Source organism: Pogona vitticeps, chromosome 1 (assembly GCF_051106095.1).
Source record: "Pogona vitticeps strain Pit_001003342236 chromosome 1, PviZW2.1, whole genome shotgun sequence".
NCBI classification, from domain to species: Eukaryota; Metazoa; Chordata; class Lepidosauria; order Squamata; family Agamidae; genus Pogona; species Pogona vitticeps.
Genome location: NC_135783.1, coordinates 127,699,063 through 127,771,151, shown reverse-complemented (window position 1 = coordinate 127,771,151; position 72,089 = coordinate 127,699,063). Strand labels below are relative to the sequence as shown.

Sequence of the window (72,089 nt, the reverse complement as noted above, 5' to 3'; positions counted from 1 at the left end):
TGGGTTGGGGATTGGAGGTTTAGCTTTGACTTGACTCTGGTCCTTCCTGAAGGACTGTCCCCAGAGTTCAGCTTGGGGAGACGTTGTCCAGTCCATGGACTCTCAGTTGTGGAGTCCCGCAGGGGTTAATTGTTTCCCCAATGCTATTTAACATCTTTTTTTTTTTAAATGTATTTTACTACAATGAATTGCACAACATAAACCTACTACCACACAGAAAAAAATAAACAGAAAACACAATAAAATACAATTACATATCACACAGTGCCACCTTCACATTCAGGGCCAGCATTAAACTTCATTCAATCCATTTTCTCTCCAAAAATACAGTTTCTTCCCTCGGTGTATACCCCTTTCCTCTCCGAAATACATATTCCAAAAATACATTCCGTATTTTCTTAAAATTATTATTATTTGATTGGCTTCTTCTTATTTTCATATCACATGTCAGTTGGTCATTAATTGCCATATCCCATAATTCTCTATACCATTCCTTTAGGCTGAATTGATTATCATTTTTCCAGTTTCTTGCTATTTAACATCTATATGAGGCCATTGGGAGAGGTAATCAGGAGTTTTGGAGCTTCATGTCACCAATATGCGGATGACACCCAGCTCTCTCACTCTCTCTCCTTCCACCCTTCTTCAGTGGATGCTGTCCCATCCCTTGAGCACTGCCTGGATACAGTGCTGGGATGGATGAGGGATAACAGACTGAGGCTAAACCCAGGCAAGACAGAAATCCTGCAAATGCAGGGCCCTAGTGTTTGCAGTCTGGGTGCTTCCCTCTCTTTTTTGGGGGGGACTACTCTTTCTGCAAAGGATGAGGTGCACAGTTTGGGCATGCTTCTGGACCTGGCACTGCCTATGGAACCCAAGACAGTGTCTGTGGTCTGTTCTGCCTACTTCCATCTAAGCTGGATTGTCCAGTTGTGTCCCTATCTTGACACTGGTTCCCCCACCATGCTGGTTCATGCACTGGTAGTCTTGAGAGTAGACGACTGCAAAGCTCTTTACATGGGGCTGCCCTTGGCGCTGTTGTGGAGACTCCAACGGGTCCAGAACTCGGTGGCCAGATGCCTGAGTGGGACTAGAAGACACCCACACATTTCCCCCACTTTGGCTACCTGTTCACTTCCGTGCCAGCTTCAAGGTTATGTATGGTGTTAACGTACAAGGCCTTAAACGGTTTAGGACCTCGATATATGACAGAACACCTCCTTCCAACCAGATCGGCCCACCCTGTAAGATTTTCACAGGTGGACGGTTGAGAGTTTTGACCCTGAGAGAGGCCTGAAAAATGATGACCAGAAATTGGGCCTTTTCGACGGTGACCCCACAACTGCGGAACAGTCTCCTGCCCAAAATTCGCCTGGCCCTAGTAGTAGGATAGTGGTAGCTTTATTCAATCTCAATTTTGACAGGTGCCACGCCCCCTTTTGGGACCCTGGACCGGAAGGGGAGGGACTTCCGGCGCCTAGGCTGGACCCAGGCCCCTTCCGGCGGAAGGGGTGGTCCGAACGGTGACGTCAGGGGTTGTGGGGGTCCCCGTGGGCCTATAGGGGTCTTTCCCTAGAGGCCGGGGTCCCCCGTGACCCTAGGGGTGCCTGAGGATTGGACCCCGAGGGGTTGTGCCACCCCACGACCCCGTAGGCCAATGGGGAGCGGTTGGAGGTCCTTGGCTAGAAAAGGGGTGGTCGTAGACCATGTCTCGGCTTGCCCCAGCCCCCTGCGTGACGTCAGGGATTTCGGGTGGGCCCGTGAGCCTATAGGAGCCTTTTCCTAGAGGCAGGGGTCCCCCGTGACCCTGGGGTGGCCTGAGGATTGGTCCCCGAGGTTGCGTGCCACCCCACGACCCCGTAGACCAATGGGGAGCGGTTGGAGGGCCTTGGCTGGAAAAGGGGTGGTCGTAGGACATGCCCCGGCTTGTCCCTAGGCCCTGCAAGGGTGGGAAAGCCCCGGGGAGTTTGCTGAGAGGCTATAAAAACGTGGTTCGGGGACACTTCTGCGCGCTCTGTCAGCTCTTTGCAAAGGTCCTGCGGTTTTGTAGACATGGCGGAGAAGGAGAACAAAGCTCCGGAGCCCGTCCATAAGCCAGAGGAGCAAAAGGTCACGGCCTGCATGACCCTTTCCAAACCCCGAAAGCGTTACATGAGTTCAGATTCCGACAGTGAAAACGGCCCTCCAGGAGCATTAAAACGGCTTGAAGAACCCGACGGACAGTGTCATCCTAGGAAAACATCATGTTATAATGAGAAAACTTCTGAAACGCAGGTAGGTAACCCCTGGGGTAAGGTGTTGATAGAGGAGCGCTATAGATGTTTATTACGTGTGCTAAAAACCCCTTTTTTGAATTTTTTTTTTTTTTTTAGGAGATGCGGTACTTCCAAGCCGGAGGCTATTCTCTGAAAAAACACAAGGACATGCAAGCCCTTGTAAGGGTCTGTCTTTTTGCAATGCTAAAAGACGCTTTGTCTCAACATCTGATTAAAAACTGTCCAGGATGTCAGGAAGATCTGTGTGGGCAACAAGCACACTTGTGTTTAGGCTGGAACGATGCTGACTATTCCAAGATGTTGAACGAGATATGTTCGAAACTTTGCTATAAAAAAGTTATCCTTGTTATCACCATTACAGCTTTCCAAACTAAGAAGCTCTGCATGACAAATCGAACCTTGATCTACATACACAAGATTATTAAAAGCTTAACAGCTTCTGACGAGTCATATAACTTTTTAAAAAGACTATTGAGGTCGACAGATGAACAATATCTAGACATTGTTAAACGAACACTACAACAAGTATACGATTGTCATTTTTACTGTTGTCCAAACATGCGTGATTGAATAAAAACAAAAACAAAAAATGTATAATTTTTGTAATATACTGATTTGTTTTTAATAAAGAGCATTTATTGTACCATACATTGATCATATTAGTGCTAATGGCTGAGCAGGATGCACGGGAAAAATTACTGCACAATATCTATTACACACCCTCAGCAGCGGGGAGTTTTGGAGGTCTCAAGCCTCTCTTTAGGGAGGCCAAAAAACAGGTCAAAACCTTGAAGCTCGGAGATGTTTCACGATGGCTGTCTGATCAGGATGCCTATACGTTGCATAGACCTGCTAGAATTCATTTTAAAAGAAATAAGACCGTGGTTTCCAAAGTAGATGCTCAATGGCAGGCAGATTTGGTTGATATGCAACAATATGCCCGGCACAACAATGGTTACAAGTATATTCTGGTCTGTATAGACATTCTGTCTAAGTACGGCTGGGTAAAAGCGCTCAAAGGTAAAACAGGCAAAGAAGTGGCCAGCGCCTTTGAAGCCGTTTTCAAACAAGACGGGAGAAAACCTGACAAAATACAGACGGATCGTGGCGGTGAATTTCTAAACAAACCTGTAACCGGTTTATTCAAGAAATATGGAATACTGCATTTTGTCACCAATAATGAGGTCAAAGCGGGGGTTGTTGAGAGGTTTAACAGAACATTAAAAACAAAAATGTGGAGGTATTTCACGGCTAAAAACACCTACAGGTATGTGGATGTATTGCAGCAACTCCTTAAAAGTTACAATCATAGCATTCATAGAACTATTAAATGTAGGCCTGTAGATGTGAATCATCATAATGACCTGTTGGTCTGGAAAAGAGTCTATGAGCCCTCTGTTGGAACCAAAAAAGAAGTTTCAAAACTCAGAAAAGGGGACCTTGTGAGGGTTTCTAAAAGCAAAGGCGTATTTGATAAGGGGTATGAGCAGAATTTCACCACCGAGATATTTATCGTAGATCGTGTTGTCAAAGGTAAAGAGAGGCCTGTATACCATCTGACGGATTATGATGGGGATGCCATAATCGGTACTTTCTATCCTGAAGAATTGCAGAAGATCAATGACCGGGAAGATCGACTGTACAGAATTGAAAAGATTTTGGACACAAAAGGCCGTGGTCGAAGAAAACTCCACTTAGTGAAGTGGTTAGGTTGGCCTAGCAAGTTTAACAGCTGGGTGTCTGCCTCAGAGATTTCTAAGGTTGTTTAGGCGCTGAGAAGCAAAATGGGGGATCATGGTTTTTACATCACACTCCCGAGTAATGCCTGTAAGAAGGTTTTTCCTCAAAATACAAACGCCAGTTATACGACAATGTTGCCCAAACCCTTAGATTTGATCGGTGTTTGGGAAGTTGGTCTAGCAGAGATACAGTATCCTCGGAGTTGGTACACACTCCTTAAAAATACACCGTTTTCAATTTTTGAGGGGGCAAAGAAATGGACCTTTCATTTACACAGGGGCTATTACAAGGACATTCCTGATCTTCTGAAGAACATGAATGATACGATAAAACAAGCTATAGACCTACAAGAAACGTGGTTGACCTACGACACCGTCATGGGCAAAGTTAGATTCACAGGCCCTGAAAATTACTTATTCTCGGCGGGGACGGAGTTAGCCCACATTTTGGGGGCCCCTCCGTATGTGGCTGTCAGGAAAATACCGCATGCTGCAGACATTAACGGCGGTTTCAGCTCCTTGTACGTCTATACAGATATCATCGAGCACCAAATCGTGGGAGACCACTCTGTACCTCTGTTACGCTGCATCCCCGTCAAGGGAGAAACCTACGAATGTGTTACAATTACTTACGACAAGCCGCATTACGTGCTGATGAGCAAGAATCACATCAACACAATAACCATTGAAATAAAGACGGACCAGAACCAACCCGTGCCATTCACTCTGGGGAAAGTTGTTGTGCGGTTGCATATTCGCCCCCGAAAGGGTTGTGTTTAGAAAGAGAACAGCAGAACGTTAAAATGGTGGTGCTGAAAGACTACGGAGATGTCAATGTTTATAGGGCGTACTATAAGGCCCAGGCAGGGCGGGGCATCCCTGGCTTTCACGGATCTGTAAACATGTACGGGGCGGGGCTGGGCGGCATTTTTCGTGGATTGTTCCGAAAGGCTGTTCCCCTCTTGAGGAGAGGCTTTGAGTTCATTAAGCCGCACCTTAAGACCGCCGTGCATAATATCGCCGGAGACGTCGTGGGTCATGTTATGAAAAAAGTGAGACCCCAAGAAGGCTCAGGACTCACATACCTGAAAAGAAGGGGTGGAGTTAAGCGAAAAGCGGGTCATCTACGCCTAGGTCCTCCTAAACGGTTAAACAGCGGATTACCACCCAAAAAACGTCAGAAGCTTGAGAGCAAGAAGAAGAAAGCAAGCCGTAAGATTAGGGGTCTGAAGCGCGGCCGCGGAGACATCTTTTAAAATGGCTTTCATTCACAGCTCCTCCGAAGAGTGTGCCAAATCTGAATTGGATATTTTTCAACTATCGCCTACACAAACCAGCGTGGAAAGCTGTATGTATATAGAAGTCCCCCCTCTAGCGGCCATAACCCCCAACGGTCAAATAGAATTTTATGTAACAGGCAACAGTGAAGATTATCTCGATTTAAACAATACCTTGCTCTACGTGGTGTGTAAGATCACAAAAGCAAATGGGACAAACATCGCCGCGGATGCTAAAGTGGGTTTTGTAAATTATCCCATTGCAGCGCTCTTTAGCCAACTGGACGTCACCCTTGGGGACCGGCTCATCAGTCAGAGTAACAACTGCTACCCCTATAGGGCCATGATAGAGCTGCTTATGAATTACGGCTCCGACAGCATGAGTACCCAATTCGCGGCAGGCGGGTTTTATAGAGATGGTCATACAGCCATGGAACAAACCACCGTAGCCAACAACACTGGAAACTGGGGCTTTAGAATGAGAGCAGAACACACAGGGAACAGCAAGAAATGGAATCTGATGGGGCCGTTGCATAATGAGCTATTTTTTCAGGAGAAAATGTTACTGAACGGTGTAGATGTGAAAATCAAACTTACCCGTAGCAAGGATACGTTCTGCCTGATGAGTGGTGATGATGGAGAGAGGTACAAAGTGGATATTTTAAACGCCTCTCTGTTTGTCAAAAGGGTGAAAGTGTCCCCGGGGGTTCGCATAGGACACGCAGAGGCCCTTCTTGCATCTAATGCAAAATACCCCGTTGAACGCGTGGGAATGAAAGTGTTCAGTATACCGGCAGGAAGCCTTGTGTGCAATCAAGAAAACCTTTTTCTGGGACAGTTGCCGAAACAGCTCGTCATTACTTTTGTTGACAATGATGCTTTCAGCGGAGCCTATGACAAAAACCCTTACAATTTCCAACATTTCAATGTTAATTTTATCGCCTTGTACGTTGATGGGGTGCAAGTTCCAGCAAAGCCCCTCCAGCCGGATTATGCAAACGGCCTTTATGTCCGAGAGTACATGCAGTTGGTACAAACCTCCGGAAAAGCCATGAAGGACCAAGACATTTTCATCACCCCTAACGAATTTGGACACGGCTACACCCTATATGCCTTTGATCTGACACCGGATCATGGCTGCTCGGAACATTATTCTCTGATCAAGACTGGAAATCTTCGAGCAGAGATCCGCTTTGCCCAACCCCTAGCGGCAACTATTAACATGCTCTTATACGGGGTATTTGACAACGTGATTGAAATCAACCATAGCAGAAACGTCCTCTTTGATTATATGTGAACATGAACACGCTGCAGCTATTAAGCGTATTACAACGAGATAAGACCTTTCTAGATGTCTACCCCTGCGACCTTTTACCAAGGGCCCTTGTTACCAAAAGACCTACCGGAATAGTGGTGAACACACACCCCCACACGATGCCTGGGGAACACTGGCTGGCCCTCTATCTACCAGTTAATGGTCCTGGAGAGTTTTTTGACTCATACGGCATAGACCCGGACAACCCGCGGATACCTGAAACAATTACAGGTTTTTTATGGCGTCAGGGCAATGAAATAATATTCCAGAAGAGACAGCTACAACACCCTTCGGCAGTGACCTGCGGCTATCACTGTGTGTTCTTTTTACAGAACAGAACAAAAGGCCTGAAGTTTGATCAAATTTTAAAGTTGTACTCGGATGATACTACCAAAAATGACCGCATGGTTGTAGAGTTTGTCAAGAACAGGAAAATTCAAAGAGCACCCCCCGCATGCCACCCGTTTCATCATATTCAAGCCTGCGGACCCCTGTGTAAAACATAAAAAATGTAAGCTGTGCATAAATAAAATAAAAGACAAACGTTAAATGTTTTATCTGTCATGGTTTTTATTAATGTATTTTATAAAGTGAGCCATTCAGGCTTCTTGACCACGGGTCTCCAAGGGGTTGTTGGAAGCTCCTTGACGCGCAGCCATTCCGGTCTCTTGAACTGTTTCTTGGGTCGGACAACAGCGGATGTGGCAGGCGGGGAGGAAGAAGACGGCGGTGCTGTTTTCAGTGCTTCTAATTGTTCTCTAACGGCTGAATTTCCCGCGATAGATGTGGGGATGTTCAGTTCGGCCAGAGCTTTAAGAAAAACGTCCCACCCCTTGGGTTTTCTCTTATCAGAAAGGGTTGTAGACTGGGTGATGCCTCTGACCAGGTCCAGAATATTAGAGCCAGGTAAGAGCTCCCCCCGGTACCGGAAGGCCCCTTTGTCATCCCATGAAGAGATGTCTTGATGTCGCCTTAATTTACTTAGCAAAATCTCTGCATTTTTCTTGTAACGGTTGGGCAGACTGTCTAACACCTCTTGAATAACCTCGGGTAGGGCCTCTTGAGGGACCGGTGACGAGGGGGGAGGAGCGGCGGGCTGTGGGGGCGGTTGCATTGTTTTTTCCATATCCTCCTGCCTGGTCAGCGTTAAAAACCGCTGTAGAACGCCATTGTAAAGCTTAGCTTTTTCATACTCTGACAAGTCTGACCTTAAGAGAATCTCTCTCATCTCAGAATCCAAGCGTCTGACCGTGGTGGCCCTGATGTTTTCTGGTACACCCCTCAGCTCTTGTAGCTGAGCACTGGGGACCAGATACATCTTTTCAGCATAATCCATTACTTATTAGTTAAAAGACTGGTTATTAGAGGGACAGCGATGCCCAATAAGGGTCCCAGGAAACCTCCAGACTGCTTCACCAGGTATTTTTTCCGCCGTAGGGGTACCCTCTTGTTACTCAAGGTTTTAATTAGTGTTCGTTTCTTCTTTAAAACCCTACCTTATGGCTACTGAACTAAATACGTTGTGGGTTCATCCTTTTTCAGCTATCCTAGCAGGACCCAGTGGTTGTGGAAAAACATTTTTTATTAAGAATATGCTTGACAACGCGCGCAATGTATTTTCTGACATGCCTGAAAATATTATCTGGTGTTATGGATGCTGGCAACCTGTATATAAGACTCTTCTCTGTAAATATCCCTGTATTCGTTTTGTAGAAGGCTTGCCGGAAAAGTTTGATGATGATGTTCTGTTACCCCCCACTAAAATAAACTTCTTGATTTTAGACGATTTGATGCAGTCTGCCTCTGATAATAAGGAAGTGGAAAAGTTATTTACACAATATGTGCATCACAGGAACGTAAGTGTTTTTTTAATTACTCAGAACATTTTTTCCCAGGGAAAATCTGCCCGATCCATTAGTCTGAACGCAAAGTTTTTAGTCCTCTTTAAAAACCCCAGGGATAAGCAGCAAATTGCCACACTAGCCCGTCAGATGTATCCGCGAAATGTACAGTTCTTCATGGAAGCTTTTGCAGATGCCACAACTCCTCCTCACGGTTATCTGTTGGTAGATTTAAACGCCAATACCCCTGAACCTTACAGACTGAGAACAGGCCTTTTCCCACCGGACTGGCCTGCTGTGTATACCTTGAAGAAATCTGCTCCAGGCAACAAAAGACGGCTGCTTTGAAACCCTTTTCTTCATTGAAGCCGATTCAGCAGTCGGATAACATGTCTGAACGTATAAGGAGAAACCTGCCACTTTTGAAGCTCCTTATTAAGGCCCCCCTGCGGCAGAGAAAAGCCATTTTATGTGCTGCTTCGGATGATCTGGTCACTGCCATTTCAGAGATTGCTCTGAATACTTTAAAAGGAAAGATAGCTCTAACGCCTAATCAGGTACGTGTTTTAAAGAAGAAACGAACACTAATTAAAACCTTGAGTAACAAGAGGGTACCCCTACGGCGGAAAAAATACCTGGTGAAGCAGTCTGGAGGTTTCCTGGGACCCTTATTGGGCATCGCTGTCCCTCTAATAACCAGTCTTTTAACTAATAAGTAATGGATTATGCTGAAAAGATGTATCTGGTCCCCAGTGCTCAGCTACAAGAGCTGAGGGGTGTACCAGAAAACATCAGGGCCACCACGGTCAGACGCTTGGATTCTGAGATGAGAGAGATTCTCTTAAGGTCAGACTTGTCAGAGTATGAAAAAGCTAAGCTTTACAATGGCGTTCTACAGCGGTTTTTAACGCTGACCAGGCAGGAGGATATGGAAAAAACAATGCAACCGCCCCCACAGCCCGCCGCTCCTCCCCCCTCGTCACCGGTCCCTCAAGAGGCCCTACCCGAGGTTATTCAAGAGGTGTTAGACAGTCTGCCCAACCGTTACAAGAAAAATGCAGAGATTTTGCTAAGTAAATTAAGGCGACATCAAGACATCTCTTCATGGGATGACAAAGGGGCCTTCCGGTACCGGGGGGAGCTCTTACCTGGCTCTAATATTCTGGACCTGGTCAGAGGCATCACCCAGTCTACAACCCTTTCTGATAAGAGAAAACCCAAGGGGTGGGACGTTTTTCTTAAAGCTCTGGCCGAACTGAACATCCCCACATCTATCGCGGGAAATTCAGCCGTTAGAGAACAATTAGAAGCACTGAAAACAGCACCGCCGTCTTCTTCCTCCCCGCCTGCCACATCCGCTGTTGTCCGACCCAAGAAACAGTTCAAGAGACCGGAATGGCTGCGCGTCAAGGAGCTTCCAACAACCCCTTGGAGACCCGTGGTCAAGAAGCCTGAATGGCTCACTTTATAAAATACATTAATAAAAACCATGACAGATAAAACATTTAACGTTTGTCTTTTATTTTATTTATGCACAGCTTACATTTTTTATGTTTTACACAGGGGTCCGCAGGCTTGAATATGATGAAACGGGTGGCATGCGGGGGGTGCTCTTTGAATTTTCCTGTTCTTGACAAACTCTACAACCATGCGGTCATTTTTGGTAGTATCATCCGAGTACAACTTTAAAATTTGATCAAACTTCAGGCCTTTTGTTCTGTTCTGTAAAAAGAACACACAGTGATAGCCGCAGGTCACTGCCGAAGGGTGTTGTAGCTGTCTCTTCTGGAATATTATTTCATTGCCCTGACGCCATAAAAAACCTGTAATTGTTTCAGGTATCCGCGGGTTGTCCGGGTCTATGCCGTATGAGTCAAAAAACTCTCCAGGACCATTAACTGGTAGATAGAGGGCCAGCCAGTGTTCCCCAGGCATCGTGTGGGGGTGTGTGTTCACCACTATTCCGGTAGGTCTTTTGGTAACAAGGGCCCTTGGTAAAAGGTCGCAGGGGTAGACATCTAGAAAGGTCTTATCTCGTTGTAATACGCTTAATAGCTGCAGCGTGTTCATGTTCACATATAATCAAAGAGGACGTTTCTGCTATGGTTGATTTCAATCACGTTGTCAAATACCCCGTATAAGAGCATGTTAATAGTTGCCGCTAGGGGTTGGGCAAAGCGGATCTCTGCTCGAAGATTTCCAGTCTTGATCAGAGAATAATGTTCCGAGCAGCCATGATCCGGTGTCAGATCAAAGGCATATAGGGTGTAGCCGTGTCCAAATTCGTTAGGGGTGATGAAAATGTCTTGGTCCTTCATGGCTTTTCCGGAGGTTTGTACCAACTGCATGTACTCTCGGACATAAAGGCCGTTTGCATAATCCGGCTGGAGGGGCTTTGCTGGAACTTGCACCCCATCAACGTACAAGGCGATAAAATTAACATTGAAATGTTGGAAATTGTAAGGGTTTTTGTCATAGGCTCCGCTGAAAGCATCATTGTCAACAAAAGTAATGACGAGCTGTTTCGGCAACTGTCCCAGAAAAAGGTTTTCTTGATTGCACACAAGGCTTCCTGCCGGTATACTGAACACTTTCATTCCCACGCGTTCAACGGGGTATTTTGCATTAGATGCAAGAAGGGCCTCTGCGTGTCCTATGCGAACCCCCGGGGACACTTTCACCCTTTTGACAAACAGAGAGGCGTTTAAAATATCCACTTTGTACCTCTCTCCATCATCACCACTCATCAGGCAGAACGTATCCTTGCTACGGGTAAGTTTGATTTTCACATCTACACCGTTCAGTAACATTTTCTCCTGAAAAAATAGCTCATTATGCAACGGCCCCATCAGATTCCATTTCTTGCTGTTCCCTGTGTGTTCTGCTCTCATTCTAAAGCCCCAGTTTCCAGTGTTGTTGGCTACGGTGGTTTGTTCCATGGCTGTATGACCATCTCTATAAAACCCGCCTGCCGCGAATTGGGTACTCATGCTGTCGGAGCCGTAATTCATAAGCAGCTCTATCATGGCCCTATAGGGGTAGCAGTTGTTACTCTGACTGATGAGCCGGTCCCCAAGGGTGACGTCCAGTTGGCTAAAGAGCGCTGCAATGGGATAATTTACAAAACCCACTTTAGCATCCGCGGCGATGTTTGTCCCATTTGCTTTTGTGATCTTACACACCACGTAGAGCAAGGTATTGTTTAAATCGAGATAATCTTCACTGTTGCCTGTTACATAAAATTCTATTTGACCGTTGGGGGTTATGGCCGCTAGAGGGGGGACTTCTATATACATACAGCTTTCCACGCTGGTTTGTGTAGGCGATAGTTGAAAAATATCCAATTCAGATTTGGCACACTCTTCGGAGGAGCTGTGAATGAAAGCCATTTTAAAAGATGTCTCCGCGGCCGCGCTTCAGACCCCTAATCTTACGGCTTGCTTTCTTCTTCTTGCTCTCAAGCTTCTGACGTTTTTTGGGTGGTAATCCGCTGTTTAACCGTTTAGGAGGACCTAGGCGTAGATGACCCGCTTTTCGCTTAACTCCACCCCTTCTTTTCAGGTATGTGAGTCCTGAGCCTTCTTGGGGTCTCACTTTTTTCATAACATGACCCACGACGTCTCCGGCGATATTATGCACGGCGGTCTTAAGGTGCGGCTTAATGAACTCAAAGCCTCTCCTCAAGAGGGGAACAGCCTTTCGGAACAATCCACGAAAAATGCCGCCCAGCCCCGCCCCGTACATGTTTACAGATCCGTGAAAGCCAGGGATGCCCCGCCCTGCCTGGGCCTTATAGTACGCCCTATAAACATTGACATCTCCGTAGTCTTTCAGCACCACCATTTTAACGTTCTGCTGTTCTCTTTCTAAACACAACCCTTTCGGGGGCGAATATGCAACCGCACAACAACTTTCCCCAGAGTGAATGGCACGGGTTGGTTCTGGTCCGTCTTTATTTCAATGGTTATTGTGTTGATGTGATTCTTGCTCATCAGCACGTAATGCGGCTTGTCGTAAGTAATTGTAACACATTCGTAGGTTTCTCCCTTGACGGGGATGCAGCGTAACAGAGGTACAGAGTGGTCTCCCACGATTTGGTGCTCGATGATATCTGTATAGACGTACAAGGAGCTGAAACCGCCGTTAATGTCTGCAGCATGCGGTATTTTCCTGACAGCCACATACGGAGGGGCCCCCAAAATGTGGGCTAACTCCGTCCCCGCCGAGAATAAGTAATTTTCAGGGCCTGTGAATCTAACTTTGCCCATGACGGTGTCGTAGGTCAACCACGTTTCTTGTAGGTCTATAGCTTGTTTTATCGTATCATTCATGTTCTTCAGAAGATCAGGAATGTCCTTGTAATAGCCCCTGTGTAAATGAAAGGTCCATTTCTTTGCCCCCTCAAAAATTGAAAACGGTGTATTTTTAAGGAGTGTGTACCAACTCCGAGGATACTGTATCTCTGCTAGACCAACTTCCCAAACACCGATCAAATCTAAGGGTTTGGGCAACATTGTCGTATAACTGGCGTTTGTATTTTGAGGAAAAACCTTCTTACAGGCATTACTCGGGAGTGTGATGTAAAAACCATGATCCCCCATTTTGCTTCTCAGCGCCTAAACAACCTTAGAAATCTCTGAGGCAGACACCCAGCTGTTAAACTTGCTAGGCCAACCTAACCACTTCACTAAGTGGAGTTTTCTTCGACCACGGCCTTTTGTGTCCAAAATCTTTTCAATTCTGTACAGTCGATCTTCCCGGTCATTGATCTTCTGCAATTCTTCAGGATAGAAAGTACCGATTATGGCATCCCCATCATAATCCGTCAGATGGTATACAGGCCTCTCTTTACCTTTGACAACACGATCTACGATAAATATCTCGGTGGTGAAATTCTGCTCATACCCCTTATCAAATACGCCTTTGCTTTTAGAAACCCTCACAAGGTCCCCTTTTCTGAGTTTTGAAACTTCTTTTTTGGTTCCAACAGAGGGCTCATAGACTCTTTTCCAGACCAACAGGTCATTATGATGATTCACATCTACAGGCCTACATTTAATAGTTCTATGAATGCTATGATTGTAACTTTTAAGGAGTTGCTGCAATACATCCACATACCTGTAGGTGTTTTTAGCCGTGAAATACCTCCACATTTTTGTTTTTAATGTTCTGTTAAACCTCTCAACAACCCCCGCTTTGACCTCATTATTGGTGACAAAATGCAGTATTCCATATTTCTTGAATAAACCGGTTACAGGTTTGTTTAGAAATTCACCGCCACGATCCGTCTGTATTTTGTCAGGTTTTCTCCCGTCTTGTTTGAAAACGGCTTCAAAGGCGCTGGCCACTTCTTTGCCTGTTTTACCTTTGAGCGCTTTTACCCAGCCGTACTTAGACAGAATGTCTATACAGACCAGAATATACTTGTAACCATTGTTGTGCCGGGCATATTGTTGCATATCAACCAAATCTGCCTGCCATTGAGCATCTACTTTGGAAACCACGGTCTTATTTCTTTTAAAATGAATTCTAGCAGGTCTATGCAACGTATAGGCATCCTGATCAGACAGCCATCGTGAAACATCTCCGAGCTTCAAGGTTTTGACCTGTTTTTTGGCCTCCCTAAAGAGAGGCTTGAGACCTCCAAAACTCCCCGCTGCTGAGGGTGTGTAATAGATATTGTGCAGTAATTTTTCCCGTGCATCCTGCTCAGCCATTAGCACTAATATGATCAATGTATGGTACAATAAATGCTCTTTATTAAAAACAAATCAGTATATTACAAAAATTATACATTTTTTGTTTTTGTTTTTATTCAATCACGCATGTTTGGACAACAGTAAAAATGACAATCGTATACTTGTTGTAGTGTTCGTTTAACAATGTCTAGATATTGTTCATCTGTCGACCTCAATAGTCTTTTTAAAAAGTTATATGACTCGTCAGAAGCTGTTAAGCTTTTAATAATCTTGTGTATGTAGATCAAGGTTCGATTTGTCATGCAGAGCTTCTTAGTTTGGAAAGCTGTAATGGTGATAACAAGGATAACTTTTTTATAGCAAAGTTTCGAACATATCTCGTTCAACATCTTGGAATAGTCAGCATCGTTCCAGCCTAAACACAAGTGTGCTTGTTGCCCACACAGATCTTCCTGACATCCTGGACAGTTTTTAATCAGATGTTGAGACAAAGCGTCTTTTAGCATTGCAAAAAGACAGACCCTTACAAGGGCTTGCATGTCCTTGTGTTTTTTCAGAGAATAGCCTCCGGCTTGGAAGTACCGCATCTCCTAAAAAAAAAAAAAAAATTCAAAAAAGGGGTTTTTAGCACACGTAATAAACATCTATAGCGCTCCTCTATCAACACCTTACCCCAGGGGTTACCTACCTGCGTTTCAGAAGTTTTCTCATTATAACATGATGTTTTCCTAGGATGACACTGTCCGTCGGGTTCTTCAAGCCGTTTTAATGCTCCTGGAGGGCCGTTTTCACTGTCGGAATCTGAACTCATGTAACGCTTTCGGGGTTTGGAAAGGGTCATGCAGGCCGTGACCTTTTGCTCCTCTGGCTTATGGACGGGCTCCGGAGCTTTGTTCTCCTTCTCCGCCATGTCTACAAAACCGCAGGACCTTTGCAAAGAGCTGACAGAGCGCGCAGAAGTGTCCCCGAACCACGTTTTTATAGCCTCTCAGCAAACTCCCCGGGGCTTTCCCACCCTTGCAGGGCCTAGGGACAAGCCGGGGCATGTCCTACGACCACCCCTTTTCCAGCCAAGGCCCTCCAACCGCTCCCCATTGGTCTACGGGGTCGTGGGGTGGCACGCAACCTCGGGGACCAATCCTCAGGCCACCCCAGGGTCACGGGGGACCCCTGCCTCTAGGAAAAGGCTCCTATAGGCTCACGGGCCCACCCGAAATCCCTGACGTCACGCAGGGGGCTGGGGCAAGCCGAGACATGGTCTACGACCACCCCTTTTCTAGCCAAGGACCTCCAACCGCTCCCCATTGGCCTACGGGGTCGTGGGGTGGCACAACCCCTCGGGGTCCAATCCTCAGGCACCCCTAGGGTCACGGGGGACCCCGGCCTCTAGGGAAAGACCCCTATAGGCCCACGGGGACCCCCACAACCCCTGACGTCACCGTTCGGACCACCCCTTCCGCCGGAAGGGGCCTGGGTCCAGCCTAGGCGCCGGAAGTCCCTCCCCTTCCGGTCCAGGGTCCCAAAAGGGGGCGTGGCACCTGTCAAAATTGAGATTGAATAAAGCTACCACTATCCTACTACTGGCCCTTTCATTGAGAACTTTTAAAAACTATTAAAATGTTAGTTGTGGGTTTTTCGGGCTCCTTGGCCGTGTTCTGAGGGTTGTTCTTCCTAACGTTTTGCGAGTCTCTGTGGCCGGCATCTTCAGAGGACAGCACTCTGTGCTCTTGTGTAGTTGGCTCGGGCCAAAGAGCCCGAAAAACCCACAACAACCATTAGATCCCGGCCATGAAAGCCTTCGCAAATATATTAAAATGTTACTTTTTAGGCAGGCCTTCCGGGATTTGAATACATCTTGATAGAATAGTGCCTTTAACAATTAACATCCAACCTAACATCATGCTTTTCATTTTACTTTATTATTATGCATTTTCTGAAGCGTAATTTGTTTAGTACAGTACCTTTTATATATATATATATATATGTCTAAAAAGTAACATTTTAATATATTTGCGAAGGCTTTCATGGCCGGGATCTAATGGTTGTTGTGGGTTTTTCGGGCTCTTTGGCCCGAGCCAACTACACAAGAGCACAGAGTGCTGTCCTCTGAAATATATATATTGGTTTGGCTGTTGTTGACTATCCTCGTTGTTATTGTTTCATTCTACTTGTACACTGCCCAGAGTGGCCTTGGCAGCCAGATGGGCGGTATTTAAAAAATCAAATAAATAAATAAATATTAAGAGTATTCTCTCTTACGAGGCTGGCCACAATTTGATATCTTCAGCAGAGGCTCCGTTGTGTGCCCTGCTTGTTCCTTTGAGAGGCCAGGTTGGAGCGCAAAAGACAGGGCTCTCTTAGTAGTAGCACCTCATTTGCAGTCCTGTCTGCCAAATGGAAGTCAGACTGGCCCCATTCCTGTTAGGTTTCCAACAGGCAGCTAAAACCAGAGTGCTCTCTAAGCCTGGTTTTCTTATGGGCACTTAAAATTGTTTGGATTTATTTTTTTTGAAAGTTTAGAAAAGATCTGGAGGACATCAGGTTGTGGAAGGCTGATATAATAGGAGTATATTTCTGTTTGATGTACTGTCAGGGGCCACACACACACAAAAGGACAGACATATGCTGGCTAATGTTTTGCTTTATAGCTTTCAGTTCCGCCAAAGTCCATACAAGATGTTAATGGCGTGGCCTTAAAATGATATTAAAGCCTGACCCCACAGAACCAGAGGCTATACCAATATCAGGGCTGTATAAATTGATCGGTGCCTTTCCCACTCTCTTCTTCTGTCCCCCCACAGCAGGCCAGCTGGCGTTCTCCTAATTAGCGCACACCTGTCACGGGCCATGCACAACACAACCCTTGCATGTCATTCCCACTGCTGTCAATTGTCATTCCCAATTTCTTCCCACTTGCCAAGGCTGTCAGTTTGCTTCGTGTCCTTTGAGGAGAGCACAGAACCCAATCCCTAGAAACAAGGGATATCAGCATGCCCCCAAAGATGTGAGCGAATGCTGGCAACGCTCAGGAAAAACAGAAGCTGAAAATGGAGATTGAGACCAAGTGAAACTAATATTATGATGGACAAACATAAAAATAGATTGAATATAAGCCTAGGTTTCTTAAGTCATCACCAAACGTAATATGTTGTTATCTATTCGCTTTCATAAATACCAGACCCATCTCTCCTTACAAGGCTCAAAGGTAAAAACTGTTAACATTCCCTACACCAACACCCATAGTTCCTCAGCTATCTTCGTTTACTTCTATTTCTATATTTTCTTCCCCACTTGGGATTCTGACTGATACCACTAAGACCCGTTCCCCCCTATTTCGCTCTGGCTTGGTTATCTGATTTCTGTCTCCTGCGGGAATGCTTACAATACAACTCAACACAAAACATAGTCCATAAACCACACAGCCAATGAATGCTTTACTTGTGATTTCTTTATTTCATTCTGCATTTAATTTCCGCCCCCATATATTTGAAGAAGTGGACATAATCCACAAAGGTAAAGGTAAAGGTTCCCCTTGACATTTAGTCCAGTTGTGTCCGACTCCAGGGCGCAGTGATCATCCCCGTTTCCAAGCCATAGAGCCAGCATTTTGTCTGAAGACAGTTTCTGTGGTCACGTGGCCAGCGCGATTAGACACGCTAAAATATAATAGTCTTTAAGGTGCCATATGCTTTTGTCTTTGTTTTGTTTCTTTGGATTTTGCCTAATATTATGATGTGGTTGTAGACAGAACAGCAAGCTGTTTTAATTGGTGCAAAATTAACTTGTCTGGAATCAAGAAAGAAAACCACAGAACATCATTGTGCTGGCAGCTGTTCCAGCTTCAATTTTTTTATTATTCTGTATTTGGACTCAGTTGAAAATACTGGTTTTGACCCCTTCTATCTTCAAATGGCATTCTCAAACCTTTAATAATTCCAGATGTTTTGGATGTCAAATCCCACAATCACCAGCTAGCGTGGCAAATGCTGTGGGGTTCAGCTGGATGAGCCAAAGGTCAAGAACTACAGTATCATCTTAAGGAACGTTTGCCCCACATAAAGTCCCGCCTGAAAACTGAGGCACCTGGGTGGATTATAAGGCTTATAACATTCTTTAAAGTAAGGGTGATCCCCCTGGATCATACTGAACAGCTCTCACCATCATCCCTTGTCTCTGACTATTTTGCCTAGGGTTGATGGAAGAATCTGTGATGAAATGTGCAAGGAAATGTCGACACAATATTCAAGTGCGGGAGACGGTTTAGAAGCAATGGGTGTATCACCAGGGAACCCTCTTTCTCATAACTGATCATATGCTCTACCACAGACCATCTCCTTCTACTCCTCAATTCCATCATCCTGCTTTTCCGAGGCACCATGATGCCTCCCACCTTTCGTGCCAGCACACCACGCTTTATACATGTGCTGCATAAAACATCATTTGCCCTCCCTGCCCTGGTGTGTGTGACACTGGGAAACACTTCCAAATACTGTAGGTCCACTTGGTCTTTTTCTTTCATTACTTACTGTGCCGGTTGTTTCTCATCTTTTTTGACCTTTTTCTAATTTCTCCAAAATAGTCCCAACGCATGCGGCTGTATTTGTGCAACAACTTCTCTTACTGCACATCCTTTCAGTCACGCTTTCCACATCTCCTTGAACGATTTTTCACTGCACTACTGTATAGGACTCTACCAGTGACCGAAGAGCTCAGTCGTTTGGCATTTGGCTGCAAAGCCAGAGGTTGGGGGTTCGATTCCACACAGTGCCTCCTGGGAGAAGAGCCAGCCCTGGGTGGCCTTGGGCAAGCTGCACAGTCCTAGGCTGCCCCCCTCCCCCGAGAAGGGAATAGTGAACCACTTCTGAGTACTCTCTACCTGGAAAGGGTTGTCCCAAGTCAGAACAACCTTGACTGCACACGATGATGATGGTGATAAGGACAGCACAGTACTATGTGACTTCCGTTATACGCTTTCCCACACATCTTGATTAACCGGGAACAATACAGTACAGTATAAGTTTCTTTCCCCCAACAAGCCAAGGAGCTGCGCGTCAAGTCCTGTCAAATCCGCGCTTGCTACGGGGCTTCGCTCGCTTCCAGGGGCCGTCGCCTTCCCGCCAAGCCCAGGTGGGCCCTGCATCCTGCGCGCACGCGGACGGAGAGGGTGGCCCGCGGAGCCCTCCTCCTCCTCCTCGCTGCCGGCCAGCGAAGGCACTTCGGCTGAGCGGGGGAGGCGGAGGGGGGGAAAGCGGAGTCTCGTGCCCGCGGGCGGCAACAGGTGGGCCCGGTTTGTTTTTCCCACGCACTCACGGGGGGGGGGGAGCGAGAAAAAAAGGGGGGGCGCGGAGCGCGAGGCCGGGGAGGCAGACCCCGGGAGCGACGATCCTTCGCAAGCCTGGGAGGGGCTTCCTTTCGAGTAAAGGTGGCGTGGGGTTTGTTTTTTAAGGTTGGTTTGTTAGGATCGCGGCGAGGAGGGGGGCTGTCTTCCTTGTCGCTTTGTTCTCCCTCCCCTTTTAATTTTCCGGAAAGGGTGCGGGCTAAAATCAAAGGAAGGGGCCCCACCATCATCCCCTCCATCACGGCTCTCATCGCGCCCAGCCGCGCGACACGCCGGGCCGCGCGTGGTTCTAGCCGCCCCGAGCCTGTTGGCGGGCGGGCGCGCGCCTGGCGAGGAGGCGGCGAGGGCAAAAGACAAAAGGGTTTTCCTCCTCCTCCCCCTCCTCTTTTTCCTTTTCCTCGGGATCCCGACGCCCGACCTCCGGTTGCAAAAGGCGGCCCGACGAGCCCGGCGGCCCCCAGCGCGCGCCGGCTTGCGGCCTCCCACACGGGCGGAGCGCGCGCTCGGGCCCCGGCGGAACTCTCCCACACTCGCTCACCCGGAGAGCGCGCGCACGGCGCGTGCACGCCCGACCGCCAGCCAGCCAGCCGGGCGGGCGGGTGGCTCTTGCCCAGACGAGGCTGAAGTTAGCTTCTTATTCGGCCAGCTTCTTATTCACTTCTTATTCGACATCCAGCTTCTTATTCACTTCTTATTCGTGTCCCAGCTTCTTATTCAGAACATGTTGTATTTAAACCATTAAACCAAGTTGGATCACTCAAATATCAGGGTATTAATAATAAATCATAACTCTAACACAAATTGCAATAGTATTTTGCCTGGCCCAATGCTGTTTTGGGCACGGAATAGGCTGGCAAAGTGGGCACCGCTGCATATTTTAGCATTTTGAATAAGAAGCTGGGGTTCTGCAAGGGCTAACGAGCCTTGGGCAATAACTTTCACACCAGAAACCGACAGAGGGGCGTCACGTACACGTGACCCAATTGTATTTTGCATTGCCCAACGCCGTTTTGGGCACGGAATAGGCTGGCAAAGTGGGCACCGCTGCATATTTTAGCATTTTGAATAAGAAGCTGGGGTTACTCAAGGGTTAACGAGCCTTGGGCAATAACTTTCACACCAGAAACCGACAGAGGGGGCTCACGTATACATGACCCAATTGTATTTTGCATTGCCCAACGCCGTTTTGGGCACGGAATAGGCTGGCAAAGTGGGCACCGCTGCATATTTTGCCATTTTGAATAAGAAGCTGGGGTTACTCAAGGGTTAACGAGCCTTGGGCAATAACTTTCACACCAGAAACCGACAGAGGGGGCTCACGTACACATGACCCAATTGTATTTTGCATTGCCCAACGCCGTTTTGGGCACGGAATAGGCTGGCAAAGTGGGCACCGCTGCATATTTTAGCATTTTGAATAAGAAGCTGGGGTTACTCAAGGGTTAACGAGCCTTGGGCAATAACTTTCACACCAGAAACCGACAGAGGGGGCTCACGTACACATGACCCAATTGTATTTTGCATTGCCCAACGCCGTTTTGGGCACGGAATAGGCTGGCAAAGTGGGCACCGCTGCATATTTTAGCATTTTGAATAAGAAGCTGGGGTTCTGCAAGGGCTAACGAGCTTTGGGCAATAACTTTCACACCAGAAACCGACAGAGGGGGCTCACGTACACATGACCCAATTGTATTTTGCATTGCCCAACGCCGTTTTGGGCACGGAATAGGCTGGCAAAGTGGGCACCGCTGCATATTTTAGCATTTTGAATAAGAAGCTGGGGTTACTCAAGGGTTAACGAGCCTTGGGCAATAACTTTCACACCAGAAACCGACAGAGGGGCGTCACGTACACATGACCCAATTGTATTTTGCATTGCCCAACGCCGTTTTGGGCACGGAATAGGCTGGCAAAGTGGGCACCGCTGCATATTTTAGCATTTTGAATAAGAAGCTGGGGTTCTGCAAGGGCTAATGAGCCTTGGGCAATAACTTTCACACCAGAAACCGACAGAGGGGGCTCACGTACACATGACCCAATTGTATTTTGCATTGCCCAACGCCGTTTTGGGCACGGAATAGGCTGGCAAAGTGGGCACCGCTGCATATTTTAGCATTTTGAATAAGAAGCTGGGGTTACTCAAGGGTTAACGAGCCTTGGGCAATAACTTTCACACCAGAAACCGACAGAGGGGGCTCACGTATACATGACCCAATTGTATTTTGCATTGCCCAACGCCGTTTTGGGCACGGAATAGGCTGGCAAAGTGGGCACCGCTGCATATTTTAGCATTTTGAATAAGAAGCTGGGGTTACTCAAGGGTTAACGAGCCTTGGGCAATAACTTTCACACCAGAAACCGACAGAGGGGGCTCACGTACACATGACCCAATTGTATTTTGCATTGCCCAACGCCGTTTTGGGCACGGAATAGGCTGGCAAAGTGGGCACCGCTGCATATTTTAGCATTTTGAATAAGAAGCTGGGGTTACTCAAGGGTTAACGAGCCTTGGGCAATAACTTTCACACCAGAAACCGACAGAGGGGGCTCACGTACACATGACCCAATTGTATTTTGCATTGCCCAACGCCGTTTTGGGCACGGAATAGGCTGGCAAAGTGGGCACCGCTGCATATTTTAGCATTTTGAATAAGAAGCTGGGGTTCTGCAAGGGCTAACGAGCTTTGGGCAATAACTTTCACACCAGAAACCGACAGAGGGGGCTCACGTACACATGACCCAATTGTATTTTGCATTGCCCAACGCCGTTTTGGGCACGGAATAGGCTGGCAAAGTGGGCACCGCTGCATATTTTAGCATTTTGAATAAGAAGCTGGGGTTACTCAAGGGTTAACGAGCCTTGGGCAATAACTTTCACACCAGAAACCGACAGAGGGGCGTCACGTACACATGACCCAATTGTATTTTGCATTGCCCAACGCCGTTTTGGGCACGGAATAGGCTGGCAAAGTGGGCACCGCTGCATATTTTAGCATTTTGAATAAGAAGCTGGGGTTCTGCAAGGGCTAATGAGCCTTGGGCAATAACTTTCACACCAGAAACCGACAGAGGGGGCTCACGTACACATGACCCAATTGTATTTTGCATTGCCCAACGCCGTTTTGGGCACGGAATGGGCTGGCAAAGTGGGCACCGCTGCATATTTTAGCATTTTGAATAAGAAGCTGGAGTGTTGCAAGGGTTAACGAGCCTTGGGCAATAACTTTCACACCAGAAACCGACAGAGGGGCGTCACGTACACATGACCCAATTGTATTTTGCATTGCCCAACGCCGTTTTGGGCACGGAATAGGCTGGCAAAGTGGGCACCGCTGCATATTTTGCCATTTTGAATAAGAAGCTGGGGTTACTCAAGGGTTAACGAGCCTTGGGCAATAACTTTCACACCAGAAACCGACAGAGGGGGCTCACGTACATATGACCCACTTGTATTTTGCATTGCCCAACGCCGTTTTGGGCACGGAATGGGCTGGCAAAGCGGGCACCGCTGCATATTTTGCCATTTTGAATAAGAAGCTGGAGTGTTGCAAAGGATAACGAGCCTTGGGCAATAACTTTCACACCAGAAACCGACAGAGGGGGCTCACGTACACATGACCCAATTGTATTTTGCATTGCCCAACGCCGTTTTGGGCACGGAATAGGCTGGCAAAGTGGGCACCGCTGCATATTTTGCCATTTTGAATAAGAAGCTGGGGTTACTCAAGGGTTAATGAGCCTTGGGCAATAACTTTCACACCAGAAACCGACAGAGGGGGCTCACGTACACATGACCCAATTGTATTTTGCATTGCCCAACGCCGTTTTGGGCACGGAATGGGCTGGCAAAGTGGGCACCGCTGCATATTTTAGCATTTTGAATAAGAAGCTGGGGTTCTGCAAGGGCTAATGAGCCTTGGGCAATAATTTTCACACCAGAAACCGACAGAGGGGGCTCACGTACACATGACCCAATTGTATTTTGCATTGCCCAACGCCGTTTTGGGCACGGAATGGGCTGGCAAAGTGGGCACCGCTGCATATTTTAGCATTTTGAATAAGAAGCTGGAGTGTTGCAAGGGTTAACGAGCCTTGGGCAATAACTTTCACACCAGAAACCGACAGAGGGGGCTCACGTACACATGACCCACTTTTTTTTTGCTTTGCCCAACGCCGTTTTGGGCACGGAATAGGCTGGCAAAGTGGGCACCGCTGCATATTTTGACATTTTGAATAAGAAGCTGGGGTTACTCAAGGGTTAATGAGCCTTGGGCAATAACTTTCACACCAGAAACCGACAGAGGGGGCTCACGTACACATGACCCAATTGTATTTTGCATTGCCCAACGCCGTTTTGGGCACGGAATGGGCTGGCAAAGTGGGCACCGCTGCATATTTTGACATTTTGAATAAGAAGCTGGAGTGTTGCAAGGGTTAACGAGCCTTGGGCAATAACTTTCACACCAGAAACCGACAGAGGGGCGTCACGTACACATGACCCAACTGTATTTTGCATTGCCCAACGCCGTTGTGGGCACGGAATGGGCTGGCAAAGTGGGAACCGCTGCATATTTTAGCATTTTGAATAAGAAGCTGGGGTTCTGCAAGGGCTAATGAGCCTTGGGCAATAACTTTCACACCAGAAACCGACAGAGGGGGCTCACGTACACATGACCCAACTGTATTTTGCATTGCCCAATGCCGTTTTGGGCACGGAATGGGCTGGCAAAGTGGGCACCGCTGCATATTTTGCCATTTTGAATAAGAAGCTGGAGTGTTGCAAGGGATAACGAGCCTTGGGCAATAACTTTCACACCAGAAACCGACAGAGGAGCGTCACGTACACATGACCCAACTGTATTTTGCATTGCCCAACGCCGTTTTGGGCACGGAATGGGCTGGCAAAGTGGGCACCGCTGCATATTTTGCCATTTTGAATAAGAAGCTGGAGTGTTGCAAGGGATAACGAGCCTTGGGCAATAACTTTCACACCAGAAACCGACAGAGGAGCGTCACGTACACATGACCCAACTGTATTTTGCATTGCCCAACGCCGTTTTGGGCACGGAATAGGCTGGCAAAGTGGGCACCGCTGCATATTTTAGCATTTTGAATAAGAAGCTGGGGTTACTCAAGGGTTAACGAGCCTTGGGCAATAACTTTCACACCAGAAACCGACAGAGGGGCGTCACGTACACATGACCCAATTGTATTTTGCATTGCCCAACGCCGTTTTGGGCACGGAATAGGCTGGCAAAGTGGGCACCGCTGCATATTTTAGCATTTTGAATAAGAAGCTGGGGTTCTGCAAGGGCTAATGAGCCTTGGGCAATAACTTTCACACCAGAAACCGACAGAGGGGGCTCACGTACACATGACCCACTTGTATTTTGCATTGCCCAACGCCATTTTGGGCACGGAATAGGCTGGCAAAGTGGGCACCGCTGCATATTTTAGCATTTTGAATAAGAAGCTGGGGTTACTCAAGGGTTAACGAGCCTTGGGCAATAACTTTCACACCAGAAACCGACAGAGGGGCGTCACGTACACATGACCCAATTATATTTTGCATTGCCCAACGCCGTTTTGGGCACGGAATAGGCTGGCAAAGTGGGCACCGCTGCATATTTTAGCATTTTGAATAAGAAGCTGGAGTGTTGCAAGGGCTAATGAGCCTTGGGCAATAACTTTCACACCAGAAACCGACAGAGGGGGCTCACGTACACATGACCCACTTGTATTTTGCATTGCCCAACGCCGTTTTGGGCACGGAATAGGCTGGCAAAGTGGGCACCGCTGCATATTTTAGCATTTTGAATAAGAAGCTGGGGTTCTGCAAGGGCTAATGAGCCTTGGGCAATAACTTTCACACCAGAAACCGACAGAGGGGGCTCACGTACACATGACCCAATTGTATTTTGCATTGCCCAATGCCGTTTTGGGCACGGAATGGGCTGGCAAAGTGGGCACCGCTGCATATTTTGCCATTTTGAATAAGAAGCTGGAGTGTTGCAAGGGATAACGAGCCTTGGGCAATAACTTTCACACCAGAAACCGACAGAGGAGCGTCACGTACACATGACCCAACTGTATTTTGCATTGCCCAACGCCGTTTTGGGCACGGAATAGGCTGGCAAAGTGGGCACCGCTGCATATTTTAGCATTTTGAATAAGAAGCTGGGGTTACTCAAGGGTTAACGAGCCTTGGGCAATAACTTTCACACCAGAAACCGACAGAGGGGCGTCACGTACACATGACCCAATTGTATTTTGCATTGCCCAACGCCGTTTTGGGCACGGAATAGGCTGGCAAAGTGGGCACCGCTGCATATTTTAGCATTTTGAATAAGAAGCTGGGGTTCTGCAAGGGCTAATGAGCCTTGGGCAATAACTTTCACACCAGAAACCGACAGAGGGGGCTCACGTACACATGACCCACTTTTTTTTTGCTTTGCCCAACGCCGTTTTGGGCACGGAATAGGCTGGCAAAGTGGGCACCGCTGCATATTTTGACATTTTGAATAAGAAGCTGGGGTTACTCAAGGGTTAATGAGCCTTGGGCAATAACTTTCACACCAGAAACCGACAGAGGGGGCTCACGTACACATGACCCAATTGTATTTTGCATTGCCCAACGCCGTTTTGGGCACGGAATGGGCTGGCAAAGTGGGCACCGCTGCATATTTTGACATTTTGAATAAGAAGCTGGAGTGTTACAAGGGTTAACGAGCCTTGGGCAATAACTTTCACACCAGAAACCGACAGAGGGGCGTCACGTACACATGACCCAATTGTATTTTGCATTGCCCAACGCCGTTTTGGGCACGGAATAGGCTGGCAAAGTGGGCACCGCTGCATATTTTAGCATTTTGAATAAGAAGCTGGGGTTCTGCAAGGGCTAACGAGCCTTGGGCAATAACTTTCACACCAGAAACCGACAGAGGGGGCTCTCGTACACATGACCCACTTGTATTTTGCATTGCCCAACGCCGTTTTGTGCACAGAATGGGCTGGCAAAGTGGGCACCGCTGCATATTTTACTATTTTGAATAAGAAGCTGGAGTGTTGGAAGGATTAACAAGTCATGGTCAACTTCTTTATTCTCATAGTGACGATAATTTTATTGTTGATTTTCCGTTTTTGCTGAATCTTTCAAGCGCTGATAATATGTCTACCTTTTACGTCATAGAGTCACTGATAACTGAAAAAACTTTAATATATTAATGGAGCACAAAAATGTATAAATGAGATTGTTTAATAATTCTATACAAAACAAGAATATCTATTTACAATAATATATCAAAATTGAATAAGAAACTGACTAATTTACTAAAACTTTGTTCACTCAAAACAATTACGTTAGAACCAAATGCAGCCAGCTGCAGTTATCTTTGAATAATATCCTGTTTCTGGGGTGGATTGAATATGTTAACAGATGGTAAATTAATAGGGCTGATTGAATTACCCCTTTAATGTGGTATGTACAAGTAGTTTTTGTTTTGTTTTGTCTCTTGTTGCTCTAAGAAATTTTTCCATATCATCTCTCTCTGTGAAAGTGAAAACAAAATGCTCATGATAGTCATCCATCTCATTATCCAAATTCTGATCATTCTGGTATTTTTAATGCATTCTTCGGCGTCGGATTTTGTCATTGATAGTAGTGATGGTATAAAAACTTGACCTGCAAAAGTATGTTTATGGTCTTCCACCCATTTCTGTGCAGCCATCATGTCATTTAGTATTGTAGGTTCCTACAAATTAAAAATATTGAATATGAACTTTCAAAATCTTTTATCCATATGAACCATAACAGTGTGTTGGATTGTACAAGAGAAAACAATTTTAAGACATGTTGTTTTACAAATATGAGGATGTTGGTTTTTAAATTATTGACTATTTATAGAGTCCAATGGTTTGATATTTTTTCTTTATCATGGACATGTAAAACATTTTTAAAGATTAACTACCCATTTGGGCTTTTGGGCTTGAGCAAATAGCATGCATCAAACAATACAGACATGCTGTGGGTCAGTTGCATCACTAGGGGGTACAGGACGCTTATTAGTATTACCCTGCAAGACACTAAAATGCCAGCTCCTCAGTGACAGGAGCGGAGCGCTGCACTGTAATATTGCAGGAGTGAAAACAGGGGTTTGTTCCCAATGCTGCACCCCCCTTGTCACGAGGCCACACCGTTTTCCCCAGTGCCAAAGTGGTTGTCACCAAGTCACTCCTTAGGAGCTAAAGACTTAAGACAGAGCTGTCATATTTGAGGTATGTGTAAAAGTTGCAGCATACTAGATAAAGGGGCATTCATAGGGCCAAATTCAGATTTGTACTGAATCAATTGCTATATTCTAGGCAACGGAGCTGCTAATGTTAGCAGCTGCTGTTGCCACCCAAAAATAAAAAAAACATTGACTGGAGCCATCGCAATCTAAATTATGTACACATTCACAGTCTGCAAAAATTAGTCAAATTTGGGAAGGGCTGGATTAGACCCCCCAAAAAATAAATCCACCAATATCAATTTACCTGCACAATATTCAATTAAGAATCCTTGAGACAAATCATGATTACATGACCTACAGTGACTCCTGGTACAAGAACTTCTTCTGTAAGCTCTGTGGTGGCAACTTGAATTCCTTTTCCAGGATGTTTAAATTCTTTTATCCCATCATAGTAGTGCCATAAATCATCAGCTGTTAGGTTGAAGAAGCAAACAAAATGTTCTCCTACATTGTAGGTTACTGCTACTGGTTTGTACCTATGTAGGGAAGATATATTATAGTTTTAGAATATGTCTTTACATATTTAATAGTTTAAACTTTACTGATATTTGTATTGCCACATATTGATGAAATTGTTGTTTTTATCAATTTTTGAGCTGGTGTTAATAAATAATAACACATAAATAATAATAATAATAATAATAATAATAATAATAATAATAATAATAATAATAATAATAATAATAATAATAATAATAATAATAATAATAATAACAACAACAACAACAACAACAAAACAACAACAACAACAACAACAACAACAACAAAACAACAACAACAACAACAACAACAACAACAACAACAACAACAACAACAACAACAATAATAATAATAATAATAATAATAATAATAATAATAATAATAATAATAATAATAATAATAATAATAATAATAATAAAAAATCTTTATTCCATACCTCCTAAACTGTCCTGCTGTCCCATTAGCGGGACACAGTGGTGAGGCAGTTGAGAGGCTGCAGTGACCCTGGTGAATAGATGCTTTGCACTTGCACATAAGGGTCTCTGTGTGGCTCATAATTGTGGCATTTCCACATAGCCATGCCCCATTTGACCATGGTCACACACACTTTTACTGTGGCCACACCACCATTTCGGTGGAAGTGTCTTGATTTTGGTGGCAAGAATGTTGGGAGGTATTTTTTCCAATATTTTCATTGTACCTACCGTAATAACTACAGAATGTATGATATCTCCAATGTTGTATGGGGACTTTTTAGCTTTTTAGGCAAATGTTGGCAGAGACATGACCCGATAACAGTTGAGATACATCTGTTTTTTTATTCCACTCCCCATTACATCTCACAAAACTGCAATAACATCCTCAGTTCAAGCAGCTTTGAAAAAGTACCTTGGTGCATGCACCATGTGAGTGAGGCACATGTGCAGTTTATTGATGTGAATATTGTGATTGTTTATATATCTGATATTACATAATATTTATTTATAATAATTTTCTAAACCCTAAGGCAAAATTGAAAAATAGGACAGAATAGCTAATATGTTGCAAACAATACCCATCACACGACAGGTATCTATAAAAATTTTAATACACAAATGGTTATATAGAACCCTGCAGTTCCATATATTAAAGAATTTTTTTATCTACTGTAAACTGATTTTTAAGCCCTTGAAAACTGCCCTGTGCATAGCTGAGTGTTTGTGCACATGTGCGTGTTATGCCTTTTCTCTCTTAGTCACACATGCTCTTTTTCTATTACTTTTTTCATCATATTTATTTTGCAATTTTCCCAACTCTAGCTGGAATTACTGTATATGGATGCTGACCATTGCATGGCCTAGACCTCAGTGAAGTCACAGAATCTATTGTATTAGTGGTCTTTGAGATACCTGCAGGGTTTTCTTCCTTCTATGCACATGTTTGGCTTTTAGAGGATACAGAGTGCCTTTGAGATCCCAGGTGGCAGCATCATGATGTCATTTTTCTGCAGCAGTTGTAGGTGTAGTACAGATGTGAAAGGCAGCTGGTGTTATCTTGTGGTCCATAGGAATGAAGAGGGGGAGTATTAAGAACATGGGAGAGTAGATGCTCTGGTATAGGCTGCTGATCTATTCCCTGCTGCGTGGCCCGAATGCTAGCAAGTGGCCACATCTCTGCTGCAGGACACATGTTAACATGCTAGCGGCATTCTCTACCTGCCATCCAAGAGATTTCAGGGGCATTCAGAGGAAGCTGCCCAGTGTATCCAGATGTTAAGATGGCCCTTGTCCTACAAATAATGCATGTCTCTTAGAGCTAAGTGCATCTGTGACACACTGTGGTGTTTGAAAAAAGTAACAAGATATTAGGGACCTGCAGTCAGGGGAAGCAGGTGAGGCAGGGCCTCCCCGTCATTTTGGATTAAGAATGAGCCTTTTTGCAGTGCTGATTCCTGTGTGTACTGCAGTGTATAAGTCTTATAATTAATGTCAGGAGGCACTTATTATGCCTCTGTGTGTAAGATGGCAATCACAGCTCACCACATCATCACTTTGCCCTCTAGGGCTGGCTGAAAGGAGCCAGCAGGAGCCTATGGCCAGCAGTAATTGACTGCATGTCTCTAACAGTGAGTATTTTCTCTCTGGGGGTGACAGAGGGACAGGGAATCTGGGGTTGATAGAGGGGCAGGCAAGCTCTTCTCCCCCTCAGCCAGTGCCTCACTAGATACTGACCTCACTGCACGCCCTTGCAAGATGCTGCCACACATATGTTCAAAAGATCAAAGAGCGGCCATTTTGTTAAAGGACTGATGCCTCCCTAAAGGAACACCATGGAGACTGCACGAATTAAAACAACTACATGAGAATTGGAAATTTTACAAAGCCATTCAAATAAAATACAAATGTAAAGGAATACTAATCTATACAATGTAAACAGTAACTTACCTTTTTCCGGAAACGTTAACAATAGATGGAAGTGCAGTATAGCTTGAGGGACACGTCAAAGGATCATCTGTTGGTGTTTTCACAACAGTAACAAACAATATGCAAGGAAAACCATGTCTGAATTCTCTTCTTGAAAACTTTCTTATGCCATCACAAGAAATTGTTCCGCTGGTAACATAAAATATATTTATAATATAACATTTTCTTGTATATGGATTCTGCTTAATATATATCTTTAATACGCTTGTTGTCAACAATAATATTTAACTAAAAAAATTAACTAGTAGTCCCTCTTCATAAAACTTAATGTAGGAAAGAAGCTGGCAACCTGTGACCCTTACATTATTAGTATGGAAACCCTGTTAAAAGTAGAAATTCCAGACTATCTTAATATAGCAATTTATATGATCCAAAGCAGCATGGATTTACTGGTGGGAGATCATGTCACAATAATCTTAGTGACTTTTCTGATTTTGGTTAAAGTAACAGATAAAGGGGGGGGGGAGGTTGTAGATGGATCTTGTACAGACCTTAAGCTGACCATACACTTGTGAGGTGGGAAATTACATGAGATTTATCTCCAGATTTCCGTTGGACTCCCCGGCAGCCCCCTGCAGTCCTGGTGCATGATTTCACTTTTTTGTACATACAATAAGAAATATATTATCTTCATAAAATTTTACAGAATTGCACGTGAGGAATCAAAATCTTCTCTACAGCAGACAAGATCTTGAGATGAGACATTCAATCGTAATTGTACGTGGGGCATGTAAAATTTGCACTTTTTACATGAGATAAATGGTACAGATACATCGAAATTATATTATTGTACCAGATATCTCACAAGTGTATGGGCAGCTTTAGTGAGTTTTTTGACACTGGCTCACATCAAAGTTTAATTGTTTGGTGATAAAAACAATATAGCAATCTTGCAGATAGGATACCTTGTAATGTCCAACAAAAATAAAAGAAATTATGTTAAATAGCAAGCTTTTCAGACTTCTCAAATCTCTTCATTATCCATGATATAACAAGGCATCTGAAGAAACACATATATGAGGTCCCATCACCACAGAATAAATGAGAAAAAGACACATTTTCCTGTGGCAAAACATTTCTGCAGCCCAGGACACAATGAAGATCTTATAAAGGTGATTATATTAAAAGGAAATTTTAAATCACAAAGAGACAGGAGGGTCAGGGAATAAAAATTTATGACAAAGTTTGGCACCCTGAACACAGGACTGAATCTGTCCCCCCAGCTCCGATCCAATGCGCAGGGATAGTGGGGGCATCAGGTCTCTGGACTCACATCAATCCAGAAACAATAAAACGTTCACACTGCTTATCTGTAAACTAATTAAGGATTTACTCTCCAGCTCATCCTGTTATTCTGTGTTTTTTTTTAAATGTCCATTTATCACATCATACATTTATCACTGTATAGGTTATAGGTATGAGCTTATGTGGAATACTGTCTGTGATAACTTATGGAGGTCATAACTCCAGAAGAATATAAATACATTACAGACTGTGCATATCTTTGTAGAGTAAGTATGTGGTTAATATTTGCAAACAATTTGCCTTAAAACACAATAATGAAAATGTCACTTTCAATGTACAATTTTTTTCTTTACCGTTTTCTTTTGCAGTTTCCTACATATCCATCTGTCCAAGTGTTAAGTACAGTCTGGATGTTCCGAAGGTCTTCACAACTGTGGAAAAGACATCATAATGTTACTGCTAAAAAAATTATGGCTACAGTTTAAAATCTATATATTTATTGAATAATGATTGTTTGGAATATTATTGGCATTTTTCTTGAAAATGATTGGGGCAGTTTACTTTATTAATTACTTCTACCGAAAATGTTTTATACATAAAATATATTACATATCATTTACCCATTTAGGAAGTACTGTATTTTTCGCTCCATAAGACGCACTCCCCCCCAAAAGGAGGGGGGAGTGCATGGGTCTTATAGAGCGAATACACGACGGGTGATGGCTGTCAATCACAGGCATCACCCGCCGGCGTAATAGGAAATGCTGTATAGTACAGGATTCAGCCATAGACTTCTATGGCTGAATGCTGTTCGAGTGATTGCGCCCCCCTAGTGGCCAAGTACCCTAGGGGGCCTGAAAGATGCATAAGTACTGAGTCTGTATTATAGTGTTCTAGTGGCATAAATCTGCACAGTGGTATAGATTGATGCATTTTCCTGGGTTACCACATTAAGGGTATGTTCATACATTGTGAGTCACCTGCTGGTCACCCACAGTGGGTCCACAGAAGTAGATCTGCACAGAAAAATCTGCATCAAATGGTGCTGGTTTTTCAGCGAATTTATTGCAGATTTCAAATCTGCAATAAATTTGCAACAGGATCCGCAACTTTTGATGCAGATTTTTCCATGCAGATCTACTTCTGTGGACCCGCAATGTGTGAACATACCCTCAAGCTTTATCAATAGCATGTAAACACAGTGTCCCAGATCTCTCTATATATGATAGATTTCATGAAATAATATAAAGTATCCCATTTTCTATTTAAATGAAATCATACAGAGAAAATATTCATATGGCTCAGTTACTTAAGTTTGACTGTTCACATAATCTGTTATATCTATTACAGTGGTGCCTCGCTTAACGAGTGCACCGTTTAACGAAAAATCCGTATAGCGATCCCTTTTTGGGGATCGCTATACGGATCAGCCCCAATCGCCGCACTCGCTTTGCGATGATTGGGGCTCCGGCGGCCATTTTGGAGCCGCCGATCAGTAAGCAAGGGGAGGGCGCGAAAACGCTGATAGGGGCCATTTCGGGTCATCCAGCGGCCATTTTGGAGCCACCGATCAGCTGATCGGCGGCTCCAAAATGGCCGCCAGAGGTGAAAACATCGCTGGAGGGGTAAGTTTCAAAGCTTATTGGAACGCATTAAACTAAGTTTAATGCGTTCCAATAGGTTTTCCTTACCCGCACAGCGATGTTTTCGTATAGCGAAGGTTAATCCGGAACGGATTAACCTCGCTATACGGGGCACCACTGTATATCTGTCATTTCCTATATCTACATAAAACACTTGGAAAATGGCCACCATGGCATTTTCCCAGCAATTTTAGCATGAGAATTACAGTTTGTGCCCTCAGAGCTCAGATAGTAACTCAGTGCTGCAGGCCAGAGAAGGGGTCCTAATGGAGGATCAGAGGGTAAGTAAAAATGTATGCAGGTTGGGCCCAAAGGACCTGAGTGCACTGCACATGTAGAACCAATTATTCATAAGCCAGTGGAACTGCAATTTAAGTCACACTCATATGGCTGTTGTGGTCAAGTTACTACAACCACAAGGAGCAGATGTGTCACCACTGGGTCACCAAGGATATTATATTGACATTTTAATATGTCAACATTTTATAACTTTCTTCATGTAAATAGTTAATATGGTAAATTTTAACATTGTGGCTATGTCGACATGATCAATTTCAACATTATTACTGTCACCAAATCATACCACAAACACACATTTAAAAACAAGTAAAGCCTTCTTACCAAATTTCAATCAGATTGGAGGATCTTACGGTAACTGGATCAGGGCAAAAAGGACCATTGCAGATAGACTCAACTGTGGTTGTAAGCAGATAATTTAGACGACATACAACAAAATCTTCTTCACTTCCATATGCATCCCACACAGTTCGGCCTTCAAATCTATTTAGGTGCTTTAACCATTCAATTTTTCCTTTTATCCAATCTTTGCTCAGAAAATGCTGATGGACTTTTAGAAAGATTGCGATACTTAAATCCTCTGTTTTCAGACTATCTAGTTCTTTTAAGATCCAATCATATTTTCTTATTGCCATATGAATTATAAATAGCAAATTGTCAATAGTACATGTGTTGCGTAGGATAATAGTCTTTTTCCCAAGTTTTCCTTTCCCAGACCAAGGTGGACAATTTGACTGAGTCAACAGTTTTGTAGATTTTGGTGTGGGTGGCTGGTAGTATTTGGCCTGTTTACTTTTACCTTCCTTTTTTCTTTTCTGCCACTTTTCTAACTGAGTGAGATGTTCCTCTTGAGGTTTATCAAAGTAATATTTTTCATTCTCTAAGTTTTGTGCAGATTTGAAAAACTGTAAACCAACTTCTCTCATTCTTCCCTGCAAAAACTCATACATTAATTGTAGAAAATCTCCTGGCCTTCGATGAAGTCTATCATTTAAAACGACCTTCTTTGTAGTCCTAAACCAATTTTCAACTGTTGCATTAGTGTCCCGGGTTTTGAGAAGACTGAGATTTTTCAACATTAATCCACTCCATAATGGGATGGTTGCAGTGTATGACTGAAGCAGAGTTATTAATGCGGGACAGTGTAGTAAATTACCAGTTGTTGTTGCATCATCATCATCATCATCATTTGCTTTTGTTTTTGTTTGTGTGAACAATTTAGAAAATTTCTTTGAAAATGGGGAACCCCTCTTGATGTTCCATTCTTCATTGGGGTCATTATCCAATACATCTTCAGTTGTACTATCTGTAATGTTTTCCATCACTTCTATTTTCTGAATGTTGATTGCCTCATTCAATTCTGCAATGTGTGTCTTGTAGGCATTAGTTCCTTTTTTCACTGTGAAAACATATGTCATGCGTAATAGTTGAATTTCAATTTCACTGAGACTACCTGCATTCTGTAGTAATGCAAATGAGTAAAGAAAAAATTGTTTTGTAGCTTTGCTTGCCTTAATTTTTGAGAGCTTGATGCTGATAAGTTTCATCATATGTGCAGCACATATATGCAGAATTGTAAAATTGCACAATATTTTTCCTTCACAAACAAGAAGACATTTCTTTAGATAGTCCATGATGTTATTCTGATTGAAAGTCTGTGTTGCTGCATGAATCAGAGCCCAGCTAAAATCTATCTCAACCTTTTGTGGACTAAGCTTTCTTTTGCATACTTTAAAAAAGTCTCGACATAAACAAGATAGCCAATGTTGAATAGTTGGTGTGCTTTGATCGGAGGACAACATTTCTGCCACAGGGATGGTGGACCTTGTTTCACTGGTCAACGAAATACAAAGTGTATAATATAAAAATTTATTTTGTATGTTTTTTGGTTTCATTACTACAGAGCCAGTTGCATCTAGATATAGGAAACATTGACCTGCAGCCTGCAAATCCTTCAACATATGCAACTGTGATTCAGAATACATATGGATAACAAACGGGCTCATCCCTATGTGCTGTATGTAAGCATGCTTTGTGGCAATCAGATTTAATTCTTTTTCATCCATTTTTTTTTGGACTAACAAACAATTCAAGTATTCATTTGTGTCAAGCCTATTCTGAAGGTTGTTTTCACTTGATATTTTCTGAAGCACATCAATTGATTTGATTTCATCCATGTTTCCTGCAATTAACTGTTCAGTATCAGCATTAGCCATCTTCTTGGTGTGCAGTAACATTGGTCTCATTTCTCTTAGCTGTGCTTTCAGTTTATCCCTCTCTTCCCCACGTGTATGCCTTTTGAATGATTCAGTTCGATTATGATTTATTGAACCATTAACCTCTACTGACATTAACACTTGACAATGTTTTTTACTAGGTTTTTGGGGTAGTGTAACATTGAACTCCGTACATCCACGAAACTTGCACTGTCCCCTAGCACGCCAGTATACACAATTTCTTTTTCTGGAATGAGATTGTCGCACTCGATTGTATTTGAAAGTTATAACACAGAACTTATTAATTTTCTTTATTTTATTGCATATTGTGTCGGTCCAACCACTTTTTAGAACACGATAACCCGTCCTGTGTTCTGGTTTTATTTTGTTCCATTCCTCGATTGATAGAGAAATTGAGAATTTGGATGGACATGTTTCAGTAATGAATTCTTTTGTAGAATTTTGTAGATCAGCTTTAATCATGTATTGAATAGTGTCTTTTTGGAAAATGTTGTGTAACAATGATTTTTCTTGAGGAATTGCACTATTTCTATCACTGCATTCCTCCTCCAGCTGTAATTGCATTGATTCAGTTAGTTTTTGATCATTTTCTAAGGACAAAATTCTGTTCTCTTTTATTACTGAAACGTATACAACCTTATCAGATTTTTTAGTTACATTGATATCAACTTCAGCTTCGGTTTGTTCAGTTTCTACAGAAGTTGTTTTAATGTCATAAATGTCCAGTATTTTTCTTGGAGATGCTTTTTTAATTCTTTTAATTTTTTTTTGTTTTTTTGGCTTACAGAGAGGACACAACCATGGTGAAATGACCTGGATGTCAGTGATATTTTTGTAGCCAACACACAGTGGGTGAAACCAGTCTTTACACTGACTGCATTGTGCATAAGGTTCATCAGGGTTGTTTTTTTGTTTACATAAACAATACAGTTGCTCATCCTCTGCTTCTGCATCCATAAGTAAGGGTGAATCATTACTATATTTTGATTGACTACTTTGATCAATACTCTCAACTTTGGTAATTTCATCATAAGTTGAAACATCTAAGGTAAACTGTAAGGCTCTAGTACGCAATTTTCGTCGGTCTTCATGCCAAATATTATAAAGCCACTTTCTTGTTGCTATATTATTTGCAGATAGCAAACATGCAATTTCCCCCCATACAGAGTTTTCTCTAAAATAACTTTCCTGATTTAAAATCAATTGCTTTTTAAAAAATAGTTCAACTATCTTTTTTTCTGCTGCTTTTGGATCAGGAAACAATCTCCAAGACATCGTGCAGTTTTAAAGAAGCTAGGTACAAAAATAGGGCTATTTACAGCAACTTAAACCAGATGTATATTATTAAAATTTCACCTCTAATAAGTCCACAACCGTAAACACATCCAGTCTTGAGACAGTGAACTCTGCGCAGGTCAGTTGAGAGACAAATAATCTTACTTCTCACACAAGAAGATACACCCAGTCGTGCTGAAAATCACTGATGCTGAGAAAGGTCAGTCAGGCCACATGACCTCACCCAAAATGGCCACTGGAACTCCCAAAATGGCCGCCGGAGAGACCCAAAATGGCGACCAGAACACCCAAAATGGCCACGACAACATGGGGAAACATTGCAGAACGGTGGGTTTTGGGCCCATTTGGAAACCCAATGGGTTTTTTTGATCCGTATAGCGATGTTTCCCCATAGCGAAGGTTAATCTGCTGTCCAATTTGTGACCCAAGGCTCGTTAACCCTTGCAACACTCCAGCTTCTTATTCAAAATGGCAAAATATGCAGCGGTGCCCACTTTGCCAGCCCATTCCGTGCCCAAAACCGCGTTGGGCAATGCAAAATACAATTGGGTCATGTGTACGTGACGCGCCTCTGTCGGTTTCTGGTGTGAAAGTTATTGCCCAAGGCTCATTAGCCCTTGCAGAACCCCAGCTTCTTATTCAAAATGCTAAAATATGCAGCGGTGCCCACTTTGCCAGCCCATTCCGTGCCCAAAACGGCGTTGGGCAATGCAAAATACAATTGGGTCATGTGTACGTGAGCCCCCTCTGTCGGTTTCTGGTGTGAAAGTTATTGCCCAAGGCTCATTAACCCTTGAGTAACCCCAGCTTCTTATTCAAAATGGCAAAATATGCAGCGGTGCCCACTTTGCCAGCCTATTCCGTGCCCAAAACGGCGTTGGGCAATGCAAAATACAATTGGGTCATGTGTACGTGAGCCCCCTCTGTCGGTTTCTGGTGTGAAAGTTATTGCCCAAGGCTCATTAGCCCTTGCAGAACCCCAGCTTCTTATTCAAAATACTAAAATATGCAGCGGTGCCCACTTTGCCAGCCCATTCCGTGCCCAAAACGGCGTTGGGCAATGCAAAATACAAGTGGGTCATGTGTACGTGACGCGCCTCTGTCGGTTTCTGGTGTGAAAGTTATTGCCCAAGGCTCATTAGCCCTTGCAGAACCCCAGCTTCTTATTCAAAATGCTAAAATATGCAGCGGTGCCCACTTTGCCAGCCTATTCTGTGCCCAAAACGGCGTTGGGCAATGCAAAATACAAGTGGGTCATGTGTACGTGACGCGCCTCTGTCGGTTTCTGGTGTGAAAGTTATTGCCCAAGGCTCATTAGCCGTTGCAGAACCCCAGCTTCTTATTCAAAATGGCAAAATATGCAGCGGTGCCCACTTTGCCAGCCCATTCCGTGCCCAAAACGGCGTTGGGCAATGCAAAATACAATTGGGTCATGTGTACGTGAGCCCCCTCTGTCGGTTTCTGGTGTGAAAGTTATTGCCCAAGGCTCGTTAACCCTTGAGTAACCCCAGCTTCTTATTCAAAATGGCAAAATATGCAGCGGTGCCCACTCTGCCAGCCTATTCCGTGCCCAAGACGGCGTTGGGCAATGCAAAATACAATTGGGTCATGTGTACGTGAGCCCCCTCTGTCGGTTTCTGGTGTGAAAGTTATTGCCCAAGGCTCGTTAACCCTTGCAGAACCCCAGCTTCTTATTCAAAATGCTAAAATATGCAGCGGTGCCCACTTTGCCAGCCTATTCCGTGCCCAAAACGGCGTTGGGCAATGCAAAATACAAGTGGGTCATGTGTACGTGAGCCCCCTCTGTCGGTTCCTGGTGTGAAAGTTATTGCCCAAAGCTCATTAGCCCTTGCAGAACCCCAGCTTCTTATTCAAAATGCTAAAATATGCAGCAGTGCCCACTTTGCCAGCCCATTCCGTGCCCAAAACGGCGTTGGGCAATGCAAAATACAAGTGGGTCATGTGTACGTGAGCCCCCTCTGTCGGTTTCTGGTGTGAAAGTTATTGCCCAAGGCTCATTAGCCCTTGCAGAACCCCAGCTTCTTATTCAAAATGCTAAAATATGCAGCGGTGCCCACTTTGCCAGCCTATTCCGTGCCCAAAACGGCGTTGGGCAATGCAAAATACAAGTGGGTCATGTGTACGTGAGCCCCCTCTGTCGGTTTCTGGTGTGAAAGTTATTGCCCAAGGCTCGTTAACCCTTGCAACACTCCAGCTTCTTATTCAAAATGGCAAAATATGCAGCGGTGCCCACTTTGCCAGCCCATTCCGTGCCCAAAACCGCGTTGGGCAATGCAAAATACAATTGGGTCATGTGTACGTGACGCGCCTCTGTCGGTTTCTGGTGTGAAAGTTATTGCCCAAGGCTCGTTAACCCTTGCAGAACCCCAGCTTCTTATTCAAAATGCTAAAATATGCAGCGGTGCCCACTTTGCCAGCCCATTCCGTGCCCAAAACCGCGTTGGGCAATGCAAAATACAATTGGGTCATGTGTACGTGAGCCCCCTCTGTCGGTTTCTGGTGTGAAAGTTATTGCCCAAGGCTCATTAGCCCTTGCAGAACCCCAGCTTCTTATTCAAAATGCTAAAATATGCAGCGGTGCCCACTTTGCCAGCCCATTCCGTGCCCAAAACGGCGTTGGGCAATGCAAAATACAATTGGGTCATGTGTACGTGAGCCCCCTCTGTCGGTTTCTGGTGTGAAAGTTATTGCCCAAGGCTCATTAACCCTTGAGTAACCCCAGCTTCTTATTCAAAATGGCAAAATATGCAGCGGTGCCCACTTTGCCAGCCTATTCCGTGCCCAAAACGGCGTTGGGCAATGCAAAATACAATTGGGTCATGTGTACGTGAGCCCCCTCTGTCGGTTTCTGGTGTGAAAGTTATTGCCCAAGGCTCGTTAACCCTTGAGTAACCCCAGCTTCTTATTCAAAATGCTAAAATATGCAGCGGTGCCCACTTTGCCAGCCTATTCCGTGCCCAAAACGGCGTTGGGCAATGCAAAATACAATTGGGTCATATGTACGTGAGCCCCCTCTGTCGGTTTCTGGTGTGAAAGTTATTGCCCAAGGCTCATTAGCCCTTGCAGAACCCCAGCTTCTTATTCAAAATGCTAAAATATGCAGCGGTGCCCACTTTGCCAGCCCATTCCGTGCCCAAAACGGCGTTGGGCAATGCAAAATACAAGTGGGTCATGTGTACGTGACGCGCCTCTGTCGGTTTCTGGTGTGAAAGTTATTGCCCAAGGCTCATTAGCCCTTGCAGAACCCCAGCTTCTTATTCAAAATGCTAAAATATGCAGCGGTGCCCACTTTGCCAGCCTATTCTGTGCCCAAAACGGCGTTGGGCAATGCAAAATACAAGTGGGTCATGTGTACGTGACGCGCCTCTGTCGGTTTCTGGTGTGAAAGTTATTGCCCAAGGCTCATTAGCCCTTGCAGAACCCCAGCTTCTTATTCAAAATGCTAAAATATGCAGCGGTGCCCACTTTGCCAGCCCATTCCGTGCCCAAAACGGCGTTGGGCAATGCAAAATACAAGTGGGTCATGTGTACGTGACGCGCCTCTGTCGGTTTCTGGTGTGAAAGTTATTGCCCAAGGCTCATTAGCCCTTGCAGAACCCCAGCTTCTTATTCAAAATGCTAAAATATGCAGCGGTGCCCACTTTGCCAGCCTATTCCGTGCCCAAAACGGCGTTGGGCAATGCAAAATACAAGTGGGTCATGTGTACGTGAGCCCCCTCTGTCGGTTTCTGGTGTGAAAGTTATTGCCCAAGGCTCGTTAACCCTTGCAACACTCCAGCTTCTTATTCAAAATGGCAAAATATGCAGCGGTGCCCACTTTGCCAGCCCATTCCGTGCCCAAAACCGCGTTGGGCAATGCAAAATACAATTGGGTCATGTGTACGTGACGCGCCTCTGTCGGTTTCTGGTGTGAAAGTTATTGCCCAAGGCTCATTAGCCCTTGCAGAACCCCAGCTTCTTATTCAAAATGCTAAAATATGCAGCGGTGCCCACTTTGCCAGCCCATTCCGTGCCCAAAACGGCGTTGGGCAATGCAAAATACAATTGGGTCATGTGTACGTGAGCCCCCTCTGTCGGTTTCTGGTGTGAAAGTTATTGCCCAAGGCTCATTAACCCTTGAGTAACCCCAGCTTCTTATTCAAAATGGCAAAATATGCAGCGGTGCCCACTTTGCCAGCCTATTCCGTGCCCAAAACGGCGTTGGGCAATGCAAAATACAATTGGGTCATGTGTACGTGAGCCCCCTCTGTCGGTTTCTGGTGTGAAAGTTATTGCCCAAGGCTCATTAGCCCTTGCAGAACCCCAGCTTCTTATTCAAAATACTAAAATATGCAGCGGTGCCCACTTTGCCAGCCTATTCCGTGCCCAAAACGGCGTTGGGCAATGCAAAATACAAGTGGGTCATGTGTACGTGAGCCCCCTCTGTCGGTTTCTGGTGTGAAAGTTATTGCCCAAGGCTCGTTATCCCTTGCAACACTCCAGCTTCTTATTCAAAATGGCAAAATATGCAGCGGTGCCCACTTTGCCAGCCCATTCCGTGCCCAAAACGGCATTGGGCAATGCAAAATACAATTGGGTCATGTGTACGTGAGCCCCCTCTGTCGGTTTCTGGTGTGAAAGTTATTGCCCAAGGCTCATTAGCCCTTGCAGAACCCCAGCTTCTTATTCAAAATGCTAAAATATGCAGCGGTGCCCACTTTGCCAGCCCATTCCGTGCCCAAAACGGCGTTGGGCAATGCAAAATACAATTGGGTCATGTGTACGTGAGCCCCCTCTGTCGGTTTCTGGTGTGAAAGTTATTGCCCAAGGCTCATTAACCCTTGAGTAACCCCAGCTTCTTATTCAAAATGGCAAAATATGCAGCGGTGCCCACTTTGCCAGCCTATTCCGTGCCCAAAACGGCGTTGGGCAATGCAAAATACAATTGGGTCATGTGTACGTGAGCCCCCTCTGTCGGTTTCTGGTGTGAAAGTTATTGCCCAAGGCTCGTTAACCCTTGAGTAACCCCAGCTTCTTATTCAAAATGCTAAAATATGCAGCGGTGCCCACTTTGCCAGCCTATTCCGTGCCCAAAACGGCGTTGGGCAATGCAAAATACAATTGGGTCATATGTACGTGAGCCCCCTCTGTCGGTTTCTGGTGTGAAAGTTATTGCCCAAGGCTCATTAGCCCTTGCAGAACCCCAGCTTCTTATTCAAAATGCTAAAATATGCAGCGGTGCCCACTTTGCCAGCCCATTCCGTGCCCAAAACGGCGTTGGGCAATGCAAAATACAAGTGGGTCATGTGTACGTGACGCGCCTCTGTCGGTTTCTGGTGTGAAAGTTATTGCCCAAGGCTCATTAGCCCTTGCAGAACCCCAGCTTCTTATTCAAAATGCTAAAATATGCAGCGGTGCCCACTTTGCCAGCCTATTCTGTGCCCAAAACGGCGTTGGGCAATGCAAAATACAAGTGGGTCATGTGTACGTGACGCGCCTCTGTCGGTTTCTGGTGTGAAAGTTATTGCCCAAGGCTCATTAGCCCTTGCAGAACCCCAGCTTCTTATTCAAAATGCTAAAATATGCAGCGGTGCCCACTTTGCCAGCCCATTCCGTGCCCAAAACGGCGTTGGGCAATGCAAAATACAAGTGGGTCATGTGTACGTGACGCGCCTCTGTCGGTTTCTGGTGTGAAAGTTATTGCCCAAGGCTCATTAGCCCTTGCAGAACCCCAGCTTCTTATTCAAAATGCTAAAATATGCAGCGGTGCCCACTTTGCCAGCCTATTCCGTGCCCAAAACGGCGTTGGGCAATGCAAAATACAAGTGGGTCATGTGTACGTGAGCCCCCTCTGTCGGTTTCTGGTGTGAAAGTTATTGCCCAAGGCTCGTTAACCCTTGCAACACTCCAGCTTCTTATTCAAAATGGCAAAATATGCAGCGGTGCCCACTTTGCCAGCCCATTCCGTGCCCAAAACCGCGTTGGGCAATGCAAAATACAATTGGGTCATGTGTACGTGACGCGCCTCTGTCGGTTTCTGGTGTGAAAGTTATTGCCCAAGGCTCATTAGCCCTTGCAGAACCCCAGCTTCTTATTCAAAATGCTAAAATATGCAGCGGTGCCCACTTTGCCAGCCCATTCCGTGCCCAAAACGGCGTTGGGCAATGCAAAATACAATTGGGTCATGTGTACGTGAGCCCCCTCTGTCGGTTTCTGGTGTGAAAGTTATTGCCCAAGGCTCATTAACCCTTGAGTAACCCCAGCTTCTTATTCAAAATGGCAAAATATGCAGCGGTGCCCACTTTGCCAGCCTATTCCGTGCCCAAAACGGCGTTGGGCAATGCAAAATACAATTGGGTCATGTGTACGTGAGCCCCCTCTGTCGGTTTCTGGTGTGAAAGTTATTGCCCAAGGCTCATTAGCCCTTGCAGAACCCCAGCTTCTTATTCAAAATACTAAAATATGCAGCGGTGCCCACTTTGCCAGCCTATTCCGTGCCCAAAACGGCGTTGGGCAATGCAAAATACAAGTGGGTCATGTGTACGTGAGCCCCCTCTGTCGGTTTCTGGTGTGAAAGTTATTGCCCAAGGCTCGTTATCCCTTGCAACACTCCAGCTTCTTATTCAAAATGGCAAAATATGCAGCGGTGCCCACTTTGCCAGCCCATTCCGTGCCCAAAACGGCATTGGGCAATGCAAAATACAATTGGGTCATGTGTACGTGAGCCCCCTCTGTCGGTTTCTGGTGTGAAAGTTATTGCCCAAGGCTCATTAGCCCTTGCAGAACCCCAGCTTCTTATTCAAAATGCTAAAATATGCAGCGGTGCCCACTTTGCCAGCCTATTCCGTGCCCAAAACGGCATTGGGCAATGCAAAATACAAGTGGGTCATGTGTACGTGACGCGCCTCTGTCGGTTTCTGGTGTGAAAGTTATTGCCCAAGGCTCATTAGCCCTTGCAGAACCCCAGCTTCTTATTCAAAATGCTAAAATATGCAGCGGTGCCCACTTTGCCAGCCTATTCCGTGCCCAAAACGGCATTGGGCAATGCAAAATACAAGTGGGTCATGTGTACGTGAGCCCCCTCTGTCGGTTTCTGGTGTGAAAGTTATTGCCCAAGGCTCGTTAACCCTTGCAACACTCCAGCTTCTTATTCAAAATGGCAAAATATGCAGCGGTGCCCACTTTGCCAGCCCATTCCGTGCCCAAAACCGCGTTGGGCAATGCAAAATACAATTGGGTCATGTGTACGTGACGCGCCTCTGTCGGTTTCTGGTGTGAAAGTTATTGCCCAAGGCTCATTAGCCCTTGCAGAACCCCAGCTTCTTATTCAAAATGCTAAAATATGCAGCTGTGCCCACTTTGCCAGCCCATTCCGTGCCCAAAACGGCGTTGGGCAATGCAAAATACAATTGGGTCATGTGTACGTGAGCCCCCTCTGTCGGTTTCTGGTGTGAAAGTTATTGCCCAAGGCTCATTAACCCTTGAGTAACCCCAGCTTCTTATTCAAAATGGCAAAATATGCAGCGGTGCCCACTTTGCCAGCCTATTCCGTGCCCAAAACGGCGTTGGGCAATGCAAAATACAATTGGGTCATGTGTACGTGAGCCCCCTCTGTCGGTTTCTGGTGTGAAAGTTATTGCCCAAGGCTCGTTAACCCTTGAGTAACCCCAGCTTCTTATTCAAAATGGCAAAATATGCAGCGGTGCCCACTTTGCCAGCCTATTCCGTGCCCAAAACGGCGTTGGGCAATGCAAAATACAATTGGGTCATATGTACGTGAGCCCCCTCTGTCGGTTCCTGGTGTGAAAGTTATTGCCCAAGGCTCATTAGCCCTTGCAGAACCCCAGCTTCTTATTCAAAATGCTAAAATATGCAGCAGTGCCCACTTTGCCAGCCTATTCTGTGCCCAAAACGGCGTTGGGCAATGCAAAATACAAGTGGGTCATGTGTACGTGACGCGCCTCTGTCGGCTCCTGGTGTGAAAGTTATTGCCCAAGGCTCATTAGCCCTTGCAGAACCCCAGCTTCTTATTCAAAATACTAAAATATGCAGCGGTGCCCACTTTGCCAGCCTATTCCGTGCCCAAAACGGCGTTGGGCAATGCAAAATACAAGTGGGTCATGTGTACGTGAGCCCCCTCTGTCGGTTTCTGGTGTGAAAGTTATTGCCCAAGGCTCGTTATCCCTTGCAACACTCCAGCTTCTTATTCAAAATGGCAAAATATGCAGCGGTGCCCACTTTGCCAGCCCATTCCGTGCCCAAAACGGCATTGGGCAATGCAAAATACAATTGGGTCATGTGTACGTGAGCCCCCTCTGTCGGTTTCTGGTGTGAAAGTTATTGCCCAAGGCTCATTAGCCCTTGCAGAACCCCAGCTTCTTATTCAAAATGCTAAAATATGCAGCGGTGCCCACTTTGCCAGCCTATTCCGTGCCCAAAACGGCATTGGGCAATGCAAAATACAAGTGGGTCATGTGTACGTGACGCGCCTCTGTCGGTTTCTGGTGTGAAAGTTATTGCCCAAGGCTCATTAGCCCTTGCAGAACCCCAGCTTCTTATTCAAAATGCTAAAATATGCAGCGGTGCCCACTTTGCCAGCCCATTCCGTGCCCAAAACGGCGTTGGGCAATGCAAAATACAAGTGGGTCATGTGTACGTGACGCGCCTCTGTCGGTTTCTGGTGTGAAAGTTATTGCCCAAGGCTCATTAGCCCTTGCAGAACCCCAGCTTCTTATTCAAAATGCTAAAATATGCAGCGGTGCCCACTTTGCCAGCCTATTCCGTGCCCAAAACGGCGTTGGGCAATGCAAAATACAAGTGGGTCATGTGTACGTGAGCCCCCTCTGTCGGTTTCTGGTGTGAAAGTTATTGCCCAAGGCTCGTTAACCCTTGAAACACTCCAGCTTCTTATTCAAAATGGCAAAATATGCAGCGGTGCCCACTTTGCCAGCCCATTCCGTGCCCAAAACCGCGTTGGGCAATGCAAAATACAATTGGGTCATGTGTACGTGACGCGCCTCTGTCGGTTTCTGGTGTGAAAGTTATTGCCCAAGGCTCATTAGCCCTTGCAGAACCCCAGCTTCTTATTCAAAATGCTAAAATATGCAGCGGTGCCCACTTTGCCAGCCCATTCCGTGCCCAAAACGGCGTTGGGCAATGCAAAATACAATTGGGTCATGTGTACGTGAGCCCCCTCTGTCGGTTTCTGATGTGAAAGTTATTGCCCAAGGCTCATTAGCCCTTGCAGAACCCCAGCTTCTTATTCAAAATGCTAAAATATGCAGCGGTGCCCACTTTGCCAGCCCATTCCGTGCCCAAAACGGCGTTGGGCAATGCAAAATACAATTGGGTCATGTGTACGTGAGCCCCCTCTGTCGGTTTCTGGTGTGAAAGTTATTGCCCAAGGCTCATTAACCCTTGAGTAACCCCAGCTTCTTATTCAAAATGGCAAAATATGCAGCGGTGCCCACTTTGCCAGCCTATTCCGTGCCCAAGACGGCGTTGGGCAATGCAAAATACAATTGGGTCATGTGTACGTGACGCCCCTCTGTCGGTTTCTGGTGTGAAAGTTATTGCCCAAGGCTCGTTAACCCTTGAGTAACCCCAGCTTCTTATTCAAAATGCTAAAATATGCAGCGGTGCCCACTTTGCCAGCCTATTCCGTGCCCAAAACGGCGTTGGGCAATGCAAAATACAATTGGGTCATGTGTACGTGAGCCCCCTCTGTCGGTTCCTGGTGTGAAAGTTATTGCCCAAGGCTCATTAGCCCTTGCAGAACCCCAGCTTCTTATTCAAAATGCTAAAATATGCAGCAGTGCCCACTTTGCCAGCCTATTCTGTGCCCAAAACGGCGTTGGGCAATGCAAAATACAAGTGGGTCATGTATACGTGAGCCCCCTCTGTCGGTTTCTGGTGTGAAAGTTATTGCCCAAGGCTCGTTAACCCTTGCAACACTCCAGCTTCTTATTCAAAATGCTAAAATATGCAGCGGTGCCCACTTTGCCAGCCTATTCCGTGCCCAAAACGGCGTTGGGCAATGCAAAATACAATTGGGTCACGTGTACGTGACGCCCCTCTGTCGGTTTCTGGTGTGAAAGTTATTGCCCAAGGCTCATTAGCCCTTGCAGAACCCCAGCTTCTTATTCAAAATGCTAAAATATGCAGCGGTGCCCACTTTGCCAGCCTATTCCGTGCCCAAAACAGCATTGGGCCAGGCAAAATACTATTGTAATTTGTGTTAGAGTTATGATTTATTATTAATACCCTGATATTTGAGTGATCCAACTTGGTTTAATGGTTTAAATACAACATGTTCTGAATAAGAAGCTGGGACACGAATAAGAAGTGAATAAGAAGCTGGATGTCGAATAAGAAGTGAATAAGAAGCTGGCCGAATAAGAAGCTAACTTCAGCCTCGTCTTGCCCAGCGCATCTCTGAGGCGAGCCCGGCTGCCCTCCGGGGGGGGGGGAGAGCGTGGAGGAGGAGGGGGGGAAAGGGAGAGGGTGTCCTTCTCCCGTTCCGGGCGCCAAGAGCCAGTCCGGACGAGGACCCCCCTCCACCGCTCGGGAGCCTTGCCCGCCTGAACTCGCCCCCCCCGCCCGGCCGCCCACCGGAGCGGGCTCGGGGATGCTTCCCGCCGGGCCGCGAGTGTCGGCGTCGCCCGGCCCGGCGCATCCCTGCAGCGAGGGTTGGAGGCGAGCTCCGGCCGCCGACCGTGTGACCCGGCGCTCTCGTCGAGGAGGCAGCAGGTCGAGCTGAGCCCGGAGGGCCGCCCCCGTTCGGCGGCGGGACGCCGTGCCGTGCCTGGCTTTGGGCCCGAGGTGAGCTCAGCGTCTCGTTTGGCGCCACAGGCGTTCCTCCGGGCGGGCGAGCGGGGGGGGGGGTTCCCCCGTGGTGCCGAAGGGCAAGCGGCCCCTTCCCCCCCCTTCCATCTGCTTCACGGCGAGCCCCTTCCCTTTTAAATCACTATTTTGACATCCACCCTCCTTCCTTCGTGTGCGGGTCTTCCCCCCCCCCCCCCGGCTGCATGGAGGGCCCACGAAAGCCCCGTGAGCGGGCAGGCAGGGCCTCCGTGTTCAATTTCCCTTGTCCCCCCCCCCGCCCAATTTCTTTTTCTTTCCTCCCCTCCCTGAATTGATTCTGCACTTTCCTTGAAGTCTCCTTGCTGATCATCTTGCGAAAAAGGTGGTGCGGGGGGAGGAGACGCGCTTTCTCTGTCCACCATCCAATATGCAAGCGGGAAGCAAGCGGGCTGGCTTGACTGATGGCGACGGGGGGGGCAGACGGGGAGGGGGGCGATGTCAGTTTCAATCGCGCGTCTCCATCTCCCCTCCCCACCCCCCTTCCCGCCATCGCATCCGCAATCCCTTGCCTCCTCCCAATCCGGATTAATCCACTTCGCTGCCCCTTCGCCTGTACGGTAGGGCCGCGGCTGGACTGAGGCTGCCTTTCCCCAGACGCAGACAGGCGTGTGTTTTTTCAGGCCGGCTTTCTTAAACTGGAAACCAGAGCGAGGCACTGCGGTGTTAGCATTGCAGGCTTCTTGGGGTCCTCCTCCTCCTCATTTTGAGTTCTCTTCCTTTCTGGGCGGCCTCTTGGAAACGCTCCGCCACTGGACAACCTTGCTTGTAAAGTGCTGAAGATCAGATCTCAGAGCCTGGGGCTTGTAGTTCTGTCGATTCATTTCAAAATTGGAAGCTGAATACGTCCTCAAAAAACTTACCAAGCCTTCAGTGTTACACAATACCCATTTCCAGGATCAGGTTCGCATCAGGGTGGTTAACCGGTTTTATGAAATGCAGAACAAGAGTGGAATGAGAATAGCGCTTGTATTCTGTAGGGTATTTATTATTAAATAGTTTTTTTTTAAAAAAAAAAAACGCCTTGCAGAGATGTTAGTTTTGAATTTAAAACAGCTTCAGTTATGTGGCCGTTCGTGGAAGTGAAGGCTAGCACAGTAAAATCTTCTTTACTCTGACTCAGCTGTATAATAAAACATCCCTTTATTTTCCTCGTAAAATGCATAAGGGCAATATAATCTTGCTGCTGCTCCTTCTGGGTGAAACAGCTCACATTGCACACACCCCCATCAGTGTGGGTGTGGGCAAAAATGTGGCCCTTCAGATGTTGCTGAACTTCGACTCCCATGATCCCTTATTATGAAGTATGTTGGGTACGGCTCATGGAAGTTGCAGCTCAACAACATCCACCTCTGGTCCAGGTAGTGCCCTTTCTCGTTGTGTCATTTATTCAATAGGTGTCTTCAAAATCCACTTCTTCTGAGATGTACTGTATTCACCTGGATGTTCCTAATTTCTCCAGAGCAGCCAAAATGCATGCAGTGGTTTTATGTGAAATTTCTTCCCCTGTTTCCCATCCTTTGGTTGCCCTCTGCCCTCCTCTTCCTGTTGACCTCTAAGTTTGTGAGCTCAGCAGGGCAGCAATCCATAAAGCCCCATGTCCACTGCTGGTGCTATATATGATGTGGTCAGGAGCTTAAACGTCTGTTTGCACAGCAGAGGTGGCCAAGTTGTGGCCTTCCAAGTGTTGTCAGTATCCGGCTTCATATCTCAGCTGCTGTAGCCAAGGGAGATAGAAGTGGCTGTCCACCATTTCTACAGCCACAACAGACTCACCCTTCTTCAAGCGAATAATATCTATGAGTATGTGTAATATTGTATGACAAAGAGTTGCTTCCTGATGACTTCCTTCACAAACAGTCTTGCTCACAATCTATATCTTAGCAATTAATTTGGAAATTTAGCAGATAAACATAAATAGGTTGCCTAACCAGTATGTTTTTATAAGAGACTGTTGACCTCTTTCAGGGGAATAATTGTCAATTTTATTAATAAGCAATAAATGGCCAACTAGATTCTTAAAAGTGCCATTCTGTATACGGCTACAGTACTTGAAAAGAAGCCCCATTGTGTTCACGGAGTGTGTGTGCAACGCAGCCTTTTTCTCACTGATTTCAACAGGAGAGTTCAGCATGTGTCATAATCTGTTCTAAAGCAGTCATAGAAGTAAATCATAGGAGTATTTTATACTGGCTGGATTGTGCCCAGAATAATAGATGCTTTAGCATCTATTTAGTTAGACACATTAGTATCCTCTGGGATGACTTGCTCCTTAGCCTGTTAAATATGAATTAATATGCTGATTTGGGGATGATAGATAGAAGGAAGCAGTGATAATGGCCACCATGAGCTTTATATCACTCCAAAGTGGTATCATGGATGAGGGTAAAGGTGTTGTTTGATTGCAATTTTCCCCACTTCCGATTCTTCCTTCCTAGGCAAAGCTTAAACCCTTTCAGAGGAAGATAGTCCAGTTTAGTTTGGGCACAGGGACTGATTCCAACAAAAAATACCCATTTCCTCAGTATGGTTTTGTCTTGGCCTAGCTCTGTACCCCACTGTGCCACAGAAAGCTGTTCATCTTTGTACCAATCAGTTGCTTAAAAAACAACAACAACAGAGAAGCAAGAAGACTTTTCAGTTCAATTACAAGGGAAGTGATGCATGGCTGGATTTTACAGGCTGTCTTATGCATATAAGCTGTGTCTGGCTTCTGGTGAATTTTATAGACTGCTGCCCACGACTGCCTGAATTGAGTCTTCTTCCAATCCATATGATATGCTTAGTCTGATTTAACAGTCATTTCCTGCACCTACTAAACCTCAGGAACTATAAACCAAGGGAGAGGGGGGTACTAGGTATTTCTAACATGGGCAGACATAGTTTTTGGGCTCTTTGCACAAAGGCATGATAGCTAAGTGGAGATGCAGTCCATATAAGCCTGTGAAGATATATAGAAAGTGTAAACTGTACGAAGAGGAATTAGGGCTCCGTTGAACCATGTCAGGTACCTGAAATAAGTTGAACAGGCATTGGCAGAGCCTGCACTTCGTCCTTCCAGAGTCCCGCATGAGGCTTTCATGCTGAGATAATTTTCTCAAGGAAGGGAGTACAGTATTATTCTAGTGCAAGAGTGGGCAGAAGACAGATTAGACTCTACCGATACTCTCTGAAAATAAGCCCTATTATGATTTTTTTAGCATGCTCATAATATGAACCCTACCGCAAAAATAAGCCCTAGTTAAGTGAAAGCCCACCCTACATCATTGTGCAGCGACCAGAAGATGATATGACTGTATTTGAATAAATGTAGTTTGTTGTAGATGAAGAAAAAAAAAACATCCCCTGAAAATAAGCCCTACTGCATTTTTGGAGCAAAAATTAATATAAGACCCTGTCTTATTTTCGGGGAAACACGGTAGATCATGGAACACTTCGCAGCAGATTGGCAAAATGTTTTCAGAAGCCCAGTAGAGTAATAATAGCAACAACAACCAAAATGCCTGCCCCACATTAAGTGGGTGAACAAGAATGTTTGAGGGATTTTTATTTAAAAGACCCATGAGGTTGGTCCTAAGATTGCTGGTAAGTTGATGTCCGCAGCAGGTGCTTGGAGGCCTTTATCTTTTGTATACATCTGTCTACCTGAGACAGTAGTTCATCACACTGGCTCCTGCTGCTGGACCCAGGGATCCCAGGAAAAACAAAGTACGCCTCATGAGGGGGAAACCCACCAGCCATCTTCATTTATTTACTTACTTATTTTAAATGCTTACATAACAGCCGACTTAGTGCTGGGCAGGACTCTCAGCAATTTACAATCAAAGAAAGGAAAGAAAAACTAACTCGTGAACCTGCCCCACATACCAAGGTTAAGCTAAAGGAAAAAGAAATGCAACTACTGTACAAACACAACTGGCAAAGCAAGCTACTAAAATCTAAACGATGGCAGTATCCGGGACTCATTTATAGATTGAATCAGGATAAGATGTCCTTGAACTGCTTCTTTGAAGAGTAATGTCTTGCTGCATGGGGTGCGCAGCAGTAGACATTGTGTGGCAGCCCAATTCAGCACTCCATAAACCAACTGAAAAAATAGAGATGGCCCAAACAAAAAAAAAAAATTATCACTTTGATACTGGACCTCAGATCAGCACCAAATTTGGTAGAGATGTAGCAGCTGTCTGCTCTTTCTCTGTGCCAAATTTGGGGACCTTTGGGGCAAACCGTTTTTGAGTTACATTTTTTAAAAAGTAAAATTGTTCTCCCCCTCCCCCATGCAGACATCAGCAACATTTTTTTATCTACAGATTTACAACAGATCAAATATACTGAAAAGGCCAAACTTGCTTATCTTGAAAGAGAAGGGTTAATCTGAGCCTCTTTTTTTTGTTTGGAAGGAATCAAGGCATCCAGGGCTCTAATACTGATTTTTGAAAAAAGCCATTTGAGAGGCAAAAAAGTTCTGAGCTTTTGGCTTTCTTATCAGCACCAAGGTTCTAAATGTAAATATTTCAGCAAGCATAGGGGAGAGGGCACTCTGCCAGTCAGAACCAAATTAAATGACTATCCAAATAACTTTTTAATTCCTTTCTGGTCAAACAGACATTAAAAAAAGTTTCTATTTCTGGTTTTAAGGTATGGTATTTTTAAAAAATGTTAAAAATTAGAGAATGAATATTCAGAAATTCACTCATTTAAGCTATGAATTTACTATTTCTTGCTCTGCGGCTGGAGGTGATCTACCTTGATGTTAACAGAGCTTGGGTGCCTATTCCACCCATCTTGTCACTATGCAGTTGTTCGGTAATTCAAAGATGCTATGTGCCATCAGGCGGGTTCTGATGCGTGCTGATTGTAGGGCCTGCCCAGACTGGCTGTTTTGAGTGGGTACAAAGGACCTGTTGAGGTGAGGGGGAGGAATGATGTGGCATTTGGTGCCCTCCTCCCATCCCCACAGCAAATTGCACCCTGTCACCCAGTCAGCTACCAGTTGCACACTTTCCCGGATCCTCTGCAGAGGGACAAGGAAAGGGGGGTCCATTTTTCCTGTGCTACAGATCCGTTCATGCTTTACTCGAGAGTACATTTACCCAGAGTAATGAGGGGACAGGTGCAGTGCGAAGGGAGCACATTGGGGTGAAGCTTAGGGAGACAGAAGGGAGGTCACCTCCCTCTTTCCCCAGCCTTTCTCCTCAGCTGGGGCTGTGCTGTCTTGTGGAAGCTGAGCCCACGGAGTCGACAGAGGCCCCTTCCCCGCCTTTTCTCTCAGCCCTCATTCAGGGGGCTGGGGTGACTTTCCTTTTTTTTGCTTGTTAAAAGAGTAAGTGTCATGTTGGAATCAGCCTGGCATGGTTTTAGAACTTCACTATGTTGGTTAGGGAAATATTAAAAAATAAAAGAAGATGAAAATAGAAGAAGGGGGTTCTCCACCCTCCCTTTTAATGCCACAACCCACCTAATACATCACTAGGTTGTCTCCTCAGTTAACGCCACCCCAAGCGTCCTTTTGGTGGAAGTACCTCTTGAAGATCTCTCATTCATAGCGTTTGCATAAATTGGGGGTGATTTGATGTCTTGTAACAACAGCAGTATATAGCTGGATGCAAGAGAAGAATGGTTCTTAGTTCTGGTAGAAGTAATAGCATCCAGCAAAAGCACACCATTTAATTTTGGCCCCAAAAAATAACCTTCAGGCAAAGTTATCCAGTATGGGCAGAAGGGAAGAATGCATAGAAATCTGTGGAGCAGTGAAGTTTGCCAAGACTCTGTATCAGGCTTCCTCTGCCTGGCACTGGCCAAATGTTGGACCAGAATTCCCATAATGGCCTGCCAATAATTATGGCTGAGGTGAGCCCCATGTCAAGTGCATTAAAGTAATTCAGCATGTGTCACTTTGACCAGGTCAGACCTCTCCAGGAAAGGGCACAGCTGGGGCACTAGTTTTTAACTATGCAAAGGCACTCCTTGCCACTTGCTGAAACTTGGGCATCCAGGCTCAGAAACGAACCCAGGAGCACCCCATAGCTATGTACGTTTGTTTTCAGAAGGAATGTGACCCCATCCAGCACAGAGTGCATTCCTGTTCCTTGATCTGCCTTTCGACTGACCAGAAGCACCTCTGTCTTGTCCAGATTAAGTTTCAGCTTATTTGTCCTCATCCAGTCCATGATGTCTGTCATCAGACATTGATCTAGGACTGAAATAGCTTCCTTGGGTTTTGATGAGAAGGAGAGATAGAAATATGACACAGGAAGCAAACCACTCTGTGGTTTACAGTGTAAACCATCCTTGGGTGGGGGCTGATTGACCCTCCAGATCTTCCTGGGCTTTACCTCCCAGCTAGCCAAGTTAGCCTTAGCCATCCATAAGAGATTGTAAGAGTTGCAATTCATCAGTAGTTGGAAGGTTCAGGTCCCTCATCTCTCATTGCCATTGAACTAACTTTTTAAAAGGCACCTGATCCCTGTTTTTGTTCTAATGTTGATCCATTTTGCTAGAGCTTTCTTTTGAACAAATGGAAAAAAAAAGATGAAGTAATTCAGATCGTTTTGTTTCAGATTTCCGACTGCAGAAAATAATATTCAATGAAAATCTTTATTTGTTAAAACCAACAATGCATTTTGCTGGGCTCTAAGCAAACTGGTCTCTGGATGTGATTGTGCTGATAATATTAATGCTACAAGGCAGGAAGAGGGCTGAAAATACGTGAGAAAATACTGAAAATGAGTCCACACATCTAAAGCCAAATTTGGCATCCCATTCTTCTATATATTCCCCGCTGCACAAAATAGTGAGATCTTGTCTCATTCCTTTACTATTTATTCAAGAGAAGTCTCCTTTAAGTCACCTGTGCTATTCTGAGTAGAGTGGAGGCTATGGCTATGCACTGCTGGGTCCATTTGTTAGAAAAGTTATGGCTTTGAACTCCTTAACTCCCAGAAGTCCCTAATCAGCTTGGCCAGTCTGGTGGGGTACCACTAGAGGGGGAGAGCACCCCAACAGCCTCCTCTTAATTTCAGAGAAAAACATTTATGATGGCAATCTGAGCACAATGCAGATACAGTTTGACAACTGCGATTTTTTTAATGATAGTCAATAGAAAAAAAAAAATACTTGGTTAGATACAAAAATAAGCCTAAATAATCTACACAAATGTCTGTTAAATTTAATTACATGCTTCATGTTTGTTTCGATTTGTGGTCCTTCGCAGGGTTTTCTAGGAACCTCATGAAATTGAGGGCTCAGTCCAAGAACTATTGAACCATAATTACTAAACTTTTTAAAAAGTTATATGAACCCATTGGCTGAAATCCCATTGCACTGAATAACAAAAGATGCAAAATCCATGGGTTGCCATCTGTCAAGTGAAGAGTTGCTGCTACAGGTTTGGGGACGTGCTTGTTGACCAGCTTGTGGCATGCTCAGGGAACAGGGAATGTTACACTTTTTCTTACACAGAGCAATGGGATATCAGCCATTGTCTTGCAATATTGACTTAGAATTTATAATACCTGTTCCATGACAGGATACTTGAGCTATAACACATTTTAAATAGAAACCACCATTAACATTTTAAAAAAAAAAATCTAATTTGACATCTGCTTTTAAAAATCCATTTTAAAAACCCCACTAATTTTTATCTACTCAGAGCTGAATGCTATAAACTTTGCACCTTGTTGCAATGGGGCCTATAAAAAGGGTTGTATGATGGGTATGATGTCCAGGGGACAGAGTGATGGACTAGGACTCAGGAGGCCTTTTCCGAATCCCCACTCGGGTTCGAATCCCCACTCAGCCATGGAAACTCATTGGGGGTGTGGAACTGATAAAACCACTCCTTAAATATCACACTTATCCAAAAAGCACTATTAGGATCACTGTAATTCGGTTTTGACCTGATGGCACCTAAAAACAACAGCATGAGGGGGACAGGCCTGCCATTAGGCTGATCGAGATGGCTGTCTCTAGCAGCAGATTTTTGCAAGGGCAGCAAATGGTAATTTACTTTGTTTTTATTTTATTTTTATTGCTCCTAGTTGGAAGAGGTACTTGTGTGATTTTGTAAGACAGAATAAGTTGGCTGCCTTGGTACACATTGATAGAGGAGTTGAGGTGCACTTGCTGTTGTGCCTGAGGCAACAAATTATCTTGAGTTGGCCGTAACGTGAGAACAGTTGTTTGATCATCATTTTTGCAGAACTGCACTGATGGTGTTGCAGATTCCCGGTTGAAAGTCCAGTATCTGATACAGGCTAGATGGGGCCAGGCAGAGAGGGTTGGCCATGAGCAAGCAAGCAATAATCCTCCAGTTCGTTATTGACTCGGGAATATCTTTGGGGAAAATTTCGTACCACCTTATCTGAGGGCATCTTCCTATTGTCCACTCATCGTGTCTTCTAGTATGAACTGCTTGAACATCCCGGGCAAACATGAAAAACCTCTCTTCTTGGATGAAACAGATGCCCTGGATCCATTCCAGTCGGGCTTCAGGCCGCGCCATGGGACAGAAACGGCATTGGTCGCCCTGTGTGATGACTTATTGAGGGAGGCCGACAGGGGCAAAGTGTCTCTGTTGGTCCTCCTCGATATCTCAGCGGCCTTTGATACCATTGACCATGGTATCCTCCTGGGGAGGCTCGCCGAGTTGGGGATAGGTGGCCGGGCTTTTGCTTGGCTCCGTTCCTTCTTGGAGGACCGTCCCCAGAGAGTACAGCTTGGGGAGAATGTTTCGGCCCCGTGGTGCCTTAATTGTGGGGTCCCACAGGGGTCGATCATCTCCCCAATGCTGTTTAATATCTACATGAGGCCGCTGGGAGGGGTCATCAGGAGGTGTGGAGCGTGGTGCCATCAATATGCGGATGACACACAGCTCTACATCTCCTTTTTTCCAACTGCAGGAGATGCCGTTCTGTCCCTTCGGCGTTGCCTGGAGGCTGTACAGGAATGGATGCAGGAGAACGGGCTGAGGCTGAACCCGGACAAGACGGAGGTACTGAGGGTGGGCGCCCCCACACCTGGGGACATGGGAAACTCCCTCATTTTTTGGGGGGTGACCCTGCCCGCCAGGGATGGGGTCCGTAGCTTGGGTGTCCATCTTGACCCGGCGCTCACCATGGAGACCCAGGTGGCGTCCGTGGTCCGTTCCGCTTTTTTCCATCTCAGGCGGATAGCCCAGCTGCGGCCCTACCTTGATGTGGGATCTCGCACCACTCTGGTGCATGCGCTTGTAGTCTCGAGATTAGACCACTGTAATGCGCTCTACGTGGGGCTACCTTTGAGATGGCTGCGGAAACTACAGGTGGTGCAGAATGCGGCGGCCAGACTACTCAGTGGGTTGAGAAGATACCAACATATCTTCCCCACTCTGGCCGCATTGCATTGGCTGCCCATCCGATTCCGCATTGATTTCAAAGTGTTAACGCTTACTTACAAAGCCCTAAACGGTTTAGGACCTCGATACTTGGCGGAACGCCTTCTCCCACCTAGATCTACCCGTGTCACTCGCGCGAGCCAGGAGATAAGGCTGAGGAGCCTAACGCCGAGAGAGGCCCGAAAGGAAAAGACCAGAAACCGGGCCTTCTCGGCGGTGGCTCCTCGCCTTTGGAACAACTTGCCCCCTGAGATTCGCGCGGCTCCCTCGCTGGGCATTTTTAAGAAACAACTAAAAACATTGATGTATAGGCGGGCCTTCCCAACAGAAAACCCTTGACGATCTTTTTTCTTATTCTGTTCTTTATTTTTATTTTTTATTTACGTTTTTGCTGTAAAGTCTTAAAATTACATTGTTGTTTTTACTGTAAGCCGCCTAGAGTGGTCTAATATGATCAGATAGGCGGGATAGAAATAAAATAAATAAATAAATAAAATAAATAAAATAAATTATTGGTACCATCGTTTCCTCTTAAGAACACCAGCAGCGGACTTTGTGGCCCTCTGTGTCTTTATGTAATTGGACTGTTCTGTACATTACCCAAATTAGGCTTCCTTAATTTGGTCTCCTGCTGATGAGCTGAATTACCATACCTATCTTGCTAAGGTTGATGGCAGTTGTAGTTGAACACATCTGGAGAACATGAAATAGTAGATGTTATGTCTTTCTGATGGTCATGGAGATGCCTAAGGGGTGATTGCCCCTCACCCCATCTTTTTTTTTTCTTGCTGAATCCTTAACAGTTATTTATACTACGTGTATGTTTTCTTCAGACCTACATAGCCAAAACTAAGTCAAGATTTTACTGTGTTGTCACTTACAGATTGGCCACATTTTGATTTCTGCGTCTTGCTGTGCTCGTATCTTCAAGCAAAAATGAAAATAAGCAAGGTCACTTAAGTGGCATAAAGTAGAGAAACAGGGAAGAGATGCCGCTGTTAAATATTGATTCGAAGTGCTTGATTTGTTATTGATGGCAGCTGATAAAAATCTGTTGATTTGCATTGTCAAAACAGCTTAATGAAAATTCTGCCTGTTTTGCAGTTAGCACGAAGCAGTGGAGGGGGTAGTATTCTATTGTCTGCAATTCTTCTGCTTCAATGGACAGTGACTAGTCTTCTATTAATAAACAAGAAGATGATGAAGCATCCTCTGTGGCAGCTAGATAGTGTTTATGTTTAATGTCATATTTATTAAGATTCATGATCCAAGGTGAAGGATTCAGACAGGGCCAGTGTGTGTGTATGTGTGTATCCATATCACACACACACAATATACTGTATATAATACAGTATGGAGATATATACATATATGATTTATGGTGACCCTATGAATGAGCGATTTTCAAAATGTCCCATCAATGGCAGCTGTGTTCGGTTCACTGCAAACTCAAGTCTGTGGCTTTCTTTAGAAAGAGAGTCACTCCATCTCATATTTGGTCTTCCTCTTTTCCTGCTGCCTTCAAATTTTCCCAGCGTTATAGTCTTTTCTAGAGAATCCTTCTCATTATGTGTCTGTGCGCATACACACACACACACACACACACACACACACAGAGACACACACACAGAGAGAGAGAGAGAGCAACCTAAAATTCTTGCTTTAAGAGCTTGTGCAATTTTTAAGCTTCTCAGGACAGCCCTTTTCCCCATGAAGGGATCAGCTGTTACTAATGGAAGAGCTACATTGTTCCACCCAGGAGAGTTCAAGAAATTAAATGTTTAGTTTTCCTTCAGACTTTGTAATGTGGGGAAGATGTCAAGCCAGGTGGATGACTCAGGGATCTCACGTTGTCAGGCAGGGTGCCACCTTAAGGCAATAACTGGCTAACCTTTGTCACACGTACGGTAAGCAGAGCTGGCCAGAGACATTTTGCCTGGATGGAGAACAGCAAATGGCTCCCAACACCTGTCCAGGTCAAAGAGCATAGGACCCAAAGCAAACGAAGTGATTTTGAAAATTACATAAGCATCTCTCTTTTCTTCAGGCTTACAAGAGTACTAATAGTTAATAATATTCATGATATTCAAAATAATATTTCATGAAAGCTGAGATCTGCTGCCAGACGCAGCTCATCACTCTACCTGATAGCAGGATTGGTCTTGATCACCAGTGGCACAAACAGTACAGAGGACAGAAGAAAAGGGTTCAGTGGCACTAAGTATAGCCATAACATGTCCTAAGGGATAGATACATGCCTGTCTACCCGCTTCCTGAGTCAGCAGACTGGAGACAAAACTGGGCCAAGGCATAGAGGAACTTGATGTGCGTGTATATCTTATTATACTTTGGCCCTCGGTGGAGGTGCAGCTGCCTCGAAGCCTAGCCACCAGTGCTTTCGATTCAGTCCTGTCCTGGAGATGGCCAGGCTGTCCTCCCACATAAATACTTTTAGAAAGGAAGAGAACTTCTGTGCAGATAATGAACTAAGAAAGCAGCTGCTGGTAACAATGGTTTGATTGATTAGTCCTCTTCTTAGTACTTTGCTGTGCACAAGGTGGGGAACCTGATTTTTCAATAAATACTTCACACACACCCCTCACACACACACACACACACACACGGCTACTCCTAGGTGTTTTGGGAGACCTTACATAATGGTATGGAGCATGGCAAATTGTGTCAAGAAATCTGTGCAAATCAGGTGCTCTTAACGTGCTGAATGGAAGCATTTTCCAATAATGCAAACCCACCACTGACTGGAACCCTCAATCTGCTTAAAGAAGGGTTGCTAAGTGTGGGTAGAAAAGACCAGTTTTCTTGTAGGAAACACCACATCCCTGCCACAGAAGACAGGTCCTCTTATAAACCTAATCCTTAAGTTTATTCAACAGCTAGGACTAGCTCGAGATGTTTCTCTCCACCCTCATGAAGACAACTAGTTGGATCTTATTGCAGCATTACTGGTGGGAGAGAATCCTCCTATACCCTGAGGCCGGTGTACAAATGCAGAAAAGCTGTGTAGCATCTGTGGCTTTATCTTCCAGGGCCTTGGCTACTAGAATGTTGTAGGCAGGGTGGTTCCTATCATTGGGCAGAGTGATACAGCTGTCCCACTCTACTTAATGCTGAACACCTCTGCATCTATTGCATTAGAATGCCTTTAGCAAGGGTTGAACTAAATTTGTACCTCACAAACAGTGGTGAAATAATGCTATTACTGTGTATGAAGTACCTTAAGGAAGACATATTATCAAATATACTTGGGGAGGGAATGGGGCATTTGTACCTGAAGTATCATCTGTCTCGTATATAGTCTGTATGGTCACAAAAGATTTTCAGAGTTGTCTATTGTGCAGCACTGTTACATGGCAAAATGCTTGTTCCCTGATTCCCCCCCCCCGCTTAAAAATGATTTTAATATAGTTAAGCATGTGAGAAAGGGGACAGGAGGAAGAAACCTCCCACCTATGTGCCATCCCCTCTTCCCTGGAAAAGGGAAATAGCGCCTGGCACCCACCTTGCAGAACCAGGAGGGGCAGGGAAAGAGCAGGGAGAGAAGGAACTGACAACATTCCTGCCTGTTTTGGAAGAAAAAGCAGGAAAGGAAAAAGAGGATGGGGAGGGGGCCAGAGGAGAGGAGAGGAAAAGATGTATAAAGGAGGAGCAAAAGAGAAGGGACCAAAGGGGGCAGGATGGATGGCTGGATAGAGAATAAAAACGGGGGGGGGGGGGAGTTGCCTAAAAGATGAGAATAGATAGAGAATCCCTGGACTGGGGAAGGATGATGGTGCCAGCAGAGGAAGCTGAGAGGAGACAGCAGCTTTGACCTCTGAAGAAGGACTCTTATTGGGGAGAGAGGGAAAGGTTAGAGAGAGGGAGGAAAGAGAGAGGGAGGGAGAGAGCTGTCAGCCAGGGCAGGATGGGGAGATAGAGTGGAGGTTTGAGAAACCTCCACCCCAGGGCGGAGTGAACCTCTTCCCGAGGCTGTGAGTTGGTGGGCCGACTGGAAGACATAGGGGGGAAGTGAGTGGTGGGAGAGAGATCCTGTGCCACTGTTGTCAGTGCTGGTCTCATCAGGGTCCGTTCCAGAACTGAGGCAGACCAACCACCCTTGGGCAAAAGGACCACAGGGAGAACTGTTGGGAGGAAGCTTCAGGAACCCTTTTCTCACCCCGTTGGAAGAGAAAGAGAAGTTGGTGACTGAGAGGATTACTCCTGTCCCCATTGGACCTGAGTTAATAAATACTGAGAGTTTAAATCAAGAAGTGAAATTTGAAGCATCTGTCGAGGAGGGAAGGGGGGGTCTTTTAGAGTCCTCACACATGTGTGGTCCTAATTAGTGGAATTTATTTAATTAGTGGAATTTATTTAATTAGTGGAATTTAGTGGATTATGATTTGTTGTCATTATAAAGTATCATTTGGGAAGAACTGTGCTTAACTAAATAGAATAAATGCACATCTTTTAAGCAGTCTGGGACTGTAATGTGACCACTGGTGGATCACAAAGAGATCTAGTAAGCCCCTTGAGAATGGAAGTAATGAGAGCATCTCTCCCAGGAACATCCTGTAGTTAAGACAAAATTACTCTGAGTTGAATTTTTGACCACCCTGGTAATATATACACAAACACTAGGGCCATTCTTTTCTGAAATTTCTTGTGTGGAAGTTCCCCCCTCACAAAGAGAAAGTTCAAATAGGTTTGCTAATTAGCCTCCCTTTTTTCATGTAATTGCATTTTTTCGTTTCTTCAATCAGATTCAGAGGGGAAAAAAGATGGTGTTCAGATCCAGCTGAAGCAGCCACTTATTTTAAATACATGGCGTAAAAGTCATCTAAAATTTGTTTTATTCTTGAGCTTTCAGCATTGGCATGGAAAGTAAAATATCTTGGCAGTTTTTCAGTCTTAGAAAGTATTGTGAAGTTTACCTGACAATTGTATCTTGATCTTTGAGCATTTGACCCATTCAGAAGCTATTGCTTAGCATTGGCTGGGGACTCTGATGTCATGGGGCAGAGGAGAAGAGGAACAGTGAATCTGCTCTGGGTTTTAGTTTAAAGAAGATAAACAAGGTGCTGAATCACATTGTGGAGTGTAGGGGCTATCACCTTCAATAACGCCTATAAAATTCAGACTAAAAATACAGAATGAATTTGGTGCACTCAGGAAATTAGAGTTATCAGCCTCCAGGACTTTCTAACTTTAGATTTTGAAGAAACGCATACCGTATTTTTCCATATATAAGATGCTTTTTCCTGTAATCATTACACTAAAAATTGAGGGGCATCTTTTACATGGAAGAAAGCTGAGATAGCTGAGAAGAGAACAAAATGGCACATACTTTGCCTCTGTAAACGGGCTTCCTTCAGTCACGAGGCTTAGCTTCCTCCAATCACAAGCCTTATGGAACTGATGTAAGCTGATGCTGTAGAAACCAATTGGAACACACCTCCTTGGAGGTGGAGCCTATAGGTTCAGATTCAACAGGGACTCGTAATGTCCGACCATTCTAAGCCCAGAGGCTGAATCCTTAAAGCTAAGTTTTCTTAATTTTTGGGTTAGAAAAAAGTGGTGGTGGTGGGTCTTATAAGCGATGGTGTTATAAACTGGAAAAAAATGGTATTTGTGGGGAGTCAGAATTTGTGTATAGACTGTTAGCCAGTTTTCATCATATTATTCATCCATGAGGGGGATCTCACAAACCAAACCAATTCTGAAAGTCTGAAATCTGTAGTTAAAATATACAGTACTGTAACTGTAGCTCTTGATCTCATTTAGTTCCTTATGTGAGGGATCACAGTCCAGTGGCAGTGTAGGATCTGTATGCCACTTTGCTAGGTTCAGCAACGAGAAACACCAGCTGTCTCTCACTTGGCTCTCTCCAAATACATGAGATGACAACGCCCACCATCACCAGTCAGGATGACCCCTGGGCACTCTGGCTGGGTATTATGGATGGGAAGTAGCTCCAAAGTTTGGATTTGATTCAGAATTTTAAAAATACTGAATTTCTGGATGTCCAAAACTCTGTTACAGTTATATGTTGTTGTTTCAGCTCAGTATAATGAATACTTGTGGGTCATCATATCTCTCTTTTAAAAAAGAAACAAACAGGCAAAACATTTTTGAAGGATTTCCCTGTGTCTTCTGACACCTTCTCAGTGATTGTGGAAAACAAAAAGAGTTGCACACTGTCACGTTCCCTCTTGCCCCTTGATTGTATCACCAAGCAAAGGCACAAACATGTCGTTCAGCTGCCACCAGTGATTACATCAATGCTATTCACTATTAATGACAGAGGTCCAGGCAACGTATCATTTAAGAACCAAGTAGAAATAAAACCAGTGAGATTGATATATTTCTAAATGCAAGGTGATCATACCCTCTGATTTCAGTGGAGAGTGGTGGTGCAGTGTGACTGGGCAGCGCAGAAGCCTTGGTCATATTGATATACAAATATATCAGACATTTGGTGAAAATAACAGAGCTTTAAAGGATAAAATAAAATAGCTACTGTACCTATTTATTGATCCATTGCAAAAAAGCAGGTACGGTGAATGTGTGACTAGAATATTCATAGTGCAAATGCTTAAGAAATGTGACCTTCAGTAAATAGTAACAACATGAGTCTTGCTCAGAAGACTGCATGTCACTGCCAAGACTTTCTTAGCCAAGTTAAGTCTCCGTTTGTTAAAGGAGGGGCACATGTCCAGGACATTGCTAGGGACCTCTGCCAAGATTGTCAGCACAATTTATGGTTGCAGGAGATTCCCATGGTTGTTACCTCCTTACAGTTCCATTAATCACAGTTTAAATTAATGGCAGCACCAGCACCAACACACACATACACACCAAAACCTCTCTATGAATTCTTTAACAAAGGAAAAGTTTCAGCTGACTGACTAGATTCACACAGGGAATCTTGAATTATTACAGTGCATTAGAAGTTTTTTCCTAGCTTTTCAATAAGATTGCGTGCTCGTAAGAGTAAAGGACTCCTTAAAAGTGGATTTGATTCATGGGTGTGCATGCACACACACATCCAGTTCTTGCCCTACATATCAGAACTTCTTGAACTTTTGCATTCTGCTTAGCATTGTTCTCATGTTTGCATAGCTTTGCTGAAGATTCTTTGAGAACAGCTTGTTTCATAACAGCAGTCTGATTGGTACTGAGTTCTGCAATTTAAAAATTTAAAAATGACTTTCTGGAAAAGAAAGCTGTCTAAAACTTGAATCACTACTTTTCTGAAATACAGTACAAGAAGTTTCTTTCTTCTTGAGCAGGCAAACTGAAGGAATCTAGTAAAGGAGCTGCTGATGCAAGATAAAGTGCGCTTCAGTGACACATAAGTGAAGGATCTTTCCTGCTTTTGCAGTATTTCAAAGTGTGCATAGAAAACACAAATGTTAATGTTAATATGAATTACCACCTTAGTTATAAAATCATTAGTATGGTCTGTAATAAAGGTACAGTAGTACCTCGATTTATGAATGCCTCAGTTAAACTAATTTTCAGTTTACGAACGGTTTACCTTTTTTTCCTGCAGTACTAAGGAAGTTTCCCCAGGATGCATTGTTTACCTTCCCCCCCCCCCCGCAGTACTAAGGAAGTTTCCCCAGGATGCATTGTGCCTGGAGGTTTTTAGCGCCGCCCCCATTCCTACGGCAATCCGTGTTTCGGTTTATGAATTTTTTGCATTACGTAACGTTCCAGGAAATGTATTAAATTCATAAGCCAAAGTACTATTGTATAATATTATTAGTGCTATTTCTCCTTCTGGGAGCCCCTTGGGAATCTGCAGCTTGGTCAAGGCTACATCAAGTAACTCTTCTCCCGTTAGGCACAGTGGGAAATCAAACTCCCAGCTAGATACCTGTTTCCCTGAGCTACCCAGTCAGAGAGTACTGGCTATACAAACTGCTTAAGGCCATAATAAGCAGCATAGAATATTTTCAGTTTTGTAAATCAACAGGGTAACTGTAGGATCGTTTAGGCCCAAATGCTGAGACTTGCTACTCCTCCAAACACATGCATCTAAGAATGCCACCAGCATGACAGTTTTATGATGGGATTATAATTTTAAGTAATAAATTAAAAGGTAATTTGTCATATGTTGGACACACACTGACATCAGATGACTGAACTGATTTTCTGGACAGTGAACTGTCAGCCTGGGAGCAGGACAAAACCCTTGGCCAGTTGTTTTTTCTCATGCATCACAATGTTTCCATAGAAGATTCCTCAGCCTACTTGTATCAGATGAATCAAATGAGGTTTACTCAAGGAAAAAAAATGGTTTGGGGATCACAGCCCTTTCACTGCAAACCCAGCAGAGGAGATTTATATGTGAAGCTAGAGACCTATTCTGTTGTCTTTGTCTGAAAGCAGGTAGGGTGGGAATCCTGCAGAGGTGAGAGGCATGCACCTAAATGCCGTAACCTGCACTCCCAACCTGTCTGCCAACTACTAGATCTTTGCACATTTTACACAAATCTAAAGAGGCCCTTGCTTGCTTGTGCATGTGTGCTTGGAAGCCTTGATAAGACAGGGCTCCCAGTCATAGAGTGCTGTAAGTGCATTCAAGTGAATGGGGCCTCAAGCGTCCATCTCTTCATATATTTCAATGAACCATTCAAAGGTTTAATTGACATCCAAGTGGGAGGTGGGGAGCACTGGGTGTGAGACTTGCCTGTATACCCCTAACCTCTGTAGGATTACAGGTCTCCTCCATTTCAGGCTGCCATGTCTGGAAGAGGGATTAAATGTATAGGCACACTGCCAATGTGAATTTGGGATTCATCAAAGGCTTCATTAGAGGCCTGTCGAGATCTGCTAAACGAAGAGCATCCACACATTAAAAATCCTCTTTTTCAAAACATAACCCTTCCCATCATGGAAATGGTGACAGAGGGCAGCAGGACTGGCACACTCCCTCCCTTCAGAATGCTTAAACAAGGCTCTAGAGCAGTGCTTCCCAACTTTGGGTCCTCGGATGTTCTTGGACTACAACTCCCAGAAATAGTGGCCAGCACAGCTAATGGTAGAGACTTCTGGGAGTTTTAGTCCAAGAACATCAGGGGACCCAACGTTGAGAACAACTGCTCTCTACATTGAATGGGCTGTATCCTTTGATGCGGGTGGAAATACACATCTGTAACCATGTCCACTTGGCATTGTTCTGAACTAACTGCATAGTGCTAGATCTAGATGGTGTGTGTGTGTGTGTGTGTGTGTGTGCTCAGGCCTGATTAATACAGGTCATGTTTCATGCTAAAAACTGAACTATAATCACATTTTTTTCTTAATTTAGGTGGAGAAAAGATGTACAATGGATCTGTAAGGAATGGAAGACGCCTTTGAAACTGAACGGAGGCTCTTACGTTAGCTTGCTGACCGAGGGGGAGCTGGATGAAGAAGTCTCCTTCTAAAATGTTCTGACAATGTACAGTATTGCAATTAATTTACTACAGTGAAATAATTTTCAGAAGAAGTACAATTTGGAATGATTATATTTAGTACTCTCTAACCCTGGAAAATAATAGCATTTAAAAAGGTCCACACTTCCCGAGCTTTGTACGTTGAAGGAAGAATACAAAGGATGCCATCCATCACCAGAGCTTCAGGTAGCATGACCATAATCATAAATGCAACCCCTTGAGTGCTGTCAACTAGTTAACAAGCACTAACTCATCAGAATGAATCCATCTAAGTAAAATCATGTGTTACTCAGCCACAAGGTGTAGTTTTCCCCATTACACTGGTGGAAATGTTTCAAATGCCACTGTTGTAGGTTTGTTTCAGTGGAGGATGATTTAAAGTTGGAGGGACTCCATTGATAAAAGCAGAGTCCTAAATTACAAAAGGACAGTTTGACAAATCAGTCACATCAAATAGATGACTGAAGCCAAAATCTAACCTTATTCTGTATTTATCTACATTGTTGTCCAAAAAGCTCCTGAAAGAACTTACATAGAATCAATAAAAGATTTATGTGCGCTAAGAGGAGTGTACTCTGCTACATGTTCCTTATAATGTGAGGTCCTCTAGTTGTTTTTTAGAGTGCAGCTCCTGTCATCTTTCACCACTGGTTTCGCTGGCTAAAACTGTAGTCCGGCGTCATCTAGAGAGCCTTTAGTTTGCAATCCTACAGGTTCATACTATTTGCAAACAACAAACAGACAAAAACCTGATTACTTAATCCAAAGCTAAACAGTTTCATCTCAAGGTCTACTTCAGTCTTACATCACATGCGGAAATGTTTACACTCATGTTATGCTTCTCATTCATATTTGATGTACAGATGAGAGTAGCTAGAAGACGGTAATAGCTATGGTTAAATAGCATCACCACCACAGCAGCATGCTTTGGGGACATTGTTACTGGTGATTTGAAAGACCTGGAATCCACTCTGCAAAACCCTGAGTTGAATGTAAGAGTGATTGCTATAATAATGATATAGTTACCCAACAGTGAGCAACAGTTGTTATAATGCATGGGCTGAGTTTGGATTCACAGAAAAACAACTTGATAATTTCTCCTCTAAGTATTCAAGTTCCAGCTTTCAGGCAGGCACAGGACACTGATACAGTTCTTTGTGGAAAGTTCCCCCCCACACACACACACACATTGTTTGGTAAAAAGGCGTGCACTCCCTGGGAAGGCCATTATGCACAGAAGCGAGCATAGCCACGACTACTGTTCCACTCTGTGACCAAGCTCAGTTCCGCTCTTTTCTGAAAGGAGCTTTTCCTCCACACTTATGCTTAGTTTCCCACCCTGTCCAGTACCCATAAGGCCTTGCTTATGCATCCTTGGGGAGAATGGATTTTAGGAGGAGGCAAGTGAAAAGGTGAAGGTATCTCCCCTCCACTCTGCTGCACCCTTGTTTGTGAGCAAAGGAGAGTGGATTCGGGCTATTTCTGAATGAGTATAGTATTTATTGCCTTTGCGGGTTATAAGAAACAGGATGGGCTTAATAGGCAAAGCTATGTAGATTCACCAACCCAGGTTAATTGGAAATCCTCATAGTTTTCACTGTCAAATCAAGTTTCAAGCTCTGGGCGATGTTGGGATAGTTTAGAAACAGAAGCCGAGGAAGTGAAAGGAAGGCGCTTTGTAACTGAGCAAGTTGATCAGTAATCAGAGCAGGGGACTTAGGGCTCAGCATTGCTGAACAAGTTATGTGCATATGTGAAGATTAAGTTTATTTGCATAATCTAGAAAGCATGGAGTTAAGTTTCCCTTGGTGCAGCCGTTGAGGTTATCTTGGCACGATGCGTACAAGGGGGTAAGAGAGGATTACATGCATATTAAAGCAAAGCAAGTGTTCGGGAAGGAGGAACTGAATAGGCGCTGCCTTATCCACGAGGAGAACCACGTGAGGATGCCCAGAGGAAATACCGGACGCCTGTTGCGGGTGGTAGAAAATCACTGGGAAGGGGGGAAATTCCCGGAACTTTTCCGGCCCCACCTCTTCCTCGGACCGGAGATGCTGGGCTGCTCTTTCATCTTTGCGGGCTCCGGCCCGAGCCAGCAGGGCGAGCGGGCTGCCGACCCGCTCGCTGGCTCGGGCGGAGCTCTCCGCCTCTTCGGCGGTTCGAAAGTTCAGCGGGGAGCGCCCGCCCAGCGCGCCTCGCTCGGAGAGAGAAGCCCGGCGGGTGGCGCGGGGTGGGTGGGTGCGTGGAGGGGGGGGGAAGAGCCAGCGCGGAAGCTGGGCGCGCGCCAGGAGCGCGGAGCCGAGCAAAAGCGGGCGTCCTCGGCAGGCCGCCTCTAAAGCAGCAGCAGCCGCCGCCCTGGGGAGAGGCGAGGGGGTTGGGTCGCCGGCGTGGGACGGGATGGAGAACTCAGCCGCCTCTTGTGTCCTCCTGTTCCCTCTAGGTGAGAATGGGGACCCTGGCGAGGCCCGGAAGCGCCGCGGGGAGAGGGAGATGATGATGCAGCAGCAGCAGCAGCAGGAGCCGCGGCTCGCCTCTCCAGGAAAAGCTCCCGGCGAGGAAGGGCCGGCGATGGAAGGGCGCGTCGCGACGGAGGAGGCCGCGGCCGAGAACGGCGGGGGCGCGGCGCTGCCCTCGCCGGCCCCCTGCAGCTTCGACGCGGCCCTGTGCCTCCGCTCGCCCGGCCAAGCCTCGCCGCCGGCGCCCGGCGCCGCAGCCTCCTCGCCCTCGTCGTCTCCTGGCAGCGGCAGCACCGGCAGCAGCAGCCGTCGCGTGGAGCCCAGCCCGTGGGAGATCAACGACGCCGCCTCCGAGTCGGAGGAAGAGGAGGCCAGCGACCGCGGCCAGCCGCCGCCTCAGCCGGACCTTTCGGGCGCTGGGCCCGGGCCCGGCGGGGAGCCGCCGCAGGAGGGGTGCGGGGAGCCCGACCTGGTGATCGAGGTGTCCGGGCAGCGCCTCCGAGCGCACAAGGCGGTGCTGGCGGCCAAGAGCGACTATTTCCGCGCCCGCTCTTCGCGGGACATCCTGCGCGTCAAGGGGGTGAGCTACGGGGCGCTGCGCCTGCTGCTGGAGTACGTCTACACGGCGCGCATGGGCGAGGTGCGCCACGACAACCTGGCCGAGGTGGTGAGCGGGGCGCGGGTGCTGCAGATGCCGTGCGCCCTGCACTGCGCCGCCGAGGCCATGCGGGCGCAGCTGCGCCTCGACAACTGCTACCAGCTCCTGGCCCTGGCCAAGAAGCAGCGCCTGGCCGAGCTGCGGGAGGCCGCCTACCGCTTCATGAGCGACCACTACCTGCAGGTGCTGCGCGAGCCCGCCGTCTACGGGCGCCTGAGCGGCGCCGAGCGGGACCTGATCCTCCGGCGCCGCCTGGAGGCCGGCAAGCCCTGCCTGCTGGTGGCCGAGGTGAGCGACGCCTTCGAGAGGCTCGGCTCGAGCAGCCGCCCGCAGAGCCGCGAGAGCAGCCGGCCCCAGAGCCCCTCCTCGGTGGTGTCCCTCGACGAGAGCGGCTACCTGCTCTACAGCTACCAGGAGGCCTCCAAGGAGTGGGAGGTGCTCACCCGCCTGCCCGAGGAGGCCAACGCCAAGGGGTGCGCCATGTGCGTCCTCTACAACTACCTCTTCTTGGCCGGCGGCATCTCCGCCGCTGCCCTGGGGGACCAGCGAGCTAAGCTCTCCGACAAAGTGTTTTGCTACAACCCCTTGACGGACACCTGGAGCCAGGTGAGGCCGATGGGGCAGCCTCGCTCTCAGCTGAAGCTCCTGGCCCTGGACGGCTATCTCTATGCGGTGGGAGGAGAGTGCCTCTTCACGGTAGAGAGATACGACCCCCGGGCGGACCGCTGGAGCGTGGTGGCCCCGTTGCCCAAAGGAGCATTTGCCGTAGCCCACGAAGCCACTACCTGCAATGGGGAGATCTACGTGTCAGGGGGGTCGCTCTTCTACCGCCTGCTCAAGTATGACCCCAAGCGGGGTGAGTGGCAGGAGTGCCCTTACAACAGTAGCCGGCGCCGCTCCACGGACATGGTGGCTTACAAGAATTTCATTTACCGCTTTGATGTGAGCAGCAGTCGTGGAGAACCAGGGCAGGCAGGCGGGGTGGATGTCTTCCGATACAATACGGTGGCCAAACACTGGAGTCAGTGTGCCTCCTTCCGCCCCACGGGCAGCCCGGTGCAGCCTTTCCGTTGCGCTGCATTGGGCGACACCATTTACTGCGTCAACCGGACTGGAATGCTGTGCTTTAACTTGTCCCAGAACGGCGAGGTGGAAGCTGACGGTGGCCTCAAAGGCACTTTCGACGCAGAGTTCCTCAAGGCTCCGTATGATGCCAAAGGGGTCCTTCTCCCATTTGTGCTCACCTTGCCAGAGAAGGAAAAAACTGGGGAGCCAGAAAGCCCTCTGGCGTTGTGAGAGCTGACCTTGGGAATGCATCTTGGCACACAACTCACGTCATTCGTCTGTTCTAGGTATTGATGTCCACAGCGTAGGCTTTCCTACCGTGAGAAGAACCAGCAAGCGTGTCTGCTAGCATCGGTAATTGGAGCACCAAAGCAACAGAGGTTTAACTGAAGGGCGAAAGTCACTTGTCTGGCAACACCGTCTTGCAGCTGAAGAAACAAACACAGAAGAGCATTGTCAGGAATGTTCTTAATGTACACATGCATGCACCGCAATGGAGAATCGTGCTGGAGAATCCAGGGGACTCCAGCGAGCTGTAAATATTGAAAGCTTTTCTAGGATATGTCATGCAAGAAGGAATTCATCTCTTGGCGCTTTTATACACCAATCAGCAAAGGCGGCTAAGATAGATTAATTGTTGTACGATGTCAGTGCCACCTTCAGTCTAATGGGATTGTAGGGCTCTCAAAAAATCAGGAAAGTAACAAGTCTTAGGATTTTCAGTTCTGGGAAATTTCTTTATGTACCTGTTATGGAAAAAGGGGGACCTTTTGCTGCCCTCTTCTCTCCCTTCTTCTC

General features: G+C 45.7%; 1 protein-coding gene and 1 long non-coding RNA gene across 5 annotated transcripts in view; one reads left to right on the top strand and one right to left on the bottom strand.

Annotated features, from left to right (window-relative positions):
- Positions 1 to 26,724: 26,724 nt before the first annotated feature.
- On the bottom strand, positions 26,725 to 32,631 carry LOC144587638 (uncharacterized). The gene is made up of 4 exons (XR_013542809.1): positions 32,317 to 32,631; positions 30,680 to 30,847; positions 28,021 to 28,252; positions 26,725 to 27,236 (listed from the first exon to the last, which is right to left on the bottom strand). It is a non-coding gene; the product is annotated as an uncharacterized LOC144587638 (long non-coding RNA).
- Positions 32,632 to 66,983: 34,352 nt separating this feature from the next.
- KBTBD11 (kelch repeat and BTB domain containing 11) overlaps positions 66,984 to 72,089 on the top strand; it is a 6,337-nt gene continuing 1,231 nt past the window's right edge. Inside the window, exons 1-2 of one of the 4 annotated variants that reach the window (XM_073000702.2) lie at positions 66,984 to 67,117; positions 69,553 to 72,089. The exon at positions 69,553 to 72,089 is cut by the window's right edge and continues 1,231 nt beyond it. In XM_073000702.2, coding sequence (XP_072856803.2) covers positions 69,603 to 71,522 — 1,920 coding nt within the window. In that variant the 5' untranslated portion in view covers positions 66,984 to 67,117; positions 69,553 to 69,602 and the 3' untranslated portion in view covers positions 71,523 to 72,089. The other 3 variants (XM_078388828.1, XM_073000712.2, XM_073000707.2) reach the window with 3 other exon arrangements.